This window comes from Oncorhynchus keta, chromosome 17, assembly GCF_023373465.1.
Source record: "Oncorhynchus keta strain PuntledgeMale-10-30-2019 chromosome 17, Oket_V2, whole genome shotgun sequence".
NCBI classification, from domain to species: Eukaryota; Metazoa; Chordata; class Actinopteri; order Salmoniformes; family Salmonidae; genus Oncorhynchus; species Oncorhynchus keta.
Genome location: NC_068437.1, coordinates 32,538,016 through 32,601,936, shown reverse-complemented (window position 1 = coordinate 32,601,936; position 63,921 = coordinate 32,538,016). Strand labels below are relative to the sequence as shown.

General features: G+C 44.4%; 2 protein-coding genes across 6 annotated transcripts in view; one reads left to right on the top strand and one right to left on the bottom strand.

Annotated features, from left to right (window-relative positions):
* LOC118395725 (ubiquitin-conjugating enzyme E2 H) overlaps positions 1–14,887 on the top strand; it is a 16,968-nt gene extending 2,081 nt beyond the window's left edge. The window contains exons 1-7 of one of the 5 annotated variants that reach the window (XR_008066474.1): positions 6,820–6,839; positions 6,986–7,025; positions 7,185–7,237; positions 7,392–7,432; positions 7,749–9,854; positions 9,983–10,964; positions 11,132–11,152. Coding sequence is in view for 2 of the 5 variants with exons in the window: in XM_052465912.1 (XP_052321872.1) it covers positions 9,372–9,854; positions 9,983–10,046; positions 10,836–10,964; positions 11,132–11,253 (798 nt within the window). In the remaining 3 variants the exon portion in view is untranslated. The other 4 variants (XM_035789589.2, XR_008066473.1, XM_052465912.1 and 1 more) reach the window with 4 other exon arrangements.
* Positions 14,888–19,374: 4,487 nt separating this feature from the next.
* LOC118396269 (genetic suppressor element 1-like) lies at positions 19,375–53,735 on the bottom strand. Its single transcript, XM_052465911.1, is given in 16 exon segments — positions 19,375–25,669; positions 27,465–27,568; positions 27,743–28,238; positions 28,241–28,380; positions 28,568–28,681; positions 29,251–29,533; positions 29,641–29,753; positions 30,151–30,785; positions 33,556–33,838; positions 34,134–34,375; positions 34,819–34,980; positions 39,461–39,655; positions 39,876–40,045; positions 51,670–51,872; positions 52,463–52,639; positions 53,576–53,735. Coding segments are annotated over 15 exon segments (3,420 nt in total). The 5' UTR covers positions 52,605–52,639; positions 53,576–53,735; the 3' UTR covers positions 19,375–25,531.
* Positions 53,736–63,921: the final 10,186 nt, after the last annotated feature.

The window sequence follows — 63,921 nt, the reverse complement described above, 5'->3', positions numbered from 1 at the left end:
CTACCAGAAAAAGTATATTAAGGTATTAAGAATACATCAAAACACAATAATGTTGAAGTAAAGACCCCTGCCAACTAATATCAATACTTATATTTAGTTTTGTAAAAATTATTTGCCTTCTGTAAGTTTAAAAAATATTGTCATTCTGTTACCAAAACCCCACATATTTAAGATACTTTAATTTCTCTCCCTTATTAGGAGGGAATATAATAAAACTTCAGAGGTAACAAGTAAAGGTTTAGCTTCCAATTAGTTGTTTTTACTGATAAGTTTGTTTATGAATTATTAAGTGATTAAAACTCACTGAAAATCAGTAACAGAATGGCTGCAATTGAATTGGCTACAATGGGAAATCCTAGTAGTTACAAACCACAGCTACCTGCTACTGTCCTCTCTTCCACTTAGGTGGTGGGCCGAAGCAGAAAAGAGGGAAGTTGATGGGTCCCCGTCGAGATAAGAGCAGATTGTCTTGTACAGTGGTTCGTCCTTTAATAGTTGCAGTATAAGCTGTGCTGCAGAATTCTATAACACGTTATTTAAGTGCCAACCACTGGTACCATTAATGCTAGTTTGACCACCAGAGGGCATCTTTGAGAAGCATTTGATAGCCTTCAATAGTGGCTGTACTAGAAAATTGAAAACCTTTTTTTGTAAGATCATAGTATATGGGACAGATTTGAAGAAATGTTGCTTAATTGATTTGATTATTATGGTGTTTCTACTCCAAGAAAAATAAAAAACCCTCTGGGTTTCCATTAGGATTGAGCGGAAAATATGGTGCTGTACAACGTGATGGTCGGGAGTAGGCTACAGTGCTGGGCTATTTAGCTAAAGAATCCCTGTGTCGTGCGCGGGCATGTGGGAGACTTGGGTTAAATTCCCCAATGGAGAGGAAAGGAGTAGGCTGTCCTTATAAATAAGAATTAGTTCTTAAAATGTCTTAGGGATAGCACCCTTTTTTTTATTTTTCTCGCCTATATGACATACCCAAATCTAACTGCCTGTAGCTCAGGCCCTGAAGCAAGGTTATGCATATTCTTGGTACTATTTGAAAGGATACACTTTGAAGTTTGTGGAAATGTGAATTGAATGTAGGAGAATAACAATAGATCTGGTAGAAGAAAATACAAAGAAAATACCAACCAGTCTTTTTTTTACCACCGTATTTGAAATGCAAGCGAAAGTTTATAGTGCTAGCCATCACTCTGGTTGTAATTCCGATAGTGTCAACAAGATGGCAGCAGTGTATGTGCAAAGTTTCAGATGGATAACTTGAAGAATGACTGACCTACAATAATTTTAGAGTCCCCAGGTACATTTGGGCAAATCGTGAAGATGACATTCACATTCATATTCCATTTTTCTGCAAGAATATCATCAAATCTGTATACTTGGACTTTGATTTAGCTTTCCAAGTATTAGTAGCCATATTATAAATTCAACATTTGCAAACAACCCGTTTTCATAACTTCATAACTCTGAATATTCGTATAATGTTTTGTCCAAAATGAAAAGGCATGCGGTCGTACAAGGTTAGTAGCTACATGTTATGACATATACATGGTTTCCGATACTCCCGTAAAGCCCAGCTCATTGGCTATCTAGCTAGCTTTGTTTGACCCCAATTGGTGCTTATTTGACAAAGATACATTCGTTTACCCGCGTGCCATGAAGGCGGCGCTCTCTGACCAAATATGGTATCCTATAGGATATACTACACCCTTAATGATATAGTGAAGTCTTGTTACCTTCTAGGATCTCTGAGGAATATATATGAATGTGGTTTGACTCGTTCAAACAACGTTTAGGGTGAGATTTTCACAGATTTCTTTCTTTGTAAATTGAACGAGTGGAAATACAAAATCGATTGTGCATGCTGTAGGGATCTTTTTATGATATGAAAAAGGATTTTATCTAACAAAACAACATTTCATGTTATCTCTGGGACCCTTTGGATGATAATTCAGAGCAAGATTTCAGAATGTAAGTACACATTTCAACTTCAGAGGTGAATTTGTCTAACCTATCGCTTTAAATAGTGTTTTGTTGTTAGGAGCTATCCTTAAACAATAGCATGTTATTTTTTTCGCAGTAATAGCTAGTGTAAATTGGACAAAGCTTAAATTATTGTTAATATAACTGCATTCAGACGATATAAGCTTTCAATTTAAGCTTTCCGCCGATATAACACATATCCTTAAGAAGTTTTTTTTAACTGATTCATTACATTACATTTACATTTAAGTCATTTAGCAGACGCTCTTATCCAGAGCGACTTACAAATTGGTGCATACACCTTATGACATCCAGTGGAACAGCCACTTGCATCTAAATCTTTTAGGGGGAGAAGGGGGGTGAGAAGGATTACTTACCCTTACTTACCCTATTCCATGTGTTATTTCATAGTTGGGAAGTCATAACTATAATCCTACAATGTAGAAAATAGTCAAATGAAAAGGAAAAACTCTGGAATGAGTAGGTGTGTCCAAACGTTTAAGGCATTCGAGACGATACTACAAAAAAATACATTGATCATCTCAGCAAGGTTTTAACCGTGGTCGTGGAGCAGGGTGGAACTGCAACTAAAATGTAGTTTAAATAACCATCTGCATTTTGAGTGTCTTTTCTCTAGTTATTTTATTAACGAAAACATAGATGTTGATGAAGAAATACTGTACCGCTGTTTTGAGTTAGAAATGTAACACTTCAGAGTACTTAAGCATTGAATAGATTGCAGGTAGGGTGATGTTCACACCAAAATTAGCTGGGCTATCAAGAGTCTATTGTCCTGATAATTGGGCTACAAGTGTTTGAAAACACATTTGCAAAATGCAACCAGATGTCCATCACTACTGTAAATAAAAGCACAGCATCTTGTTTACATCTTGTTTACATTCTTTATTGTAACCACAATGTTACAAATAATTTGTATCTACCTTTCCAATTACTTTTAGAGTTTGTGATTCATTTGATTAATATTATGGTATTTATATTCCAAGTTAAACGAAAAACCCTCTGGGTTTCTGTTAAGAATGGAAAATATGGCGTTGTACAAAGTGACGGTCAGGAGTCCCCATGCTTGTGTCAGAGCAGCGTGAAACATTGCTAAAACGGTGCTACGATATAATTCTCCCCCTACCCTCCATCTAGGCAAGTCTATTGTCCAGCTACTTGCTACAACAGCGGGAACGTTTCCTTAGTCAGTGCCATTATTAGTGCAATGCCCCTTAGTGTTGCTCTGTGCTACCCAGTGTGGCGGGGTGGGGGTCAAACACCCACCCTCCTCCGTTCCCCATGGGCTAACTTCTGTGTGCGGCTCTATGGCCCATCCCGTGCCCCCTGCCCTCTGTGCATTGAGCTTCGCGAGCTTTCAGTAGATACAGCTGGAGAACTGCAAGGAAATCCCATTGTGCGCCACTCGGGAGCCATGACCAAAATATATTGTCCTGCTACTAACAGGGTTAATAATATATCTGAGAATATCCAAGGGGCTTTTATATAATTATAAATTAATAATAGCTTTGTTTAAAAAATAACAGTATTTTGGAGATTTTGTTTTCAAATAATGTTAAATGAGCGAGAACAAGGCCATTCCTGAACATGGGGTGAGACATTTATTACTAATTTGTAAGTAAAGCCAGTATGTTACCTAGAATTATTTCTTTCCGTTTTTAGAGGGAGAGAAACCAAAAACCTACAGTCATCTCATGGGTCTCCCAGTCGAGGCCGGCACAGGTATTGAACCAGCATCTGTAGCAACACAGCTTTTACTGCTATGCAGTGTCTTAGTACAGTGCCTGAGTGGCGCAATGGTCTATGTGACCGATCGGGAGTGAGCTACAGTACTACATTAAGAGCAAAATAATCCTAACATTAAAATAATAAAAAACTTTTATGGTTGTGCACTATTATCAGTTTCTATTTAGGTTTATGTCGCCCATTCATTGTCAGTTAGAGACACGGTAAGAGCACTGATTATGCTTTTGGATCCATCTCCCCCTTGCGCTGGTCTGGAGCAATGAAATGGTAAACCACAAAATACTAAACCACAAATTACCTCTTAAGTACCGCAGCATAATCACAAAACCTTTAGTGGAGCAACCACTGTATATGATGCTAAAACGTTCTTATGATGACTATCACATTTGTTGGCACCTTCAATTCTTACACATTTTCTGGTGCCAGGTTTCCTCCAGATGTGACGCTTGGCATTCAGGCAAATTAGTTCAATCTTGTTTCTCATGGTCTGAGAGTCCTTCAGGTGCCTTTTGGCAAACTCCAGGCGGGCTGTCACGTGTCTTTTACTGAGGAGTGGCTTCTGTTTGGCCACTCTACCATAAAGGCCTGATTGGTGGCGTGCTGCAGAGATGGTTCTCCTTTTGGAAGGTTCTTCCATCTCCACAGAGGAACTCTGGAGCACTGTCAGTGACCATCAGGTTCTAGGACACCTCCCTGACCTAGACCCTTCTCCCCTGATTGCTCAGTTTGGCCGGGCGACCAGCTCTAGGAAGAGTCTTGGTGGTTCCAAACTTCTTCCATTCAAGATTGATGGAGCCACTGTGTTCTTGGGGACCTTCAATGCTGCAGAAAGAGTTTGGTACCCTTCCCCAGATCTGTGCCTCGACACAATCCTGTCTCAGAGCTCTATGGAAATTCCTTCAACCTCATGGCTTGTTTTTTGCTCTGACAGGCACTGTAAACTGTGGGACCTTATATAGACAGGTGTGGGCCTTTCCAAATCATGTCCAATCAATTGAATTTACAACAGGTGGATTCCAAACAAGGTGTAGAAACGTCTCAAGGATGATTCATGGAAACAGGATGCACCTGACTATAATTTCGAGTCTCATAGCAAAGGGTCTGAATCAAAGCTGTCATCAAGGCAAAGGGTGGCTACTTTGAAAAATCTCAAATATATTTTTTGGTTACTATATGATTCCATATTTGTTATTTCATAGTTTATGTTTTCATTATTATTCTACAATGTAGAAAATAGTAAAAAATAAAGAAAAACTCTGGAATGAGTAGGTGTGTCCAAACATTTGATGGTACTGTAAGTATTCACACCCGAGTGTGAATGTCCTTGAGTGGCCCAGCCAAAGCCCGGACTTGAACCCAATCGAACATCTCTGGAGAGACCTGAAAATAGCTGTGCAGTGACGCTCCCCATCCAACCTGACAGAGCTTGAGAGGATCTGCGGAGAAGAATGGGAGAAACTCCCCAAATACAGTTGTGCCAAGCTTGTAGCGTCATAACCAAGAAGACTCGAGGCTGTAATCCCTGCCAAAGGTGCTTCAACAAAGTACTAAGTAAAGGGTCTGAATACTTCTGTAAATGTGATATTTATGTTTTATAAATGATAATCTGTTTTTTCTTTGTCATCTTTGTTATTGTGTGTAGATTGATGAGGGGGAAACTTTTTTTTATTGAATTTTATAATACGGCTGTAACATAACAATATGTGGAAAAAGTGAAGTGGTAGGAATACTTTCAGAATGCACTGTATACTGTCTGGTTTGAAATCAATGCATGGATGGCATGGCTTTTTGATGGAAGGTTTGGGCATCACTTTCCTTTAGGTGGTCGTGGAATTAAACGTCCCTTCTGGATTTTGATCATTAGTGAGTATAGTCCTAATTCTGCTCTGCATGCCTTATTTGGGGTTTTGTGTTGTACTCAGAATATTTTTGCAGAATTCTGTAGAGTCTCAATTGGGTATCTGTCCCATTTTGTGCATTCTTGGTTGGTGAGTGGACCCCAGACCTCACAGCTATAGAGGGCAATGGGTTCTATAACTGATTGGAGTATATTTTTTGCCAGATCTTAATTGGGATGTCAAATGTTGTGTTCCTTTTGATGACGTAGATGGCCCTTCTTTCTCACTCACTCACTCACTCACTCACTCACTCACTCACTCACTCACACAGACCTCTGTCACACTATTTAGTGCACTACTTTGGACTAGTACCATTTCTCCCAACGAATTTTATCTTATTTGTAGCTCATTTAATTTGCTTGTTTACAGACATTTCAATATTTGTTTGTACTGTTTCCCTCTCATTGTTAGTTCATTTTCAGTCGTGTCTTTTCCTTAACAAATGCTCAGCATCGAGAGCAAGCATGAGGTCACCATCCTCAGTGGACTCAACGAATTTGTGGTCAAGTTCTACGGCCCACAAGGAAGTAAGTAGCCTTGAGCCAGAATGGCTCATAGGGCAGGAGTCTCCTGTTTCGGTAGCACGAGGCAGCTTGATGTACAAGTACACCCCCTGGACCGGATCCATCGCAGGGCAATACCCCCATAATGCTGAGGGCCAAGCAGAGATGCATCAGGTCCCATTTTTTTATAGTCCTCAGTATCCCGGGGCAGTAGGTAGCCTAGTGGTTAGAGCATTGGGCCAGTAACCGAAAGGTTGCTGGATAGAATCCTGAGCTGACGAGGTACGAATCTGTCGTTCTTCCCCTGAACAAGGCACTGTTCCCTGGTAGGCCGTCATTGTAAATAAACATTTGTTCTTAACTGACTTGCCTAGTTAAATAAAGGTTAAATAAAATGAATGACTCAGCTAGGGATTAAACTCACAACCTTCAAATCTCAGGGTGGACACTAACCACATGGCCACTAATATGGTAAGTAAGTGTTTTCATAAACATCCTCACTGGCTAATTGTGTCAATGCAATATCTGAATGTCTTCCTCCCAGTGTGTGAACATGTGGTTGTATGTGCAGGTGTGTGTGTTTCTAATCAAATGTTGTTTTTAGCACCGTATGAAGGAGGTGTATGGAAGGTACGAGTAGACCTACCGGACAAATACCCCTTCAAGTCTCCATCTATAGGTACAGTGTATCAATGCCTCGGTCACAACACTCTATGTAATATACAATTATAAACACAACTGGTGAAAGCATTATGGAAATGACAGTAACACCTTTTCAAGCCACAGGTTTTCTATGCAGACTGACTGTTATTGTTCTCCTCGCAGGATTCATGAATAAAATCTTTCATCCCAATATTGATGAAGCGTAAGTTCGTTTTAGTAGTTAGCAATTAATGCATGTTGATGTATAGGCCTGGACAATATTATCAATTATCCATGATGTTTGTTTGATGTTAGCCTATATCACAAAATTATTCTCACAATTTCGATCATTTTATTATTTCTCATCGCCCCTCTCCTTCAGGTCAGGTACAGTATGTCTAGATGTCATCAACCAGACATGGACAGCCCTGTACGGTGAGTAACAGTTCCAAAATCTCTACTTGGATATATAATGGACTTGGTACCACCTCAGTTTGACAATGTTTGAAACCTACTGAATGGTTTTTTCCATGACATGGGTACATACCTTTTCTCTCATCAAATCTGAACTGTTGACTGTAAGGAGCAGCTGTGACAAGATGATATAAGAGGGACAGACTGAAAAAACAGGTATAGAATGTCTGTATAAACTTAAGTAGCTCCCAAATGAGCATTATTGTCAAAAATCGTGGTCAACTGAAAGTCATATGTTCTTTCCACCAATTGACGGGTCTACATTTTTAAACATATATCTTTCCATATATAGACACCGTATGTGTTTGAATAAAATCAACTATATGCATTTAGATTATCTGATGCTTGTCTAAGCACACTATGTGACAAAATAAGACACAAATGACTCAAAGGGTAGCCAGAGATTAAGATATCCAGAAAAAATATAATACTTAACCTGACACGACCATCCTCCTCCTTCTGGCTTTCACAGATTCTTCCGTTACTCTCCTGAAGTTGCTGGTAATAGGCTACACGAGGAGTCTGCAACCTTACTCATGTGGAATGCCAATTTATCTCACCATTTCTATCTATGTGTGTCAGTCTTGGTTTTCATATGCACATTTGTTTCATGTAATTTATAATAACATCTTCGCATTTCAAAAGGATTGTAATGTGGGTAATCAAAATTCTATCCAAATCTAAATGAAAATGCAATCCTAAAAAGTAACTTCCATTGCCAACTATGTGGAAATAGCCTACATAAAGCCGACAAATATTGCAGCCTGCAGGTAGAAAATATTTGATGAAAATAAATATCCTAGAAATCACATTGGCTACGCATGGCCTATCTGCAATGAACCTGAAACATTGTATCAACTATTAACTTGTGCTAGCAAGCAAGCTTGAATCGTTCTATAAAAAATTCAGGGCTCTCAGTTTCCCACTACAGTGAGTTTAGGACAGACACAGGTAGGCCTATTTTATGACTTTTCCACTGGATCAGAGCATGTCATTTACCACGCCGAGTGGTTATCAAAAGGGAGAGGGCTGGAATTTCTTTTCAAATATATTGAGGAACTGTCATTTTCAATGGATGCAAAAACAGACTTTGTTTGCTGTTTGAGGTGAAGAAAACATTACTTTGAGAAGCTCCACAGCTCAAGAGTGTGCAAAGCTTTCATCAAGGCAAATGTTGGCTACTTTGAAGAATTTCAAATATAAACTATATTTTGATTTGTTTAACATTTTGGTTACTACATGATTCCATATGTGTCATTTCATAGTTGTGAGGTCTTCACTATTATTCTAGAAAATTGTAAAAAATAAAGAAAAACCCCTGAATGAGTAGGTGTCCAAACTTTTGAGTGGTACTGTATATGCTACTGCTCGACTGAAAAAAAAAAAAATAATAATAATCTTGGTCGACCAACAGCCTATCCACCAAACAATCAACTAGTCGACTAATTGGGGTCAGCCCTAACTACCAAGAGAATTCTCTTCAATCATAATCACAGTCGTGTATGTTCCCCCCCAAGCAGACACATTACGGCCTTGAAAGAACTTCATTTGACTCTATGTAAACTGGAAACCACATATCATGAGGCTGCATTTATTGTAGCTGGGAATTTTAACAAGGCTAATCTGAAAACATGGCTCCCTAAATTTGATTAACATATCGATTGCGCGGCCTGGGCTGGCAAAACCCTGGATCATTGTTATTCTAACTTCTGCTACGCATATAATGCCCTCCCCCATCCCCCTTTCGGAAGAGCTGACCACGACTCCATTTTGTTGCTCATAGCCTATAGACAGACACTAAAACAGGAAGCACCCGTGCTCAGGTCTGTTCAATGCTGGTCCAACCAAATCTGATTCCACGCTTCAAGATTGCTTCGATCACGTGGACTGGGATATGTTCCGCATAGCGTCGAACAACAACATTGATGAATACGCTGATTAGGTGAGCGAGTTTATTAGCAAGTGCATCAGTAATGTTGTACCCACAGCGTCTATTAAAACATTCCCCAACCAGAAACCGTGGCTTGATTGCAGCATTCACGCAAAACTGAAAGCGCGATCCACTGCTTTTAATCAGGGCAAGGTGACCGGAAACATGACCAAATACAAACAGTGTAGCTATTCCCCCTGCAAGGCAATCAAACAAGCTAAGCGTCCGTATAGAGACAAAGTAGAGTCGCAATTCAATGGCTCAGACACAAGAGGTATGTGGCAGGGTCTACAGTCAATCACGGAGTACAAAAGGAAAACCAGCCTCGTGGTGGACCACAATGTCTTGCTCCCAGAAAAATTAAACAACTATTTTGCTCGCTTTGAGGACAATACAGTGCCACTGACACGACCAGCTACCAAAACCTGCGGACTCTCCTTCACTGCAGCCGACGTGAGTAAAACATTTAAACGTGTTAACCCTCGCAAGGCTGCAGGCTCAGACGGCATCCCGAGCCGCGTCCTCAGAGCATGCGCTGACCAGCTGGCCGGTGTGTTTACGGACATATTCAATCAATCCCTATACCAGTCTGCTGTTCCCACATGCTTCAGGAGGGCCACCATTGTTCCTGTTCCCAAGAAAGCTAAGGTAACTGAGCTAAACGACTATTGCGCCGTAGCACTCACTTCCGTCATCATGAAGTGCTTTGAGAGACTAGTCAAAGACCATATCACCTCCACCCTAGACCCACTCCAATTTTCTTACCGCCCCAATAGGTCCACAGACGACGCAATCGCACTGCACACTGCCCTAACCCATCTGGACAAGAGGAATACCTATGTAAGAATGCTGTTAAATTGACTACAGCTCAGCATTTAACACCCATAGTGCCCTCCAAACTCTTCATTAAGCTCGAGACCCTGAGTCTCGACCCCGCCCTGTGCAACTGGGTCCTGGACTTCCTGACGGGCCGCCCCCAGGTGGTGAGGTTAGGTAATAACATCTCCACACCACTGATCCTCAACACTGGGGCCCCACAACGGTGCGTTCTCAGCCCTCTCCTGTACTCCATGTTCACCCATGACTGCGTGGCCATGCACACCTCCAACTCAATCATCAATTTTGCAGATGACACTACAGTTGTAGGCTTGATTACCAACAACAACGAGATGGCCTACAGGGAGGAGGTGAGGGCCCTCGGGTGTGGTGTCAGGAAAATAACCTCTCACTCAATGTCAACAAAACAAAGGAGATGATCGTGGACTTCGGGAAACAGCAAAGGTAGCACCCCCCTATCCACATCGACGGGACAGTAGTGGAGAAGCTGGGATGTTTTAAGTTCCTTGGCGTACACATCACGGACAAACTGAAATGGTCCACCCACACAGACAGCGTGGTGAAGAAGGTGCAGCAGCGCCTCTTCAACCTCATGGGGCTGAAGAAATTTGGCTTGTCACCAAAAGCACTCACAAACTTTTACAGATGCACAATCGAGAGCATCCTGTCGGGCTGTATCACCGACCTGGTACGGCAACTGCTTTGCCCACAACTGTAAGGCTCTCCAGAGGGTAGTGGGGTCTGCACAACGCATGTCATGTAAAACTCTGGTCGTCCCTCCTCCCCTTGCAGACCTGACCAACATCTTTGAGGCGTTCCTGCCCCAGCTGCTGGCCTACCCCAACCCCATCGATCCTCTCAACGGAGACGCTGCTGCCATGTACCTGCACCGACCAGAGGACTACAAACACAAGATCAAAGGTGAGACACACACACACACACACACACACACACACACACACACACACACACACACACACACACACACACACACACACACACACACACACACACACACACACACACACACACACACACACCAGATGTCCCATCTGACTCCCTCTCTCTCTTCCTTCTCTCTGTTCCAGAGTATCTCCAGAAGTATGCGACAGAGGAGGCTCTAAAGGAGCAGGAGGAGGGAGGCGACTCCTCATCTGAGAGTTCCATGTCAGACTTCTCCGAGGATGAGGCTCAGGACATGGAGTTGTAGTGAAGGGGAGACAACCCCCACTCCCCTCACACACAGACTATAATTTCCTAAAGAGCAGAAAGACTATTATATACATATAAACATGGCCATTTTTTTATTACTAACCAAGGATTTTTATGGATTATATGTATGAGAAGCGGCGGTGTGAAATGTGAAAATGTCACCCTTGTCTAGATATTCTTTATAACTCAGTCATAGTCCCCCTCTACCACCACCTCCACCTTTACCTCCAACACCACAACCACATTATTACCCCCTCTTACCCAGAAAGGAGTGCAGCATTCCCAGGATCCTAAATTCCCTCTGCTGTGGTCTGGGTCGTATTCTCATCGACCGTTGACCCACTATCCGCGGGGTTGGCAGAAAGCAGATTTTTCCTTTTTTCAGGGATACAATATTTTCAACATAACTTCCGTTTCCCCTTAAAAACGGATGTGGGGACTCAGCTCAGGCGCCTGCTACATTAGGTTACCTTTGACCCAACCCTGATAGAACTGATGGGTTGAGACCAGAGAGCAGTGCACCATGGGAAGACAAGAGTGTCAGACTGTCATTGTCATGACGGAGACAGGGATGGAATGTTTTTCTCAGTAACCCGGCCACCCCCCACTCTAGTTTGATTTTTAATTCTCAGAATTGTTCTATATTTGATTAAGTGTGTGAATCACTGTTTTGACAGGCACAGCTTTTTACCCTCCCCTTGCTCTCAGAGAAGCTCTCTGGCTCTAGTGCACGGCCCACTGTTTCTGGAGTCAATACCACAATAAGGAATCGCACTTTGAGATGCAATTTCACTTGTTGACTTTCTACATTTTGGGGGTTGGAAGCTACCATCAGGACCACCACATGATCACTCCTTCCCAAGGATCAGTTAGTGGGTTTCATCCAGACATCCAATATGGCTGCCATTGACCTCTCTGTCAGGCCTCACCCCAGAGGCCAGTATATTCGATCCAACCACCACACCCTGTTTGTCATAGAAATGGTTCTCTAAACAAGCCTTTTACCCTGTAGTCAGGAGCACCAGCGCACCAACCAAGAGACACCTTACCACACCTCTTCACACCAGAGTTGAAAGGGGTGTTGAAGGTGGACTGAACATCGTTTATTTTCTCTTTCTTTTTTCTCCTCTCTGCTCAGTGACTCCTTCAGAGGTTTGCTACTTGTTGTTTTCACAAAGGGAGGGTAGGAGTTCTCTGATGTGTCTGTGTGAGAGAGAACCAATCTTATGTTTTCAGACCCAACTGACCCCAATGGAAGCGAACCAGACTACTAGAGCCATAGTAGTTTGTCATCCTCGGTGACAACCCTAACAAACAACACACTGTTGTCGCTCTGGAGGAGAGAACCACAGAGACTAACTACTGTCATTCCAGGAGCTGTCTGTCACTAAACAAACTCACATAATCATGCACCAGTCACTCCTTTAGCCATCCTCTTCCTCCTAGTTATCCTCTTCATCCGCTTTCTCCTCCTCTTCCTCCTCTTCCTCCTCTCCGTTTTAGGAAAGTGTTTGTGATTCTCCAAGCATCCTTTGGTACCTTGTGACATGATACAGAAGTGAAGTTGTGTAGGACATTGAGTTTATATGCTGTAGAAAAAGAGAAAAGACACCTCTTGTGTGATGGATGGGTTTCTATCTCGATGTCAGCAGTGTCCAGTCATATCCACACTGAGGGCCAGTATATGGCCAGGTTTCATTCTTTCCAAGCACTATTTGGATTTCTGCCTTCATAGAAGACTATTATTAGTTGAATCAGGTGTGTTAGTGCTTGGTTGAAACAGAAGCCTGGAGCCATACGACTGGCCCTCTGTAGATAAGACTGGACAGTCCTGATCTAGGGGTTGGGTTGGATTTAGTAGTTGTGTCGGGCAGGGCAGGGCTGGGAGGTTGGAAGGCTACCTTGGGACGTGTTGGATGGAATAGGGAGTGACATGGGGTGGGATGGGCAAGGAACAAACCAGGTCCTTGTTGCCTGTTGCTTATGTTAAACTATAATATGTGTAGTTTAGGGCTTGTTAGTGTGCTGGGTGGTGAGTCATAATTATAATCTATAGTTTTATTTCTTCTATCATCCTGTAAAGGTGAACAGATAAATAAATTTTGTTTTAATTTGAGTTTACTTATTTTTTTCTCCTGGTTTGAATCTGATCCTCCAAAGACATGTTGCATCCCTGTCTCCTCTCCCTTATGAAAATACCCCCCTCTGTCTTTATTCTCAGTTCAGTGTGCAGGTGGGCTCATCTAGCCTGGGTGTCTGGCTGTCTGCTGTAGCCAACTCCTTTGTCGTTGTTCTTATGTAAATTTGGTCTAAAGCAGAAATGCAGAAATCACTGTCTGATATCCAGGCTAGATGAGTGCACCTACATACTCAGACTGGCTAGCAGACAGTGTTTTTGGTTTTCAGCCTGTGTGATCACTAACTCAGGAGCAGCACATTGGGAGTGCTCCACGATTTTTCTCCCTTACTATTGTCATCATTAAAAGGCTACTCATCAACCTACACAGGGTGTCCCATTCCTGCCACAGTAAACTATATGTGCCCAAACCTATCCCAATGTGCCCAATTCGATATCCTATCCTCATCTGTGTGCTTAGTTATATAATATCCTATAGGTCACATTCTGATTGTTTCAGATAGAAATTGGTCATGGTTGTCTGTTCCACACGAGAGGATCTTGTCCATTCTGTACATGACAGATCTATTTATGATTTTCTTAACATTGTGCATCAATTCAATATGCTACTAGTGATGTAAGTGAAAGGTCTAGGTCCTAGACTGAAGGAGCTGGTTGCATATTACTGGTTTAATGACGGGGACTCTTTGCACTAAGCAGATGTCAGAATGCTTCAAAGCACTGTCATAACATGTGATAAGACTGACAAGCCTGTTACAGAAGTGTACTGGCCTCTTGTCTTGGGTCAGATGAGAAGAGATGGTTTTCTTAAAGAAATACAATCTCTTTCATTGGGGACATTCTAGTCATAAACATTAGAATTGAATCACAATTGAGTTAATCTCTTTGTTTTTTTTTTCACAAAATGCAACAACTGTAAAATGTATAATGTTGACAATTAATATTTAACGTATTAGGGTTCAGGCTTGAAGTTCCAGAAAACATACCGAACCCCCACCTCATCCCTACATTCTGATGCTATTGTTGCTACTTGTCTGTAATTTGTATTTTGCCTCCATTAAACTAAGAACAGGAGAGTCAAAGAGACAGGAGAATTACATTTATTTGAAATAATATTGCATTGAAAAACATGCACGGTCTGTACTGACAGGGGGAACTGCCTTAGTGTTGAGATGGTTGGAGTTAGAATTTTCATACATTATGATTGTAGGTTTAGCATTATAACTCTGTCTCAATAACATGGGCACCAGACATATGGTGTATTGTAATGGTTGCCATAGCGTGTAACTTCACTACATTACCAAAAGTATGTGGACACCTGCTAGACTGTTAACCGGAAGGTTGCAAGTTCAAGCCCCCGAGCTGACAAGGTACAAATCTGTCGTTCTTCCCCTGAACAGGCAGTTAACCCACTGTTCCTAGGCCATCATTGAAAATAAGAATTTGTTCTTAACTGACTTGCCTAGTTGAATAAAGGTTTAAAAAAATGCAAAAAGTTAGTTTGTCAAATTTCTGCATAGCTAGAGCTGCCCTGGTTATCTGTCAGTGCTGTTATTGTGAAGTGGATACATCTAGGAGCAACAATGGCTCAGCCGCGAAGTGGTAGGCCACACAAGCTCACAGAACATGACTGCTGAAGTGCATAGCATGTAAAAATCACCTGTCCTCGGTTGCAAAACTCTAAACTGCCTCTGGAAGCAAACAAAGAATATGATATGGATTTTCACGGCTGAGCAGCAGCACACAAGCCTAAGTTTACCATGCGCAATGCCAAACGTTGGCTGGAGTGGTGTAAAGCTTGCCGCCATTTGGCTCTGGAGCAGTGGAAACACGTTCTCTAGAGTGATGAATTACCGACGGACAAATCTGGGTTTGGCAGATGCCAGGAGAAAGAATGCTACCTTGCCAAAGGCATAGTGCCAACTGTTACGTTTGGTGGAGGAGGAATAATGGTTTGGTCTAGGCCCCTTAGTTCAAGTGAAGGCAAATCTTAATGCTTCAGCATACAATAGCATTCTAGACAATTCTGTGCTTCCAACTTTGTGGCAACAGTTTGAGGAAGGCCCTTTCCTGTTTCAGCATGACAATATGCTCCAGTGCACAAAAAGAGGTGCATACAGAAATGGTTTGTCGATATGGGTGTAAACTTGACCGGCTGTACAGGGATGAATTGGAACACTGACTGCGAGCCAGAACTAATCCAGACCTAATCTCCCAACATCAGCGCCCGACCACTCAAATGCTTTTGTGGCTGAATGGAAACAAGTCCCTGTAGTAATGTTCCAACATCTAGTGGAAAGCCTTCCCTGAAGAGTGGAAGCTATTACAACAGCAATGGGGGACCAACTCCATATTAATGCCATTGATTTTTGGAATGAGATGTTTTTTTAATTGTATTTTTTAAACCTTTATTTAACTAGGCAAGTCGGTAAATGATTTGTTCTTATCTATAATGACTGCCCACCCCAGCCAAACCCGGACGACACTGGGCCAACTGTGCACCGCCCTATGGGACTCTCAATCACGACCGGTTATGATACAGCTTGGAATCTAAACAGGGTTTGTAGTGATGCCTCTAGTACTGAGATGCAGTGCCTTAGACTGCTGCACCACTTGGGAAAGGTAGCTTCCTATGCCGGTGCCACATTGAAAGTTACTGAGCTCTTCAGTATGGCCATTCTACTGTCAATGTTTGTCAATGGAGATTGCATGGCTATTTGCTCGATTTTATACACTTGTCAGCAACGGGTGTGCCTGAAATAGCCGAATCCACTAATTTGAAGGGGTGTCCACATACAATATATATACACAAGTATTTTGTTGTCTATTAGCAACTTCCACAGAAACAGACCAAAAAGTTACAAAGTAAAAAAGGTAATGTCTGCTTTCACTGTTTACTGAGTTGCAAGCTTGTTGAAAGCAGAAATCAGTGACCACGTTTACCTGCACATTAATATCCCATTAATATTTGGGATACTCAAGTATTATATTTTTGAGTTAACACATGTAAACATCATCTCGTTTACAATTACCCGAAAAAGCTTGAAACACGGATAAAATGTCTGGGATATGCTGATTTTTGGATGGGAACTGTGGCATGAAAACATTTTATCAATTTTTTGTTTGTTTTCCGCGGTCTGCGTAGGCTGTTTAGCATATTTGATGATGTCATCTTATTGTCAAACAAATCACTTCCAAAAGTAGCAATTCGATCCATCATAGTAATTTATTTAGCTGATATTCGGTAATAGACCATATAGCCTATTTGCTACTTACCCCTAATCTAGACAACTTTCTGTTTATAATTTCCGACATTTGGTGAGCCATTTGTTTGTCTTAGATATGCTTCAACATGTTACACCAGAAGACTAAATAAAGTAGTGCTCGCCAGAATAATGTCTTACATTGATGTAATGAATGCATGAGTGATCTCGCTAACACCGGTAAAGTTATCTGTTTCGGAACCGGGAATAAAAGGCAATAACTCCAAAACAGTTGAAAGGTTGGTCCTGTGCAAAATGTCCAAATGTCATCAGTTTGACCGGTTTAAAGGAAGTTATAAACTGAGAAAATGATTAAGCACAGCTTCATATAAGACTTCAGTTTGTTTTGTGTGGTTGAAAAACTGTCTGCTGCATAACAGTGTCAAAGATAACACATGACATGTTTATTTGCATTTTCTCAAGATATGCTGACAGAATTAACATTTGTTGTATAATTTTACTGCAAGAAATGCATACTTCTGCAGGAGTTAATATTATATTCTGATACATGTGAGAGGTTATAGGCCCACAGTCAGTGTTCACATTTCACTTACTATTCCATTTAACCCATATGAACCCATCAGAAACATTCTGTTTATCCATGAATGCAGGGATACTCGTGAGCAGGTTAATCAATGTGCATGTAAACCGCTTATCCCGAGTAAGACCTTAATTAAGCAGAATATCAGCAACTATCAGGAATACTGGGCACATGTAAACCGCTTATCCTGAGTAAGACCTTAATTAAGCAGAATATCAGCAACTATCAGGAATACTGGGCACATGTAAACGTGGTCAGTGAGCAGACAAGACCCTTTTCCCATGGCTATTTAGCATCAGGACAGTCAATTACAGTATCATTTGAATTATGAGCTATATATTTGAAACCTACGCTATTTGTTTGACTTGTTTTAACCCTTCAAGGATGTACAAGACCAGAAATACAGATGTTTGTAAAGGCAAATAAGTGAATAAATAAATGTGCTTCCCTTGTAACGTTAGTAAAGAAATAAACACAAATATGAAAACAAACTCCTTCAAAATGATCTGTTTTACTACTGTTCTCCAGTCTGATTTTCCACATTCTCCCTGAAGTTTGCATCTGTTCATGCTCCTGTGTAAATGTCAAAGCATTGTGATTGGTGTAACCATGGTTTAGACTCAATTTTCTACCATATTTATTTATGCACAGCCTGACAGAGCAACACCAGAATAAGATAATGTAGATGTTATACAAGGTCTGCCCAGCAGAGGGCATAAACTACATATGTACTATAAGCCTCTTTACTGAATTTGGTTGTACCTATTCTCAGATCAGCGTGTATATACAGGTAACTGTCAAAATAAAGGAAACATTTGATTAAGTGATACAAAGTAAATTGAAAGCAGGTGCCTCCAACACAGTTGTGGTTCGCAAGTTAACTAAGAAATTAACATCTAATCAAGCATGCTGAATAGACCGGGCAGGTCTTGTCAGCATGCACAAGGTCCTCTAATCCGACTACTAAACCACAGATAAAAGGATAAACCTAGTTAGTTTCTAACAATCTCTCCTCCTTCAGTCTTTTTCTTCTTCTTTGGACTTTATATTTAAATATTGATTTATTAAATATATATTTAGTTAAATAAAAGGTCAAATAAATAAAATGATATGGCGGTTGGCAACCAACTTTAAGGTGCATTACCACCACCAGCTAGACTGGAGTGTGGACCTCAGTTAATCTTCCAATCACCCACGTGGGTATATGCTCCTAAAAACCAATGAGGATGGGAGAAGCAGGACTTGTTGTGCGTCGAGTCAAAAATAGGACCAAGTTCTATTTTTGCACCCAGCTATGCAGACGCTCGTTGAAGAAGCAGTTTGGATGAAATGATTGAATGACATGTATGTGTAAATGTATTTTGCTATGTTCGTGCGCATAATGTCATGCATAAAAATGCCCAGTTGCCCATTCCTTTTGCTACCATGGCTCGAGGAAAGACCTAGTGACTTTTAAAGAGGTGAGTCAATGTAGCATAAGGGCTTTAAAGGTTGTGTCTGTCACCAGATCTCAACCCAATTGAACACTATGGGAGTTTCTGGAGCAGCGCCTGAGACAGCGTTTTAGGTTTATCCAAACAAAACATAAAATTATAGAAGTTTTTGTGGAAGAATTGTGTCGTATTCCTCCAATAGAGTTGAAGAATCTATGCCAAGGCGTATTGAAGCTGTTCTAGTGGCACGTGGTGGCCCAACACCCTAATGAGACACTATGTTGGTGTGTTTCCTTTATTTTGGCAGTTACCTGTAGGATAGTGGTTTCCTTTCCTTGTCTCCTGTCCCTCATCTGCACTTATCTGAAAATGCATGCCAGTTCAGTGCAGATGGAGGAAAGGAGATGTAATCTAGCTGAGGAGTAAATGTTGTCAACCAACTTGAACATGATCCATTTTATCAATTAAAATGATTCTTTATTTATCCAGGTGATTCCCATTGAAATTGATCCAGACATGTTCTACATTTGACAACATTTTCTTTAGAAATTACAGTAGAATTTCCATAAATAGCTCATTAATGTTCAATCAAATTAATATAGTGCCTTCAGAAAGAATTCACACCCATTGACTTTATGTGTCACTGGTTTACACAAAATGCCCCATAATGTCAAAGTAGAATTATGTTTATAGATTTTTTTACAAATTAATTGAAAATTAAAAACTGAAATGTCTTGAGTCAATAAAGAATTCAACCCCTTTATTGTGGCAAGCCTAAATGAGTTCAGGAGTACACATTTGCTCAACAAGTCACATAATATGCATGGACTCACTCTATGTATGTGCAATAATAGTATTTAACATGATTTTTGAATGACTACCTCATCTATGTAATCCACACATACAATTAACTGTAAGGTCCCTCAGTCGAGCAGTGGATTTCAAATATAGATTCAACCACAAAGACCAGTGGGGTTTTCCAATGCCTCGCAAAGAATGGCAGCTAGTGGTAGATATATATTTTTTAAACAGACATTGAATATCCATTTGAGCATGGTGAAGTTATTAAATATACTTTGAATGGTGTATCAATACACCCAGCCACTACAAAGATACAGGCGTCCTTCCTAACTCAGTTGCCGGAGAGAAAGGAAACTGCTCAGGGATTTCACCATGAGGCCAATGGTGACATTAAAACAGTTAGAGTGGCTGTGATAGGAGGAAACTGAAGATGGATCAAAAACATTGTAGTTACTCCACAATATTAACCTAATTGACAGAGTAAAAAGATGGAAACCTGTACAGAATAAAAAATATTCAGAAACATGCATCCTGTTTGCAAAAAGGCACTAAATTAATCCAGAAAAAAAGATGGCAAAGCAATTAACTTTTTGTCCTGAATACAAAGTGTTATGTTTAGGGCAAATCCAATACAACACATTACTGAGTACGTCTCTCAATATTTCCAAGCATAGTGATGGCTGCATCATGTAATGGGTGTACTTGTAATTGTTAAGGATTGGGGAGTTTTTCAGGATAAAAAAGAAATGGAATGGAGATAAGCACAGGCAAAATCCTAGAGGAAAACCTGGTTCAGTCTGCTTTCCACCAGACATTGGAGATGAATTCACCTTTCAGCAGGACAATAACTTAAAACACAAGGCCACATCTACACTGGAGATGCTTACCAAGACGACATTGAATGTTCCTGAGTGATCTAGTTACAGTATGGCAAGACATGACAGAGCTTGAAGAATTTTTTAAATAATAATGTGCAAGTATTGTACAATCCAGGTGTTCAAAGCTCTTATAGACTTACCCAGAAAGACTCACAGCTGTAATCGCTGTCAATGGTGATTCTAACATGTATTGACTCAAGGGTGTGAGTAATTATGGAAATGAGATCATTATGTACTTCACTTTCAATAACATTGCTAACATTTTTACAACGTTTTCACTTCGTCATCATGGTGTATTGTGTGAGAAAACAAATAAATTTCATCCATTTTGAATTCAGACTGTAACAACAAAATGTGGAATAAGTCAAGGGGTATGAATACTTTCTGAAGGCACTGTATATTACATGATACGCCTACTGTAAGCTAAATATAAAAACTAGAGCATATAGAAACATGATTTAACAGCATATGTTTGTGGGGGGGTAGAGGTTATGTAGGTAGGGTAGGCGTGAGGTAGAGTGAGGCAGACTTTGGCCTTAGACTGGGTATCTGCAATGGACAGGGCTGAGTTCCTCTAGAGTCAATAGGATGTAGAGAGATGACCTGTTATTACAGCAGGGCTCTACGTGACACATCTGCTCCTAAGTTGAACAATTTAGGAGCAGAATGCCAAATATTAGAGGTATTAAATCTGCAATCTGCAATTTTCCTCGCCACTGTTTCGGTAAAAGGTTAAGGGCCTGGAGAAATGTAACCACACTCAAAGTCATTGACAGAGCCACATATAGATGCAAGGAACTGTTCATCCATGATTATAGTTTGAACAATGTTTGGAGGTTATACAGTGTTTGTTTACATTCATTTTGTTGACAAATATTGTAAAAACATGCTCATGGGCTATATTCAATCCATATCACGGAAATTCAGCATTACAGTGGAGCCAGCTTTCACGGTAAACGCTGCATATGTCGGCTCAATCTGAAATGACCTTCACCTTTCTATCACGCAGCCTGTAATGCATTAGCAATACATGTTGAATAGAGCCCTATATTTTGGCTTCTGATGGGGTACAACAGTGGAACTAAGCTCTGGGGCGCTTATAAGTTAAACTCTTCAATCATCAAAGGATTTAAAGTATATCATTCTTTATAAGTCAAAATGTATGTTGTGATTGCAGAGTGCCCCTTTAATGATAAGAATTGCCAGCAATTACAAAATGCAGGGATTAGAAGCACCAGAAAAATATCCTAGCTTATTTTGAAGCTCATCCCCTGAAGCTCATCTCCATGTTTGCATACTACTGAGGCTATGGGACGGCAAAGATATAATTACAACAATTATTATTTGGTCAATTTTTTTTTCTAGGGGCACTGATGCTCCCAAATTAACATTCCAGGTAGCATAGCAAAATATTTAGGAAAATATGTCCCAAAATGGCAGCACTGTAGAGCCCTTACTAGGGTGTGGAAAAACCTGTGGCATATTGGGTAGAATCTGTTTACAATTTTCTGTGTGACTTTAGCACTTCTGTCCTGTGGCAGAAGATATCTCAATGACAGACAGGTTATGAGGGGTTTGTGGCTGAGACTGAGGCTGAGGGGTTTGTGGCTGAGACTGAGAAATTATAGAAAATAGAATAATAGAAAATAGCTATCATGATCAAAATATTACACTTCCTGTCCCTCACCTGCAGTGTATTTCTTCGTCACCTTTCCAAAATGTTTTCATAAAGTTTGGGACACTCCACATACAGGTCTTATAACATGTTTATTTATCTTTAAATAAGTGGAGGCTGCTGAGGGAAGAACGGCTCATAATACTGTCCAGAACGGCGCAAACGGAATGGCATCAAACACCTGGAAACTTTGTGTTTGATGTATTTGATACCATTCCACTGATTACGCTCCAGTCATTACCACGAGCCTGTTCTCCCCAAAAAGGTGCCACCAACCTCCTGTGCTTTAAATACTGACCAGCAGCAGTACAAATATCCCAAGCGTCTTGTTTAACCCCTAATTTGTATTCTAAAGCAGGCTTTTAAATAACTATAATTAAAATTATTTAAAAAACACACCATTCTGGCTTAATAAGTATTGATATTATCAATGGCAAAACTATTAAAAACATTATTTAGACTTAATTCCTATAAAAAATGTAACAGTATATAACCTTATATATATATATACACACACTACCGTTCAAAAGTTTGGGGTCACTTAGAAATGTCCTTGTTTTGGAATGAAAAGCACATTTTTTGTCCTTTAAAATAACAAAATATTTATCAGAAATACAGAGTAGACATTGTTAATGTTGTAAATGACTATTGTAGCTGGAAACGGCTGATTATAATGGAATATCTACATAGGCGTACAGAGGCCCATTATCAGCAAACACCACTTCTGTGTTCCAATGGCACGTTGTGCTAGCTAATCCAAGTTTATCATTTTAAAAGGATAATTGATCATTAGAAAACCCTTTTGTAATTATGTTAGCACAGCTGAAAACTGTTTTTCTGATTAAAGAAGCAATAAAACTGGCCTTCTTTAGACTATTTGAGTATCTGGAACATCAGCATTTGTGGGTTCGATTACAGGCTCAAAATGGCCAGAAACAAAGAACTTTCTTCTAAAACCCGTCAGTCTATTATTGTTCTGAGAAATGAAGGCTATTCAATGCGAGAAATTGCCAATAAACTGAAGACGCTGTGTAATACTCCCTTCACAGAACAGCGCAAACTGGCTCTAACCAGAATAGAAAGATGAGTGGGAGGCCCCGGTGCACAACTGAGAATGAGGACAAGTACATTAGAGTGTCTAGTTTGAGAAACAGACGCCTCACAAGTCCTCAACTGGCAGCTTCATTAAATAGGACCCGCAAAACACCAGTCCGTGTTAACAGTGAAGAGCAGACTCCGGCATGCTGGCCTTCTAGGCAGAATTGCAAAGAAAAAACACTGGACAGAGGAACTCTGCCTAGAAGGCCAGCATCCCGGAGTCGCCTCTTCACTGTTGACGTTGAGACTGGTGTTTTGAGGGTAAAAGACGAAGTACATATTATGGTAAGAACAGTTCAAATAAGCAAAGAGAATCGACAGTCCATCATTACTTTAAGACATTGAAGGTCAGTCAATACGGAACATTTCAATAACTTTGAAAGTTTCTTCAAGTCAGTCCCAAAAACCATCAAGCGCTATGATGAAACTGGCTCTCATGAGGACCGCCACAGGAATGGAAGACCCAGAGTTATCTCTGCTGCAGAGTTACCAGCCTCAGAAATTGCAGCCCAAATAAATGCTTCACAGAGTTCAAGTAACAGACACATCTCATCATCAACTGTTCAGAGGAGACTGTGTGAATCAGGCCTTCATGGTTGAATTGTAGCAAAGAAACCATTACTAAAGGACACCAATAAGAAGAAAAGACTTGATTGGGCCAAGAATGGAGATTAGACCAGTGGAAATCTGTCCTTTGGTCTGATGAGTCCAAATTGGAGATTTTTGGTTCCAACCGCTGTGTCTTTGTGAGATGCAGTGTGGGTGAACGAATGATCTCAGCATGTGTATTTCTCACTTTAATGCACGGAGGAGAAGGTGGTATGGTGTGGGGGTGCTTTGCTGGTGACACTGTCTGTGATTTATTTAGAATTCAATGCACAATTAACAAGCATGGCTACCACAGCATTCTGCAGCGATAGGCCATCCCATCTGGTTTGGGCTTAGTGGGACTATCATTTGTTTTTCAACAGGACAATGACCCAAAACACCAGGCTGTGTTAATGCTATTTTATCAAGGAGAGTGCTGCATCAGATGACCTGGCCTCCACAATCCCCTGACCTCAACCAAATGGAGATGGTCTGGGATGAGACGGACCGCAGAGTGAAGAAAAAGCAGCCAACAAGTGCTCAGCATATGTGGGAACTCCTTCAAGACTGTTGGAAAAGCATTCCAGGTGAAGCTGGTTGTCAGAATGCCAAGAGTGTGCAAAGCTGTCATCAAGGCAAAGGATGGCTATTTAAAGAATGATTTGTTTAACACTTTTTTGGTTACTACATGATTCCATATGTGTTATTTCATAGTTTTGATGTCTTCACTATTATTCTACAATGTAGAAAATAGTAAAAAAGAAAGACAAAAACCTTGAATGAGTAGGCGTTCTGAAAACTTTTACCGGTAGTGTGTGTATATATATATATATATGTATATATAAACATTTTCACAACCTCCAGTTATTTTCCTATAGAAACACTGTCTTAAATATTCTACAACTATGATTTTGTAAGTCCATGAACCCAAGTGGGGAAAAAACTGAATAGTAATATCTCTATAGCACAGTGTTTACTGTTCTAGATAGTTCTAACAGCAATGTCACTAGTATGATCCCTAGTAGCTCTTCTAGGTCTTTAAGTGCATCTTGGCTGATTTGTCCTTCCAGTTCAGTGGTTGGTTGGCTTGCTATTGGTTGTGCATTCCCTTTTGAGCTTGCTATTGGTTGCTTCCAAACCCTTCAAAATCAAGGAGGGAAAAAAGGAGGATATACTCGTCATTTTATTGTCCCAAATTCTAGAATTGGTTAAAGTGGGTGCCAATATTATGCCATACTCTTATGTATAGTGGGGAGAACAAGTATTTGATACACTGCCGATTTTTCAGGTTTTCCTACTTACAAAGCATGTAGAGGTCTGTAATTTTTATCATAGGTACGCTTCTACTGTGAGCGACAGAATCTAAAACAAAAATCTGCAAAATCACATTGTATGATTTTTAAGTAATTAATTAGCATTTTATTGCATGAAATAAGTATTTGACACATCAGAAAAGCAGAACTTAATATTTGGTACAGAAACCTTTGTTTGCAATTACAGAAATCATACGTTTCCTGTAGTTCTTGACCAGGTTTTCACACACTGCAGCAGGGATTTTGGCTCTACATGCTTTGTAAGTAGGAAAACCTGCAAAATCGACAGTGTATCAAATACTTGTTCTCCCCACTGTAGCTACGACCTCCAGCTTTTAGACTTCTAGTCTTTCAACAATGGTGAGTCTGACCACACTACAGAGTCTAGGAGTGTGGCACTCCTCCCTTTCTACCATCCTTTCTTCCTTCCCAGTCCAGAGTTCTCTTCCATCTCTGCCTCTGACTGGGAACCAATCCAGTTTCCTCTCTCCAGAGGTCAGTCAGTCTGTCTGTCTGTCTCTGTCAATCTGTCAGAAGCAGAGCAGGGAGTCACCGGGGAAGGTGACCTTTGAGCTGCCCCTTGCCCCAGTGCACGTTGGGAAGGGTCAGACACTTCCTGAAGTGCTCTAGCTGAGCCTGCAGTCTCTCTCTCTCATCTTTCACCCTCTGTCTCTGACTCAGCAGCTCCTAGAGAGAGAAAGAGAGGGAATGGAGCAAGAGAGATAAAGAGCGAGAGTGTTTACTAAAAGAGTGAGTAGGGGTGAACAAAGCACATTGGTGTAAACAAACAGTCACAGACAGACAGACACACAGACACACAGACACACAGTGCTGATCAAGCTTTAGTTTTTTACTTTTTGATCATAATAAATCAAATTGTATGGACAGATCCTAGATCCTCAAAAAGTTGAGGATTGGCATCCGACCGCAAGGCACGACAGATGGTAGTGTGTACGGCCCTGTACATCACTGGAGCCCAGCTTCCAGTCATCCAGGACCTCTATACCAGCCGGTGTCAGGGGAAGGCCCTAAAAATTGTCAAAGACTCCAGCTACCCAAGTCATAGATTGTTCTCTCTGCTACCGCATGTCTGGAACCAACAGGACCCTGAACAGCTTCTTCCCCTAAGCCACAAGACTGCTGAATAGTTAGTCTGGGAGGCTATTGGCTAACTATTTAACTCTCTGCATTGACCTTTCCTTTTATCCTGTTGCCTAGTCACTTTATCCCTATTTATATGTACATATCTCCACGCAAATCAAATGTTATTTGTCACATGCGTCGAATACAACAGGTTACTGTGAAATGCTTACTTACAAGCCCTTACTTAACCAACAATGCAGTTCAAGAAATAGAGTTAAGAAAATATTTACTACATTTAAAAAATAAAAAAAAATAAATAAAAAATAAAAAAAAGTAAAAAGTAACACAATAAAATAACAATAACGAGGCTATATACAGGGGGTTACCGGTACGGACTCAATGTCGAGATCATTTGTACATGTAGGTTGAGGTAAAGTGACTGTGCATAGATAATAAACAGCGAGTAGCAGCAGTGTAAAAATAAAGGGGGGCGGGGGGGTCAAAGTAAATAGTCTGGGTAGCCATTTGATTAACTGTTCACTGCTCGCTGTGCAGTAGCAGAGAGAACAGTCTCTAACTTGAGTGACTGGAGTCTATGACAACCTTTTGGGCCATTCTCTGACCCCGCCTAGTATATAGGTCCTGTATGGCAGGAAGCTTGGCCACAGTGATGTACTGGTCCATATGCACTACCCTCTGTAGCGCCTTACAGTCAGATGCCGAGCAGTTGCCATACCAGGCGGTGATGCAACCGGGCAGGACGCTCTCGATGGTGCAGCTGTATAACGTTTTGAGGATCTGGGGAGCCAATCATCCTCAATTACCTCGTACCCCTGCACATCGACTCAGTACTGGTACCCTGTGTATATATTCTCTTTTTTTATTTCTGCATTGCTGGGAAGTGTCCATAAATAAACATTTCACTGTTGGTCTACACCTGTCGTTTACAAAGCATGTGACAAATAACATTTGATTTGATTAGATCAGTACTCCTACTCTGAGACACTTTGTGGATATGGGAGCCTTGTGGACACTTTGTAGATATGGGAGCCTTGTGGACACTTTGTAGATATGGGAGCCTTGTGGACACTTTGTGGATATGGGAGCCTTGTGGACACTTTGTGGATATGGGAGCCTTGTGGACACTTTGTGGATATGGGAGCCTTGTGGACACTTTGTGGATATGGGAGCCTTGTGGACACTTTGTGGATATGGGAGCCTTGTGGACACTTTGTAGATATGGGAGCCTTGTGGACACTTTGTGGATATGGGAGCCTTGTGGACACTCTGTGGATATGGGAGCCTTGTGGACACTTTGTGGATATGGGAGCCTTGTGGACACTTTGTAGATATGGGAGCCTTGTGGACACTTTGTGGATATGGGAGCTGAGTTTCTTACCGCCATGCTGTGTGAGAGTTGCTCAGCTGTCAGGCTGAGAGTGTAGTTCTGAGTCTCCAGCCTCCTGCACTGACTGTGGAGAACCTGTCTCTCCATACCCCGCTCTGAGAGAGAGGGGGAAGAGAGAAATAGAGAGAGCGACAGGAGGGTAAAGGGAAGATATGGGGTCATAGAGGGAGAGGGAGGAATGGGCATAGATAGAGGATGAGAAATTGTGTGTTGGGGGAAGAGAAAGAAAATTTGACTAAAAACTATTTGTAGATGAAAGGTTAACTAACCATCCACATACTCCTGATACGCCTCAAAGACAGACTCTATGCCCTTCCACTTCCTAGGGGTTTCTTCCTCATCCTCTTCCTCATCTTCCTCTGAGCGCTCAACCCGTACACCATCAGGGTCATGGTGGGGTGGAGAAGGATAGGGGTGATGCCCATTGGTGGGGTGTGGAGGTGTGTGGAGGGAGTCTGGTCTCTTCAGAGGGGGGATGTTGTAGGGCGCTGAGGGCTCAGACTTTATACTGGACTCCGGAACGCATATGGAGCTACCCAGTGTCTTGTGGGTAGACTGCAACACAGACTGGTGGAAGTGTTGGGCGAAGTCCTCCCGGATGAATCTTTCCCAGGGCTTGTTCTGCCCATTCTGTCCAGCCAGGGCCACCTTCAGTTGGGTAGGATGGCCAAGGTGGCCTGCTCCGTTCTGGAGACCCTGGAGCCTCTTAGATGGGTGACGTTCGCACAGTCCTGCCCTGTCGGGGTGGAGGCCCAGGGGAGGGGGGTGGCGGGGTGGAGGGGTTGGGGGTTTAGTGGGTCTGTGTGAAGGTTGTCGGGATGGTGGGGGTAGGGAGGCAAGGGGCTTGGGGAGTCTGGGTAGTCTAGTCCGTTTGACTTGCCGGCTGGGAGGTCAGGTGTGTAGTCACCTGAAAACATAAACACAGGATCTCATGGGAGTTACCCTTTGTGTGTGTGTGTGTGTGTGTGTGTGTGTGTGTGTGTGTGTGTGTGTGTGTGTGTGTGTGTGTGTGTGTGTGTGTGTGTGTGTGTGTGTGTGTGTGTGTGTGTGTGTGTGTGTGTGTGTGTGTGTGTGTGTGTGTGTGTGTGTCTTACCAGTTGAGAGAGCAGGAGTGCTGCTACAGAGGGGTAATGGGTTGTATCTGATGGTGTCCAATGTCACACTCTTTAGCTTTATAGCCTTCAGCAACCCCTCCATCTTTTCCTTATCTACAGAGCAAGAGAGAGATAGAAAAAGAGAGCAAGGGGAGGGGTGAAAATGGGATAGATTCCTCAAATTCACATTTACATTTACATTTAAGTCATTTAGCAGACGCTCTTATCCAGAGCGACTTACAAATTGGTGCATTCACCTTATGACATCCAGTGGAACAGCCTCTTTACAATAGTGCATCTAAATCTTTTAAGGGTGGGGGTGAGAAGGATTACTTTATCCTATCCTAGGTATTCCTTAAAGAGGTGGGGTTTCAGGTGTCTCCGGAAGGTGGTGATTGACTCCGCTGTCCTGGCGTCGTGAGGGAGTTTAATTCAAATATGGACCTCAAAGCCAGTTCCACAGTTTTTTTTATTATTCTCCTCTAATCAGGGAGAGATTTAGACACCAGGTTGGTGCAATTAACTATCAGGTAGAACAGAAAAACAGCAGTACTTTGGAAGTCCTAGGGTAAGATTTTAATACCCCTTGGATAGGGCATTAGAGTACACTAGGTTGTAGTGGATAGGGATTGGAGAATAAGAGCTAGGGTGTACTGTGCTGGGGTTAGTGTACTGTATGTTACCTCTCCTCTGCTGGCTGGTGACATGGGACAGGCTAAGCATGTTGAGGAAGTGTTTCTTGTCCTCCAGTTGAGGGAAGCAGTTCATCTCTTCAGGGGTGAGAGTGGTGCTGAGGGGGGGAACAGGTGCCACAGTAGAAAAAGGGGTCTTCCTCTTGCCTTGTACAGGAGGAGGGGAGATGCTGCGCTCTCTCAGCATCCTCCTCCTCTTCCTCCTCTTCTGATGAAACAGCTGGTCACGATGGGCCAGCGTGGTCAGGCCACACACGCGCAGAAAACACACCTTCTACAGAGAGACAGATTACAGAGAATTAAATCATACACCGATATAATAGAAGAACAATTGAAAATGGTTAATGTGTGTGGTAGTGTTTGGTAGTGTGTGGTAGTTACCTCTGAGGATGTGTCTAGTTTTAGGGGGGGCTGCTCTGCAACCCTTCTGAGGTGGGTCCTCACTTCCTCCTCATCACTCTCATCATACGACTCATCTAGATCATAGTAATACCCTGGGGGAGGGGAGAGAGAGAGAGAGAGAGAGAGAGAGAGAGAGAGAGAGAGAGAGAGAGAGAGAGAGAGAGAGAGAGAGAGAGAGAGAGAGAGAGAGAGAGAGAGAGAGAGAGAGAGAGAGAGAGAGAGAGAGAGAGAGAGAGAGAGAGAGAGAGAGAGAGAGAGAGAGAGAGAGAGAGAGAGAGAGAGAGAGAGAGAGAGAGAGAGAGAGAGAGAGAGAGAGAGAGAGAGAGAGAGAGAGAGAGAGAGAGAGAGAGAGAGAGAGAGAGAGAGAGAGAGAGAGAGAGAGAGAGAACAGACCAGAATTTTGTTAAAGCCCACCCAGATCTCGTCTTATCCCCACTTGAATGTCCACTCTCCTCACCTCCCTCCCTCTTACATCCCATTTCGTCTTACCTCCCTCCCTGGCCTCTCTCCTCCTGCTCTCCTCCAGATCCAACTTGCTGACCAGCCTGTGCTGCTGCTGGAGGATCTTATCGTACACCACTGGGTTTTGAGGCTCCTGGCCTGGCCGCTCAGACTTCTGGAGGTCCCTGGAGGGAGAGGGGGAACTGGGCGGGCGCTGGACCCCCAGGTCAGAGCTGGGGCTGGGGGAGGAGAGGAGCAGTGAGCCCTGCTGGTGGAGGTGGTTATGGTGGTGGTTGTGTTGGTGGTGGAGACTGTGAGTGGATCTTTCAAGCTCAGCCATGCTCCAGAGGCCAGAAATCTGCAGAATGGGTCCCCTGATGAAGGAAAGCCTCTCTGGGCCCTCCCCCATCCTCCTGCATCCGTCCTCCCCCCGCTCCCAGCTGGGGGGCCACTCAGCTCTGGTCAGACCAGGAGGAGGGCGGGAGGGAGGAATAGGGGAGTCAAACCTGCGACGAGGGTCTGGGGAGGTCTCTGTGAGAGAGGCAGGGTTCCAGAGGGTGGTGGGAGGGACAGGGGGGTGGGGGAGGAGGTGAGGGTGAGCTTTGGGGGAGATGAGTGGAGGTGGGGCTCCTAGGTGGGGTTGAGACTCTCTGTTGCCTGGGTCACGCTGGCTGGCATTGGACCTGTGAAGACAAGAAAAACAATATAGTCACACACAAACACACACAAACACAAACACATTTGGTTTTATCAGAGTTGACCTTGATGATGCAGCCAAGCTAAAAGCAGAGTAGAACGAGTACTGACTGACACTGCAGTGTTATCTTAATACATGCATAAACGCACACACATCAGTGTTTCATTTGTAAAAGTGAGCCCGGTGGGGGGGGTGATGTGGGAGGCTCTGAAGTGCCAGATAAAAAAATCACCTGCATGCATTATCATTGCTTTTGCGTTATCATTGCTTTTCCATTATCATTGCTTTTCGCGTTATCATTGCTTTTCCATTGCTTTTCCATTATCATTGCTTTTGCATTACCATTGCTTTTGCATTGCCATTGCTTTTGCATTACCATCGCTTTTCCATTATCATTGATTTTGCATCACAATTGATTTTGCATTATCATTGCTTTTGCATTATCATCGCTTTTGCATTGTCATTGCTTTTACATTATTATTGCTTTTCCATTACCATTGCTTTTCCATTATCATTGCTTTTGCATTACCATTGCTTTTGCATTACCCTTGCTTTTGCATTATCATGGCTTTTCCATTACCATTGCTTTTCCATTATCATTGCTTTTCCATTACCATCGCTTTTCCATTATCATGGCTTTTGCATTATCATGGCTTTTCCATTACCATTGCTTTTCCATTACCATTGCTTTTCCATTACCATTGATTTTCCATTATCATTGCTTTTACATTATTATTGCTTTTCCATTACCATTGCTTTTCCATTATCATTGCTTTTGCATTACCATTGCTTTTGCATTACCGTTGCTTTTGCATTACCCTTGCTTTTGCATTATCATGGCTTTTCCATTACCATTGCTTTTCCATTATCATTGATTTTCCATTACCATCGCTTTTGCATTATCATTGCTTTTGCATTACCATGGCTCTTCCATTACCATTGCTTTTCCATTATCATTGCTTTTCCATCATCATTGCTTTTGCATTATCATTGTTTTTCCATTATCATTGCTTTTGCATTACCATTGCTTTTGCGTACTGGCATAGAGCAGTAGAGTAGAGGTGCTTGCAGAAGTTGCACACATGGGGGAAAAATGTGGAGCCTTGGGTCTAGGAAAAAAAATCCACATCATTTTTGATGACTGGATACTTTAGCAGAATCTTTTCTTATTACCTCACAAATGATCAAAATGACAAGCTACACTTTGACATTGACAAACGGAGAATCTCAGATCAATAAAAATAGTCTAAGCCTAGGTGTGAGGAGACACAAAGTGTACAATATGAGGAGGAAATGATAGTCCTATTAAAGCTTTCCAGTTTCACTGACTCAGCCAATGATGCACAGCTCACTCACCAGCGATGGTCAATGCGCTTGTGCCAAAAGTGTATCTCCCTCTTGTTTTACTTTGTAAAACAGTGCTGTTCACTTAAAAGGCCTATTTGGAAGTTAATCAAATATTTTGGTAGATTATAGACAGATTAGTCTTCTCTTTTCAGCAGGAGCCATATGCTTTCCAACGATTGTATTTGAAATATTGCAAAAGGCCTGTTTTGGCTAGATGTTGTTCACTGACAGATTTGCTATTTCTCCTCTGTGGCTAAATTATAGGCATAGGCCCACTCCTGAATGATTCCCTTTCTTTCTGAACTGACAGCAGTAATTCTATAACTTTGGCAAATGTATTTCAATTCAATAGGAGTGTGGTACCTCCAGCACGCTTCCCTATGATTATGATTCTATAAGGAAATAAATGATGAAGTGCAACGCTGGAGAGATGAGAGTTGCAGGCTCATGTCTATCAAAGCAGAGAGAGAGATCATAGACAGTGAATATCATTCTAGTTCTGTGAGAGTTACAGGCAAGCTGCTCTCTCTCACCACAGCAATGACCACTCGTTGATCTATTCACTATTCACATGACGTTTTTAGCAGGAGAATTACAGACAAGGCAACTTGAATGAACTCTGATTGTTTTTATTAACATTTTTACATTACAAACAGTGACAAGCAGTGGCGGAAAAAGTACCCAATTGTCATACTTACAAAAGTAAAGATACTTTAATAGAAAATGACTCAAGTAAAAGTGGAAGTCACCTAGTAAAATCCTACTTGAGTAAACGTCTAAAAGTATTTGGTTTAAAAAAATACTTAAGTATCAAAAGTAAATGTAATTGCTAAAATATACTTAAGTATCAAAAGTACAAGTAAGAATCATTTCAAATTTCTTATAATAAGCAAACGGACGGCACCATTTTCCTTTTATTTACGGATAGCCAGGAGCAGGAGCACAATCTAAAACTCAGACTCCATTTACAAACCAAGCACGTGTTTAGTGAGTCCGCCAGATCAGAGGCAGTAGGGATGACTAGTGATATTCTCTCGATAAGTTTGCGAATTAGACCATTTTCCTGTACTGCTAAGCATTCAAAATGTAAAGAGTACTTTTGGGTGTCACGGAAAATGTATGGAATAAAAAGTACATAATTGTATTTAGGAATGTAGTGAACTAGAAGTAAAAGTTGTCAAAAATATAAATAGTAGAGTAAAGTACAGCTACCCAAAAAACTACTTAAGTAGAACGTTCAAGTATTTTTACTTAAGTACTTTACACCACAAGAGGTAACGGATCCTAGAAAATGGGTTCCGGAACGAAACATTTAAAAACTGAAAGGTGCCGGATCCTGTTCCTGCTGGGGAAACTGATTAACTTATGCATTTCTCAACTGCTTGTTCCCTGCCTGATTAGACACTCACCTGTAGCTGTGTCTCCTAGGCTCCACCCCTTCCCCAGGTGACCACGCCTCACTCTCCTGCCCCTGCCGGCGTTGCTTTGACAACCAGAGCTTCTCCCCATTGGCCTGCTTCATTGCAGAGGCCAGTGTTCCATGGAGCCCCCCGGTAGAGGCTGAGGCAGTGTGTGCGTTCCCCATCTGAGAGGGCACCAGGGTGGGAATGGGGTGAGAGGCTGACCCCCTGGAGGACTGGAGGTCTGGTTGTAGAGGTTTAGGGACTGGGAGGGCAGGGAGGGTGGGCTTACCTGGGGAAAAGAGATGAAGTATTATAATTAAACACTACATTATGCACTTTATAATGCATGATATGGATGGTGACCAGTCTCTACTTTCAAGAGAAATATCTGGTGCTTAATTAACGGGAAATCAACCAATCAGTGTGTGTATTTAATCTTTACTGTATATGTGTGTGTGTGTGTGTATGTGTGTGTGTGTGTGTGTGTGTGTGTGTGTGTGTGTGTGTGTGTGTGTGTGTGTGTGTGTGTGTGTGTGTGTGTGTGTGTGTGTGTGTGTGTGTGTGTGTGTGTATGTACACCGCACCCAGCCTTTTGGGTGTCAGCCTCTCCCCAGGTCTGACCCTGTCCTCCGGCAGAGCCGTGAGAGCCTTCAGTCCAGCAAGGTACTGAGTCCCCACCGCTTTCACCATCTCCCTCTCCCTCTCTCTCTCTCTCTGCCTTTCTCGCTCCCTTTCTCTCTCTCTGTCCCGCTCCCTCCCTCTCTCCCGTTCCAGCTCAAGCTCCCTCTGTTTCTCTCGTTGGCGAAGGTCTTCCTCCATCTGTAGTCTGTGGGGAGGTTAAAAGATACACACACATCCACACACCACAGACACATGGAAGAGATGACGAGAGATGCAACACCCAACATGGGGCAGATTAACCACACACTGTTAAACACACACACCTATCCACACACATGCCCACGCTTGCAGGCGCGCACACACACACAGAGCATTAAGACAGCATGAGTGAGCAAGAGAAGATGAACAATTAATAGGTAACCACAGGATATAAACACACACAGACACCGATGTGTGTATTGGTGTGTGTGATGTGTATATAGTAGCAAAATTTAACACAGTCAGCAACCTGTGCCTTTCCTGCAGAGAAATGACAAAGTGTGTGTGCATGTATGAGTGTAACACCTCTCAGCCAGAGGGATTGTTCAGCTTCCAAAGGTAGCAGCCCTCAGAGCAGGTGCAGGTGTGTGTATTATAAGTGTGTGTTACCTCTCAGCTATTGTGCTGTGTGTGTGGCTGAGCTCCCCAGGGTAGCGTGCCCCAGGCACGTGCATGTGGAGGGCAGAGGGGTGGAGGGTAGAGAAGGCTCCGCCTGCTGGTACAGAGTAGAACTGAGAGCGCAGTGCAGACAGACACAGAGACTCCTCCATCCTGGAACACACAGAGAGAGACGAGGGGAAAAGGAATGGCAGGAGAGGCAAAGAGAGAGGGAGCAATTCATTTCAACCTTTGGCACATTTTGTGGTTCAGTCGCCATTTATACATCCCAACCCGGAACACACAAACACAAAGGCTGCTTCAAACCTCTGTCTCCCGGTCTGTCTCTCTGTGTCCCTGTCTGTCTCTTTGTCTTCCTGTCTGTCTGCCTGTCTCTCTGTCTCATCTGTAGAACACTGATTCTATAGAGTCAGACTGAGGTAGGTAGGGTCGTCTATAGACTGACCTGTGTAGGTGGTGGAGGAAGGCAGAGGGGGTCTATAGACGGACCTGTGTATGTGGTGGAGGTAGGAAGGGTGGTCTATAGACTGACCTGTGTATGTGGTGGAGGTAGGAAGGGGGGGTCTATAGACTGACCTGTGTAGGTGGTGGAGATAGGCAGGGTGGTCTATATACTGACCTGTGTAGGTGGTGGAGATAGGCAGGGTGGTCTATAGACTGACCTGTGTAGGTGGTGGAGATAGGCAGGGTGGTCTATAGACTGACCTGTGTAGGTGGTGGAGATAGGCAGGGTGGTCTATAGACTGACCTGTGTAGGTGGTGGAGATAGGCAGGGTGGTCTATAGACTGACCTGTGTAGGTGGTGGAGATAGGCAGGGTGGTCTATATACTGACCTGTGTAGGTGGTGGAGATAGGCAGGGTGGTCTATAGACTGACCTGTGTAGGTAGGTGGTAGAGGTAGGCAGATTGGTCTATATACTGACCTGTGTAGGTGGTGGAGATAGGCAGGGTGGTCTATAGACTGACCTGTGTAGGTGGTGGAGATAGGCAGGGTGGTCTATAGACTCACCTGTGTATGTGGTGGAGGTAGGAAGGGGGGTCTATAGACTGACCTGTGTAGGTGGTGGAGATAGGCAGGGTGGTCTATATACTGACCTGTGTAGGTGGTGGAGGTAGGCAGAGTGGTCTATAGACTGACCTGTGTAGGTGGTGGAGATAGGCAGGGTGGTCTATATACTGACCTGTGTAGGTGGTGGAGGTAGGCAGAGTGGTCTATAGACTGACCTGTGTAGGTGGTGGAGGTAGGCAGGGTGGTCTATAGACTGACCTGTGTAGGTGGTGGAGGTAGGCAGGGTGGTCTATAGACTGACCTGTGTAGGTGGTGGAGGTAGGCAGGGTGGTCTATAGACTGACCTGTGTAGGTGGTGGAGGTAGGCAGGGTGGTCTATAGACTGACCTGTGTAGGTGGTGGAGATAGGCAGGGTGGTCTATAGACTGACCTGTGTAGGTGGTGGAGGTAGGCAGGGAGTTCTATAGACTGACCTGTGTAGGTGGTGGAGGTAGGCAGGGTGGTCTATAGACTGACCTGTGTAGGTGGTGGAGGTAGGCAGGGTGGTCTATAGACTGACCTGTGTCGGTGGTGGAGATAGGCAGGGTGGTCTATAGACTGACCTGTGTAGGTGGTGGAGATAGGCAGGGTGGTCTATAGACTGACCTGTGTAGGTGGTGGAGGTAGGCAGGGTGGTCTATACACTGACCTGTGTAGGTGGTGGACGTAGGCAGGGTGGTCTATAGACTGACCTGTGTAGGTGGTGGAGGTAGGCAGGGTGGTCTATAGACTGACCTGTGTAGGTGGTGGAGATAGGCAGGGTGGTCTATAGACTGACCTGTGTAGGTGGTGGAGGTAGGCAGGGTGGTCTATAGACTGACCTGTGTAGGTGGTGGAGGTAGGCAGGGTGGTCTATAGACTGACCTGTGTAGGTGGTGGAGGTAGGCAGGGTGGTCTATAGACTGACCTGTGTAGGTGGTGGAGGTAGGCAGGGTGGTCTATAGACTGACCTGTGTAGGTGGTGGAGGTAGGCAGGGTGGTCTATAGACTGACCTGTGTAGGTGGTGGAGATAGGCATGGTGGTCTATAGACTGACCTGTGTAGGTGGTGGAGGTAGGCAGGGTGGTCTATAGACTGACCTGTGTAGGTGGTGGAGGTAGGCAGGGTGGTCTATACACTGACCTGTGTAGGTGGTGGAGGTAGGCAGGGTGGTCTATAGACTGACCTGTGTAGGTGGTGGATGTAGGCAGGGTGGTCTATAGACTGACCTGTGTAGGTGGTGGAGATAGGCAGGGTGGTCTATAGACTGACCTGTGTAGGTGGTGGAGATAGGCAGGGTGGTCTATAGACTGACCTGTGTAGGTGGTGGAGGTAGGCAGGGTGGTCTATACACTGACCTGTGTAGGTGGTGGAGGTAGGCAGGGTGGTCTATAGACTGACCTGTGTAGGTGGTGGATGTAGGCAGGGTGGTCTATAGACTGACCTGTGTAGGTGGTGGAGATAGGCAGGGTGGTCTATAGACTGACCTGTGTAGGTGGTGGAGATAGGCAGGGTGGTCTATAGACTGACCTGTGTAGGTGGTGGAGGTAGGCAGGGTGGTCTATAGACTGACCTGTGTAGGTGGTGGAGATAGGCAGGGTGGTCTATAGACTGACCTGTGTAGGTGGTGGAGATAGGCAGGGTGGTCTATAGACTGACCTGTGTAGGTGGTGGAGATAGGCAGGGTGGTCTATAGACTGACCTGTGTAGGTGGTGGAGATAGGCAGGGTGGTCTATAGACTGACCTGTGTAGGTGGTGGAGATAGGCAGGGTGGTCTATAGACTGACCTGTGTAGGTGGTGGAGATAGGCAGGGTGGTCTATAGACTGACCTGTGTAGGTGGTGGAGATAGGCAGGGTGGTCTATAGACTGACCTGTGGAGGTGGTGGAGATAGGCAGGGTGGTCTATAGACTGACCTGTGTAGGTGGTGGAGATAGGCAGGGTGGTCTATAGACTGACCTGTGTAGGTGGTGGAGATAGGCAGGGTGGTCTATAGACTGACCTGTGTAGGTGGTGGAGATAGGCAGGGTGGTCTATATACTGACCTGTGTAGGTGGTGGAGGGTGGTCTATAGGCCTGGGTGGTCTATATAGGCAGGGTGGTCCTGTGTAGGTGGTGGAGATAGGCAGGGTGGTCTATAGACTGACCTGTGTAGGTGGTGGAGATAGGCAGGGTGGTCTATAGACTGACCTGTGTAGGTGGTGGAGGTAGGCAGGGTGGTCTATACACTGACCTGTGTAGGTGGTGGACGTGTGTAGGCAGGGTGGTCTATAGACTGACCTGTGTAGGTGGTGGAGGTAGGCAGGGTGGTCTATAGACTGACCTGTGTAGGTGGTGGAGATAGGCAGGGTGGTCTATAGACTGACCTGTGTAGGTGGTGGAGGTAGGCAGGGTGGTCTATAGACTGACCTGTGTAGGTGGTGGAGGTAGGCAGGGTGGTCTATAGACTGACCTGTGTAGGTTGGTGGAGGTAGGCAGGGTGGTCTATAGACTGACCTGTGTAGGTGGTGGAGGTAGGCAGGGTGGTCTATAGACTGACCTGTGTAGGTGGTGGAGGTAGGCAGGGTGGTCTATAGACTGACCTGTGTAGGTGGTGGAGATAGGCATGGTGGTCTATAGACTGACCTGTGTAGGTGGTGGAGGTAGGCAGGGTGGTCTATAGACTGACCTGTGTAGGTGGTGGAGGTAGGCAGGGTGGTCTATACACTGACCTGTGTAGGTGGTGGAGGTAGGCAGGGTGGTCTATAGAGGTGGGTGGAGATAGGCAGGGTGGTCTATAGACCCTGTGTAGGTGGTGGATGTAGATAGGCAGGGTGGTCTATAGACTGACCTGTGTAGGTGGTGGAGATAGGCAGGGTGGTCTATAGACTGACCTGTGTAGGTGGTGGAGATAGGCAGGGTGGTCTATAGACTGACCTGTGTAGGTGGTGGAGATAGGCAGGGTGGTCTATATACTGACCTGTGTAGGTGGTGGAGGTAGGCAGGGTGGTCTATAGACTGACCTGTGTAGGTGGTGGAGGTAGGCAGGGTGGTCTATAGACTGACCTGTGTAGGTGGTGGAGATAGGCAGGGTGGTCTATAGACTGACCTGTGTAGGTGGTGGAGATAGGCAGGGTGGTCTATAGACTGACCTGTGTAGGTGGTGGAGATAGGCAGGGTGGTCTATAGACTGACCTGTGTAGGTGGTGGAGATAGGCAGGGTGGTCTATAGACTGACCTGTGTAGGTGGTGGAGATAGGCAGGGTGGTCTATAGACTGACCTGTGGAGGTGGTGGAGATAGGCAGGTTGGTCTATAGACTGACCTGTGTAGGTGGTGGAGATAGGCAGGGTGGTCTATAGACTGACCTGTGTAGGTGGTGGAGATAGGCAGGGTGGTCTATAGACTGACCTGTGTAGGTGGTGGAGATAGGCAGGGTGGTCTATATACTGACCTGTGTAGGTGGTGGAGATAGGCAGGGTGGTCTATATACTGACCTGTGTAGGTGGTGGAGATAGGCAGGGTGGTCTATATACTGACCTGTGTAGGTGGTGGAGATAGGCAGGGTGGTCTATAGACTGACCTGTGTAGGTGGTGGAGATAGGCAGGGTGGTCTATAGACTGACCTGTGTAGGTGGTGGAGATAGGCAGGGTGGTAGTAGGCAGCAGCAGCAGTAACATGGGCAGCGGTGACGGGGTCAAGCCCCAGGTGCAGCGAGGGTAGGCGGAGGTCGTCTGAGGTAGCAAAGGGGCGGAGTCCTCTCAGGTACTCCTCTGGGACCGTCCCCGAGGGAACTGCAGGGTGTACCTGACCAGGTAGACTACAGGAGGGGGAGGAGTTGGGGATTAGATTGCAAATTTGGGTCTGCTGTTTTGGGGTGAACGGAGGATAGTGCATATGTGGTTTAAGCAAGAGAGACTTATCCGTTGCACTGTTGATGGGTTTGTATGTGTGTGTGTGTTTGTGTTTGTGGTGTGTGTCTGTGTACATGTGTGTGGTGTATTTGTATGTGTGTGTATAGACATCCAGGAGTGATTCACCTAAGGCCCTGTAGTTGCCGGTCCTGCATGACAGAGCTGGGGTTGAGGCTGAAGGGGTAAGAGGGGTGAGCCAAGACGTGATGAGAGGGGACAGGATAACCTCCTTTCTCCTGGGTAGGGCTGAGCTCAGACCCAACACTCTCCCTCACTCCACAAAAACCTGACTCAGCCTGACAGAGAGAAGGAGAGGGAGGGAGAAGAAGAGAGAGACGGAAATAGATCATGTTTGTTAAGTAAAAAGAAAATCTCCAACTCATAACATGTTAAACTATTTTCATGTCAGGATTTGTCCCTTAATGTTGAGCTAACCATAGCATGTTAACACTGTCATTGGCTATCAATGTAGCTACTCCAAACCCCCACTCTGTTTGGAACACGCATCACTGAATCCCCTGCCAGCAATGCTCTCATCACTACTCTGACACCCCTGTCATGTCTGTCCCCGACACACACACACACACTCGCCTGCGCGCACACATCACCTTCTTCTAGGTCACAGCAAGAGACTCTCGTGTTAATAGCTCTATGAGCTTGAGGCAGGGAAGGAGAGGGGAATGTAGGGAGGGGAACTGAGGGAGTGGGGGACAAGGGAGAAGGGAATGGAGGGAGAGGGGAACGGAGGGAGTGGGGGACAAGGGAGAAGGGAATGGAGGGAGAGAGGAACGGAGGGAGTGGGGGACAAGGGAGAAGGGAATGGAGGGAGAGAGGAACGGAGGGAGTGGGGGACAAGGGAGAAGGGAATGGAGGGAGAGGGGAACGGAGGGAGTGGGGGACAAGGGAGAAGGGAATGGAGGGAGAGGGGAACAGAGGGAGTGGGGGACAAGGGAGAAGGGAATGGAGGGAGAGAGGAACGGAGGGAGTGGGGGACAAGGGAGAAGGGAATGGAGGGAGAGGGGAACAGAGGGAGTGGGGGACAAGGGAGAAGGGAATGGAGGGAGTGGGGGACAAGGGAGAAGGGAATGGAGGGAGAGGGGAACGGAGGGAGTGGGGGACAAGGGAGAAGGGAATGGAGGGAAAGGGGGACAAGGGAGAAGGGAATGGAGGGAAAGGGGGACAAGGGAGAAGGGAGAAGGGAATGGAGGGAGAGGGGAACGGAGGGAGTGGGGGACAAGGGAGAAGGGAATGGAGGGAGAGGGGAACGGAGGGAGTGGGGGACAAGGGAGAAGGGAATGGAGGGAGAGGGGAACGGAGGGAGTGGGGGACAAGGGAGAAGGGAATGGAGGGAGAGGGGAACGGAGGGAGTGGGGGACAAGGGAGAAGGGAATGGAGGGAGAGGGGGACAAGGGAGAAGGGAATGGAGGGAGAGGGGGACAAGGGAGAAGGGAATGGAGGGAGAGGGGAACGGAGGGAGTGGGGGACAAGGGAGAAGGGAATGGAGGGAGAGGGGAACAGAGGGAGTGGGGGACAAGGGAGAAGGGAATGGAGGGAGAGAGGAACGGAGGGAGTGGGGGACAAAGGAGAAGGGAATGGAGGGAGAGGGGAACGGAGGAAGTGGGGGGCAGAGGGTGAGGAGAGTGGAGGGAGAGGGTGACGAAGACAGGGGGGAACGGAGGAAGAGGGGCGCAAAGGGAGAGGGGGCGGAGCGAGAGGGGGTGGGAGGGAGAGGGGGACAGGGGAGATGGGGAAGGTAGTGGAAAGTGGAAGAAGGAGAGGGGAAATGGAGCGGGGGGAAGGAGGGAGGGGGGAGAGTAAGAGAGAGGGAGGATGAGGATGAAATAGATGAAAGGGAGGGGAGATGACCTCTCAGCTGCAAGCTAAAAGCCCACCCGGGTGGAGAAGTGCTTCTGATATGTCAGAGCAAGTTAACATCAGGGCAGGAGGCAACCCCTAAAACTCCTCCTCTACTACCCCCTTCATCTTTCTCTGCTGTCTACCTCTCTCCCCATCAAGTATAAACAACCACACACTCACTCACTCTACCAAACTACACCCACACATGAGTAACCTTGCTGAGGACATATTAGCTCCCAGTGCTAATGACTAGGCTTAAGCTGTGATTGTTAAGCAGTGGTCACCAACTGGTCGATCGCAATCCAAGTCATTCCTAGTCGATCACCAAACATTGGTGTAAAAAAAATTGGAACGCACAGCAAAGTTGATACTGTGAGATTTCTAAACGTTTAAAACCATGACTAGAGAGACTCAATGAATACAGCAAAGAGATGCTGTTTTTATGAGGAAGTTCATGATTAAGTTGTTGTTCAGCACTGTCAACCCTTCATTCAACACTTTAATAAGCCATAAAATGTATGTTCTCCCTCCTTCCACTCACACTACAACCAGCACCGCAGCTGCAATGAATTACTATAGCAAAGTGTTCCCATAAGCTTGTGTTATTAGCAGCTTGTGTATTTTTAATATCTATGAATATTTCACTTTCTCTGGTCATAGTAAAAACATGAATTGGTGCATGAGTCAGCTGGAAGACCTTGTCCCCATTTCTCATCGGAGGGACGACATTTCTTGGTAGTCCAAAACATATTGTTATCAGGTTGTAAATCACAGCTGGCCTGATACACTGTCTGCTGCCTCCATTCAGGATGCACTGTTTCAGTTTCAATGACTCAATACGTTGGACAAAAACTGAAGAATGTAACTAATGCTGGGAATGTCAATACAATCAGACTAGCAAGAGCAATGATCACAAGTCAGTCATAACATGGCTAATAGACTAGCATATCTAATTATGTTGCAAGCTAAAAACACTGAGCCTCATGTTAGCCAGATAGGTAGCTGCTAGGAGGACGTCATGTCATGTCATTGTAGGAGTGGGTGAGTGACTGACTTTTTCCCCTCATATTGTTTTTCGGTGGCTATAGACAGCTAGAGATGCAGGTGTCATTTGGTTAGTTAGCAAGAACTTGAATGACTGTTATCCAGTTAGCATATCTCTTGCATTTGCAAATTCACTCTGGCTATCTACTCCGATTTCAGAGCACTCTCGTCTGAGAGTGCAGAATAACTGAGGAATTTATGAACTTGCAATACCTGCTAGATACAGTTGAAGTCAGAAGTTTACATACACCTTAGCCAAATACATTTAAACTCAGTTTTTTCACCATTCCTGACATTTAATCCTAGTAAAAAGTCCCTGTCTTAGGTCAGTTGCGATCACCACTATATTTTAAGAATGTTATTTTTTAAATTTATTTTTAATTTTACCTTTATTTAACTAGGCAAGTCAGTTAAGAACAAATTCTTATTTTCAATGACGGCCTAGGAACAGTGGGTTAACTGCCTGTTCAGGGGCAGAACGACAGGCTTTAACCACTCTATATGGCTAGATGCCTTAGAATGTTTGGAATGTTCACAGCTGCCTTAGAATGTTTGGAATGTTCACAGCTGCCTTAGAATGTTTGGAAATTACATATACTAAGAATTTAGAAAATGTGGAAATGACCATATCTAAGTGCTCGCTTGTCAGAAAATGTTTTAAAAAATACAAATATTATTCCTGGGGATGTATATGAACAGATTTTTACAAAGATCTAATGTTGCTAAAATGCTGTCAGTTCCACTTTAACTTCCTTCATACTTACTTTCCTCTATCCCCTGTCCCCCTTTCTTTTTCACTCAGTTCAACTACCTCTGATTATACCCCCCCCTCTCTCTTTCTCTCTCTCTACCACACTCTGTCCATTTCCCCGCCTCTTCCTTCCTCTTCCTCTCTTTTAACCCTCTCTCTCCTTGCTCTCTATTTCTCTCTTCCACTACCCCCTCTCTGAATAGGAACCCTAGGGTAGGAGGCCGAGCCAGACAGACTGCTCTTTGTGAGGAGGAGAAAGGCTGCTCGGGGGGCTAACCCCTGGATTGTTTAGAGGGCCTAGTTCCTCACTCCATCTTAAATACAAACACAAATACACACAGGGCTCTTGGGACACAAGGGACACAAGAAAATGCACACAAAGCTCACTATTCACAGCATACTGCACACACAACATCATAGGAGACAGTGTTTACAGCTACCACTTTTCTTTCCAGTATGGGTCCACTGGGTGACTCACTCTCTCTCTCTCTCCCACATTATTTTAAGTGCATCTTATGAAGGCTTCATTAAGCATTCATATAGGCTCCATAAGCACTACATAAAGTGTGCAGCGGAACACTGTATCCTGGAAACACTCATTTTTATTAAAACAAAACCGCTATTCATTAAATACAAATACCGAACTTGTTTTTGTGTGGATTCCGCGACACGGTTAGCTTTTAACAGCTAGGACCGCTATTTCTTATACCGGTATCCCGCTTAACAGACAGGTTGAAGCCTGCTTGACTGAGACGTTAAGCTTCTAGCCATCAAGCGAACGAAGTTGGTACCAGATGAGTTTTGCAATGGTGCCCTCTTTGTCTGGAGAAATACATGAACAGTTCCAGAGCTGTATCTACTCCGCTTTGTTTTGGAACAAACCGGATCACTCAGCGTTCCAATGTGGCAATTGTTTGCTTGCCCAGGATCATAGTCTTGAGGTGGATTCCTTAATCACACAGGTCACCAGCCTATGTAAGAAACTGGGGAACACTCAGAGTAGAATGTTTACATTTTCTCCGCCGGTGGCTGGATGCATCTCCGCCTTGTCGTTATCCCACTGGCCAGTGTTGACTGGAGCTCCCCTATCTGATAGCAGAGTCAAAGGATGTCACTTGATTATTGCAGCTCAACGTGTAACTTTTGTTGACAATGTCGATACCTTTTGGAAACAAAACACGTTTTATAAGGAGAATGGGATCCACTCAAGTCATTTGGGTTCCTGGATCCTGTCACAGCATTATAAGGCTGCATTGAGACAATGACTTATCAATGACTCAAGCCCAGCTCAGCTAATCACTACCATTGTGACACAGAGTTGTCATAATGCTTCAGCAATTGTACATTACACCAGGGGTGTTGGTAGAAACAATATAAGTAACCTAATTTATGTCCCGTTAACTGCCCTGAACGCCTCTACTGATCCTACAGATATTGTATGCCGCAATCATGTGCCTATGAACCAGATTTATACTGTTAGCACTGAGGCGGTGTGCCCTAGGAGCAAGTCCACTGTGTGCAGCTCAAACTGCACTAACATACATAACATGAGCATATCTACTTCTGCTAAGCTTCCCAGTAAAGCAATGAAAACAAGCAAGCATCCCAGAAGAAAAGTGCTAAAAATAGCCCATGTTAACATATGTAGCTTAAGAAACAAGGTTCCTGAAATCAATCATTTGCTAGTAACAGATGACATTCATATTCTGACTCTGAAACTCACTTAGATAATACCTTTGATGATACAGTGGTAGCAATACAAGGTTATAACATTTACAGAAAATATAGAAATGCCAACGGTGGAGGTGTTGCTGTTTATATTCAGAGCCACAATACCGTTGAAGCAATATGGTTACAGTTTCATCTGCCTCACCTAAAGCTCTTTCTGTTGGGAAGCTGCTATAGACCACCAATTGCTAACAGTCAGTATCTGGATAACATGTGTGAAATGCTTGATAATGTATGTGATATCAACAGAGAGGTATATTTTCTGGGTGATTTAAATATTGACTGGCTTTTATCAAGCTGCCCACTCAAGAAAAAGCTGCAAACTGTAACCAGTGCCTGCAACCTCAGTCAACCTACCAGGGTAGCTACAAACAGAACAGGAATTAAATCATCAACATGTATTGATCACATCTTTACTAATGCTGCAGAAATTAGCTTGAAAGCAGTATCCAGATCCATAGGATGTAGTGATCTGTAACGTCGTTCTTCGTTTGTCGAAAGAGAGTCGGACCGAAATGCAGCGTGATTGTTACTCATGATCTTTAATGAAAACGGAACGATACATGAAATAACTCAATACAAAAACAACAAACGGAACGTGAAACCTAATTACAGCCTATCTGGTGAAACTACACAGAGACTGGAACAATCACCCACGAAATACCAAGCGAAACCAGGCTACCTAAATATGGTTCCCAATCAGAGACAACGAGAATCACCTGACTCTGATTGAGAACCGCCTCAGGCAGCCAAGCCTATACAACACCCCTAATCAGCCGCGATCCCAAATACTACAAACCCCAATACGAAAATACAATAACATAAACCCATGTCACACCCTGGCCTGACCAAATATATAACGAAAACACAAACTACAATGACCAAGGCGTGACAGAACCCCCCCCCCTAAGGTGCGGACTCCCGGACGCACCTCAAAACCATAGGGAGGGTTCCGGGTGGGCGTCTGTCCATGGTGGCGGTTCCGGCTCGGGACGTGGACCCCACTCCATTAATGTCCTAGTTCCTCCCCTTCGCGTCCTGGGATAATCCACCCTCGCCGCCGACCATGGCCTAATAGTCCTCACCCAGAACCCCACAGAACTGAGGAGCAGCTCGTGACTGAGGGGCATCTCGTGACTGAGGGACAGCTCGGGACTGAGGGGCAGCTCGGGACTGAGGGGAAGCTCGGGGCTGAGGGGCAGCTCGGGACTGAGGGGCAGCTCGGGACTGAGGGGCAGCTCGGGACTGAGGGGAAGCCCAGTACTGAGGGGAAGCCCAGTACTGAGAGAAAGCCCAGTACTGAGAGGAAGCCCAGTACTGAGAGGAAGCCCAGTACTGAGATGAAGCTCAGGCAGGTAGTAGGCTCCGGTAGATCCTGGCTGGCTGGCGGATCTGGAAGATTCTGGTTGACTAGCAGATCTGGAAGAGACTGGTTGACTGGCAGATCTGGAAGAGACTGGTTGACTGGCAGATCTGGAAGAGACTGGTTGACTGGCAGATCTGGAAGAGACTGGTTGACTGGCAGATCTAGAAGATCATGGCTGACTGGCGGATCTAGCTGCTCTATGCAGACTGACAGCTCCTTGCAGACTGACAGCTCTGGCAGCTCCATGCAGGCTGACAGCTCCTTGCAGACTGACAGCTCTGGCTGCTTCATGCAGACTGACAGCTTTGAACAGACTGACATCTTTGACTGCTCCATGCAGGCTGACAGCTCTGGCTGCTTTATGCAGACTGACAGCTCTGGCTGCTTTATGCAGACTGACAGCCCTGACTGCTCCATGCAGGCTGACAGCTCTGACTGCTCCATGCAGGCTGACAGCTCTGACTGCTCCATGCAGGCTGGCAGCTCTGACTGCTCCATGCAGGCTGACAGCTCTGACTGCTCCATGCAGGCTGACAGCTCTGACTGCTCCATGCAGGCTGACAGCTCTGACTGCTCCATGCAGGCTGACAGCTCTGACTGCTCCATGCAGGCTGGCAGCACCTTGCAGACTGGCAGCTCCTTGCAGACTAGCAGCTCCTTGCAGACTGGCAGCTCTGGCTGCTTTATGCAGACTGACAGCTCTGGCTGCTTCATACAGACTGACAGCTCTGGCTGCTTCATGCAGACTGACAGCACCTTGCAGACTGACAGCTCCCTGCAGACTGGCAGCTCAGGCTGCTCCATGCAGACTGACAGCTCAGGCTGCTCCGAACAGGCAGGAGGCTCCGGCAGTGCTGTAGAGGAGGAAGGCTCTGACAGAGCTGAACAGGCGGGAGACTCCGACAGCGCAGGAGGGAAGGAAGGCTCTGGCTGTGCTGAACAGGCGAGGCGCACAGAAGGCCTGGTGCGTGGTGCTGGAACTGGTGCTACAGGATTGAGGACACGCACAGGAAGCCTGGTGCGGGGAGCTGCTACCGGAGGACTGGTGTGTGGGGGTGGCTCTGGATAGACCGGACCGTGCAGGCGCACTGGAGCTCTTGAGCACCGAGTCTGCCCAAGCTTACCTGGCTCGATGCCCACTCTAGCCCGGCCAATACGAAGGGCTGGTATGAACCGCACCGGGCTATGCACCCGCACTGGAAACACCGTGCGCTCCATAGCATAACACGGTGTCTGCCCGGTCTCTCTAGCCCACCGGTAAGCACAGGGAGCTTGCGCAGGTCTCCTACCTGGCATAGCCATACTCCCATTAAGCCCCCCCCCCAATATTTTTTTTGGGCTGCTTTTTTGGCTTCCTTGCCAACCGTGTTCCCTCGTATCGTCGGCTCCTATCTCCGGCTGCCTCTGCTCTCTCTGCGTCGACCGCCCACCTGTCTATTTCTTCCCACGTTGTATACTCCATGCCATTGCTGTCCATAACGTCCTCCTTTCTCTGCTCCTGCTATCGCTGCCTGTAACCACGCCACTCGGTCCGTGTGTGGTGGGTGATTCTGTAACGTCGTTCTTCGTTTGTCGAAAGAGAGTCGGACCGAAATGCAGCGTGGTTGTTACTCATGATCTTTAATGAAGGAAAATGGAACGATACATGAAATAACTCAATACAAAAACAACAAACGGAACGTGAAACCTAATTACAGCCTATCTGGTGAAACTACACAGAGACAGGAACAATCACCCACGAAATACAAAGCGAAACCAGGCTACCTAAATACGGTTCCCAATCAGAGACAACGAGAATCACCTGACTCTGATTGAGAACCACCTCAGGCAGCCAAGCCTATACAACACCCCTAATCAGCCGCGATCCCAAATGCTACAAACCCCAATGCGAAAATACAATAACATAAACCCATGTCACACCCTGGCCTGACCAAATATATAACGAAAACACAAACTACAATGACCAAGGCGTGACATGATCACAATGTAGTAGCCATATCTAGGAAAACCAAAGTAGCAAAGGCTGGGCCTAATATAGTGTATGAGAGGTCATACAAGACGTTTTGTAGTAATTGTTGATGTAAATAAAGTGTTGGTCTGTGGTGTGTAATGAGGAGCAAACAGACGTGGCACTTGACACATTTATGAAATTGTTTATCCCAGTTACTAATAAGCAAGCATCCATTAAGAACATGACTGTAAAAACTGTTAAATCCCTGTGGATTGAAGAGGAATTGTATGGTTAAGAGGAAGGAGGCAAAAGGGATGGCAAATAAGTCTGTATTGCAAATTGAGAAAACGTGACTAAACTGAATAAAAAGAAGAAGAAACTACACTATGAAACAAATATAAATGACAAAGAATGATCGTGAAAAGCTTTGGAGCACCTTCAATTACATTTTGGGAAAAAAGGCCAACACAAGCTCCATCATTCATTGAATCAGATGGCTCATTCATAAAAAGATTGTGGGGGCTGTTCAGTTAGACATCAGTGCAGATGTTGTCATTATCAATCATAGCGAGCTCCCGAGTGGCTTTGTGGTCTAAGGCACTGCATCTCAGTGCTTGAGGTGTCACTACAGAAACCGTGGTTCGAATCGAGGCTGTATCACAACCGGCCGTGATTGGGAGTCCGATAGGGCGGTGCACAAATGGCCCAGCGTTGCCCGGGATTGTTAACCTCTTGAGACTAGGGGGCAGTGTTTGGATGAAAAATGTGCCCAAATGAAACGGCCTATTTCTCAGGCCCAGAAGCTAGAATATGCATACAATTGTCAGATTTGGATAGAAAACACTCTAAAGTTTCCAAAACTGTCAAAATGTTGTTTGTGGGTACAACAGAACTGATATTGCAGGCGAAAACCTGAGGAAAATCCAACCAGGAAGTGCTGTTTGAAACCTCTCTGTTCCATTGCATGCCTACCCTCCATTTAAAGGGATATCAACCAGATTCATTTCCCTATGGCTTCCACATGGTGTGAACACTCTTTAGACATAGTTTCAGGCTTTTATTCTGAAAAATGAGCGAGAATGATCACATCGCGTCAGTGGATAGCTGTGTGTCCCCAGAGTTTTGCATGTGCGAGCAGCTTGGAGCAGACCTTTTCTCTCTCTCTCTCCTATTGAAAAAGCTACCGTCCGGTTGAAATATTATCGATTATGTATTGTAAAAAGAACCTAAGGATTGATTATAAAAAACTTTGACATGTTTCTACGAACTTTACGGATTCTATTTGGAATTTTTGTCTGCCAGTCGTTACCTGCACGCCAACCAAATGGAGTTTTTTTAATGTAAAAATAATCTTTATCGAACAAAACAAACATTTATTGTGTAACTGGGAGTCTCGTGAGTGCAAACAATTGAAGATCATCAAAGGTTAGCGATTCATTTTATTGCTTTTCTCACTTTCGTGACCAATCTACTTTGCTGCTAGCTGTTTGTAATGTTTTGTCTGCTGAGAGAGCTGTGCTCACATAAACGCTTGATTTGCTTTCGCTGTAAAGCTTTTTTGAAATCTGACACGCCAGGTGGATTAACAACAAGCTAAGCTGTGTTTTGGTATATTGCACTTGTGATTTCATGAAAATTAAATATTTTTAGTCATTTATTTTTGATTTGGCGCTCTGCAATTCAGCGGATGTTGACGAAAATGATCCCGCTAAAGGGATTGGTGCGCCAAGGCTCTCGTTTGTGGGATGACCGGACCAAGGTGCAGCGTGGTAGGCGTACATCGTTCTTTTTATTGATGACACCAAAGGCAAAAATGACAACGACAAAAACGAAAGTGCACAGATCTGTTAGGCAAAATAAACTACAGAGAAAACAAGATCCCACAAAACCCCAAAAGGAAAATGATGTTCCAATGGCACGTTGTGTTAGATAATCCAAGTTTATCATTTTAAAAGCATAATTGATCATTAGAAAACCCTTTTGCAATTATCTCCAACACAACGTGCCATTGGAACACAGGAGTGATGGTTGCTGATAATGGGCCTCTGTATGCCGATGTAGATATTCCATAAAAAATCTGCCGTTTCCAGCTACAAGTCATTTACAACATTAACAACGTCTACACTGTATTTATGGTCAATTTGATGTTATTTTAAAGCCCGTGTGTCTATGCATGTGGATGACTCAACATTATACACGTCAGCAAATACAGTGACTGAAATGACTGCAACACTTAAAGAGCTGCAGTTAGTTTCAGAGTGGGTGGCAAGGAATAAGTTGGTCCTAAATATTTCCAAAACTTAAAGCATTGTATTTGGGACAAATCCTTCACTAAACCCTAAACCTCAACTAAATTGTGTAATGAATAATGTGGAAATTGAGCAAGTTGAGGTGACTAAACTGCTTGGAGTAACACTAGATTGTAAACTGTCATGGTCAAAACATATTGATACAACAGTAGCTAAAATGGGGAGAAGTCTGTCCATAACAAAGCTCCTCTCCCTTCTTAACAGCACTATCAGCAAGGCAGGTCCTACAGGCCCTAGTTTTGTCGCACCTGGAATACTGTTCAGTAATGTGGTCAGTTGCCACAAAAAAAGTACTTGCAATTGGCTCAGAACATGGCAGCACGGCTGGCCCTTGGATATACACAGAGAGCTAATATTAATAATATGCATATCAATCTCTCCTGGCTCAAAGTGGAGGAGAGATTGACTTCATCATTACTTGTATTTATGAGAGGTATTTTCATGTTGAATTACACTGCGCTGTCTCATTGAACTACTGGTGCACAGCTCGGACCCATGCAGACCCCACAAGTCATGCCACCGGAAGTCTTTTCACAGTCCCCAAGTCCAGAACAGACATATGTGAAATCTGTGAATGTATTGTAATGTTTTTTTAAAAATTTTATAAACTGCCTTAATTTTGCTGGACCAGAGGAAGAGTAGCTGCTGCCTTGGAAGCACCTAATGGGGATCCATAATAAAAACAAATACAAAACACATAAATGGGTGACAAATCATCTATAAACGTATTTGATTCTTTATAAAGGATCAATAAATGTGAACAACTAAATGGATGGTTATGTCACACAGTTCTGCCACATTATGAATCTCTATAGAGCATGATATACAGTTATAGATTATGTGTGAAGCATCTATGCAGTGCTTTATAAAGCCTTCATAAGATACACTTCAAATAAAGGACCGTTTCTTCTTACCTGGTGCCCTTCTCCTATCCAGATAATGTTGCTGGTCTTGCTGTGAGTTGAGGCGATGGTGACTCCAGGAGGGGTGGAGGGAAGGCAGTCTACCCCACTTGAGGTCTGGAGTGGCCCTGACAACCCCCTCTTAGGAGTGGTGACTGAATTACTGAGACAGGTGGCTGGAGAGGAGACTGAAGACTCACTACTGGGAGAAGAACCTAGGGGAGGGATGGATGGATAGAACAAGAGAGAGCGACAGAGAGAGTTGAATAGATAGAGAGCGCACGAGAAAGAAAGAGAGAGGAATAGCAAGGTAGAAAGGCCATCAGAAAGCCATTACTGTAAAAACGAGAAGTAACACTAATCAAAACACACAAAAGCAGCTAATGGGGCTCATCCGAGAGGAATGAGGGTGGAGCGAGATGGCAGGGTAGAGTGATGCCTGAAAAACAAATGGAGGAGAGTGGGATAGTATAAGGGAGAGAGTATAAGGAGAGAGTGTGAGAGATACAGTGAGAAGCAGTGAGAGAGAAGGAAAGAGAGGGAGAGTGTAATTGTGGGTAATTACCTCCATTAGGAGCTAACACACAAACACACACCTACACATGCACACACACACACACACAAACTCACAATAGCAGCATGGTTGGACATGAATCTGATGTCAGATCGATGTAAAGGAAAGAGGGGAAGCGTGAGCGGGTAGGAGGGAGGAGACTGTAGATGATGGATGGATTTTGGGTGTGAATAGAATATATGTTATTGATTTCCTGAGGTAAGACGAGAGAGGCGGGGTCACAGTGCTCACCTCTGGGATCTTCAGCCTGTTTGGCCAATTGACGGAGGGCGGCAGCGAATCCAGAGTGAGCAGACTGAGCAGCCACACTCCCATTGGCTAGTGGGGTGAGAGGGCTGACCGTGGCCGTGGTGCGAGTTGGCGTGGAGATCATTCCTAATGACCGGAACTTTGACTAATGGCTCATACCTGGAGAGATAGAGAGGATGGAAGGGTGGACAAAAAGTTAAATGAGGGACAGGAGGGTAGTGAAAGAAAGGAAAGGGAGAAGAATATTTCTTCTCTATCGTAATACAGCAATGTTTGTGTGGGAAAGAGAAAGCGAGGGAGCTACTGAGAGGCTGTGTGTGTGTGTGTGTGTGTGTGTGTGTGTGTGTGTGTGTGTGTGTGTGTGTGTGTGTGTGTGTGTGTGTGTGTGTGTGTGTGTGTGTGTGTGTGTGTGTTAGCTCTGAGAGGGGGAAAGAGCAGACACTGAGGTGAAGTATCAGGTCAGAGGTCGGGTTAGTCTGTCAGAGCCATGACACACACACACACACACACACAAATTCTAACAAACACACACACACGCACAATTCTAACATAATTTGTGTTCCCCCACTGCCCTCCCAGTGACCCACATACAGCTATATACTGCCCCACCCCCACCTAGGCACACACACACACACACACACACACACACACACACACACACACACACACACACACACACACACACACACACACACACACACACACACACACACACACACACACACACACACACACACAGCAAAGGCTCTGATCCTTACGGCTGCCTGTTTGTTGAGACATCGTCATATCCTCTCTCCTCTCTCTCTCTCCCTCCTGTACCCTCTTCTATCTCTCTCCTATCCCCCTCCTTTACCCTCCTCTCTCTCTGTTTATTTCTGTTTCACTCACATGCTTATTTAGCAAAACAAACATGCACACTCTAACACACATATTTCCCTTCCATGTTCTCTTTGGCTCATTTATCTTTCTCTCTCTCACTCAGTGTCTCTTTTTCTCTCATACAAACACATACACACTGATACACATGCTCACCACACACACATGCACACACCATGCACACATACAAACTGCCATACAACAAACAAACACACTCACCGGCTGGCTCCGTGTTCTTCCTGCTTGCATTATCTTTTCTCTCTCCCTCACGCTCTTTTTCCCTTTCACACTCGCTCACTCCTCTTCACGTTCCCTCTCTCTCCCTCTCATTTCTTCTCCCTCGCCCCACTCTCTCTTGTTCTTTCACACTCTCTCTCGTTCTCTCTCTCCTCCAGGAACAGCCCTCTCAGTTGTGCAGCTGCTACACTGTCACGTGATTCCCTCATTCTGTCCCCCTCCCTTATCTTTCTTCCTCTCCTCTCTATCTCTATCCTCTCTATACCCCTCCTACTCTCGCTTTCTCTCCCCCTTTCACCTACTCCCCCTTTCTGTCTACCCCGTCCCTCTCATACCTCCACTCCCCTCTTCTCCCTCTCTCCTCCCCCTCATTCTTACCCCCTCAGGAGGAGGAGGATGGAGGGAGGAGGAGAGGTAAACTTCATCCATCACTCTGTCTCCACCCATCAGCCCTGTCTGCTGCAGGGGCCCTGACAGTGACCTATCACCCGAGTCTATGCGTGGCCAGGGGGACAGGGGCTGACGAGGGACGGTGAAGTGTTTAGAGTGGACAACATGACAGCCCAGCACTTTAGACACATACGGTATAAACAAGAAACAACTCAGCTCTCTGTCTCTCACACACACACTGTGTGGCACCTGCTCTGCCCTCTCAGCTCATAAAAGCTGAAGTGTGTGTGTGTATTTCTGTATTTGTGTTTGTGTGTATGCGTATGTGTGTGTGTGCGTGTGTGTGTGTGTGTACACGTGTGTGTGAATGTGTGTGCGTGTGTGTGTCATTAGGATTGGAGAACAAGCAATTACAGTGTACATGTGTGTTATTTCCTGCCCTGTCATTACACCACGGAAGAGAATGGAACACACACACACACACAAACACAGAGCGTAAACACATCTCCCTCCTCCGTAAACACAGCTCCCTCCTCTGTAAACACATCTCCCTCCTCTGTAAACACATCTCCCTCCTCTATAAACACAACTCCCTCCTCTGTAAACACATCTCCCTCCTCTATAAACACATCTCCCTCCTCTATAAACACATATCCCTCCTCTATAAACACATCTCCCTCCTCTATAAACACATCTCCCTCCTCTATAAACACATATCCCTCCTCTATAAACACATCTCCCTCCTCTATAAACACATCTCCCTCCTCTATAAACACATCTCCCTCCTCTGTAAACACATCTCCCTCCTCTGTAAACACATCTCCCTCCTCTGTAAACACATCTCCCTCCTCTATAAACACATCTCCCTCCTCTATAAACACATCTCCCTCCTCCGTAAACACAGCTCCCTCCTCTGTAAACACATCTCCCTCCTCTATAAACACATCTCCCTCCTCTGTAAACACATCTCCCTCCTCTGTAAACACATCTCCCTCCTCTATAAACACATCTCCCTCCTCTATAAACACATCTCCCTCCTCTGTAAACACATCTCCCTCCTCTATAAACACATCTCCCTCCTCTGTAAACACATCTCCCTCCTCTATAAACACATCTCCCTCCTCAATAAACACATCTCCCTCCTCTATAAACACATCTCCCTCCTCTGTAAACACATCTCCCTCCTCTGTAAACACAGCTCCCTCCTCTGTAAACACATCTCCCTCCTCTATAAACACATCTCCCTCCTCTGTAAACACATCTCCCTCCTCTGTAAACACATCTCCCTCCTCTGTAAACACATCTCCCTCCTGTGTAAACACATCTCCCTCCTCTCCCTCCTCTGTAAACACATCTCCCTCCTCTGTAAACACATCTCCCTCCTCTGTAAACACATCTCCCTCCTCTGTAAACACATCTCCCTCCTCTATAAACACATCTCCCTCCTCTGTAAACACATCTCCCTCCTCTTTTAACACATCTCCCTCCTCTATAAACACATCTCCCTCCTCTGTAAACACATCTCCCTCCTCTGTTAACACATGTCCCTCCTGTGTAAACACATCTCCCTCCTCTGTAAACACATCTCCCTCCTCTGTAAACACATCTCCCTCCTGTGTAAACACATCTCCCTCCTCCCTCCATGTCAGTGTTATACAGTAGCTGGCAGAGTATTTTATGTTCCACTGACTTAGAGAGTAGATTCTGAGCCAAACACATTTACAACCCTTGTAAACATGTCTATAACATCATTCAGTACAATGTGTGCGTGTGTGTGCATGGGGAATTTTAATATGTTGAGTTAACAGCCCCACAATCACATAACATAATGATGTCAGTTACACTGACATCTTAAGCGCACACACGCAGGCACGCAAACGCACACGTACGCAAATGCACACACACACTACCTGCTGACTCAGTATTTGTGTATCATTTATCACACAACGTATGGCCCTAATCATCTCATCTCCAGGGACAACACTGCCAGCTAGCATCTTCAACGCTGAGCAGCTGAGGAAATGTAGGGTTTAGTACATCTACAGTAGCATGTTAGCAAAAACGATATACTAGTGGATAACTAAACATAGAGTGCAAACATAAAAACATATATTTATGTTTTATTGTCACATATACAAGATACTGTAGGTGCAGTGAAATGTGTTGTTTTACAAGGTCATATAAAAAGAATGAGCTGGCACACACCCAGAGAAAATGATTTAGTGTAGAGGTGCTGAATAACGGTGAATAAACTGGAAGCTTTAAAAACAAAGAGAGTGGCACACTCCATGTATAAAGTCCAAATCATTTATTAGGTAAACCATCGAAGTTCTGGCAGTACTGGGCTTTCTTCATTGTCAGACGTAGTAGTACGGTGCCCCTGGAGACAATGAGGGTCAAAGGCACATCAACAGATACTTCACCTTGTCAGCTGAGGTACCAGCGACCTAGTTTGAATACTGTATGGCTCAGTTGGTAGAGCATAGTGCTACAATGCTAGGGTTGTGGGTTTGATTCCCATGGGGGACCAGTAAAGGGAAAATGTATGCATTCACTGCTGAAAGTCACTCTTGATAAGAGTGACTACTAAAATGGAAGTGGTAGACTACCTGCCACCCTCTATTTAAACCCCCCACCGATATGTGCACTGTTGATCCAAATCAGTCAGGTTTCAAGACTAGTCATTCAACTGAGACTGCTCTTCTCTGTATCACGGAGGCGCTCCGCACCGCTAAAGCTAACTCTCTCTCCTCTGCTCTCATCCTTCTAGACCTATCGGCTGCCTTCGATACTGTGAACCATCAGATCCTCCTCTCCACCCTCTCCGAGTTGGGCATCTCCGGCGCGGCCCACGCTTGGATTGCGTCCTACCTGACAGGTCGCTCCTACCAGGTGGCATGGCGAGAATCTGTCTCCTCACCACGCGCTCTCACCACTGGTGTCCCCCAGGGCTCTGTTCTAGGCCCTCTCCTATTCTCGCTATACACCAAGTCACTTGGCTCTGTCATAACCTCACATGGTCTCTCCTATCATTGCTATGCAGACGACACACAATTAATCTTCTCCTTTCCCCCTTCTGATGACCAGGTGGCGAATCGCATCTCTGCATGTCTGGCAGACATATCAGTGTGGATGACGGATCACCACCTCAAGCTGAACCTCGGCAAGACGGAGCTGCTCTTCCTCCCGGGAAGGACTGCCCGTTCCATGATCTCGCCATCACGGTTGACAACTCCATTGTGTCCTCCTCCCAGAGCGCTAAGAACCTTGGCGTGATCCTGGACAACACCCTGTCGTTCTCAACTAACATCAAGGCGGTGGCCCGTTCCTGTAGGTTCATGCTCTACAACATCCGCAGAGTACGACCCTGCCTCACACAGGAAGCGGCGCAGGTCCTAATCCAGGCACTTGTCATCTCCCGTCTGGATTACTGCAACTCGCTGTTGGCTGGGCTCCCTGCCTGTGCCATTAAACCCTACAACTCATCCAGAACGCCGCAGCCCGTCTGGTGTTCAACCTTCCCAAGTTCTCTCACGTCACCCCGCTCCTCCGCTCTCTCCACTGGCTTCCAGTTGAAGCTCGCATCCGCTACAAGACCATGGTGCTTGCCTACGGAGCTGTGAGGGGAACGGCACCTCAGTACCTCCAGGCTCTGATCAGGCCCTACACCCAAACAAGGGCACTGCGTTCATCCACCTCTGGCCTGCTCCCCTCCCTACCACTGAGGAAGTACAGTTCCCGCTCAGCCCAGTCAAAACTGTTCGCTGCTCTGGCCCCCCAATGGTGGAACAAACTCCCTCACGACGCCAGGACAGCGGAGTCAATCACCACGTTCCGGAGACACCTGAAACCCCACCTCTTTAAGGAATACCTAGGATAGGATAAGTAATCCTTCTCACCCCCCCGTTTAAGATTTAGATGCACTATTGTAAAGTGACTGTTCCACTGGATGTCATAAGGTGAATGCACCAATTTGTAAGTCGCTCTGGATAAGAGCGTCTGCTAAATGACTTAAATGTAAATGTAAATGTTAAAATGAAGTGTTTTGTAACAGCAAAACTAGTGGCAACTGAGCTGCTACCAACACAAAGGAGACTAAACCTTAACTTTGCTGGAGTATGGAAACACGTCATCCTGAGATGTTTTGAAACGTGACACGGTATGTTGTAACACCACTTAATCAAGTGTTGTGCAACTTCTTGCCAGGGACTGGGAGCCCGAACAGAAAAGGTTGAAAACACTATTTTGGTGTTTCAAATCCTGTCTAGATCACTTCTTCTGGTGTATTTTCATTAATTTATGTATCTGACCATTTTGGCGGTCAGAGTAGAGGTTTTACAGCGGGCATTAAAAGTTGGAAATGTGTCAATGGGTCGTCTCATCATTGATGATCATTTTGGATATATCCTTTCAACATGATCCATTATGCCCCATGGCACAACAAACTGATTAATACTACTATTTAGAAGTATTCTTTTCTATCTTCAAACATGCAACTTTGTGTAAAACAATCACAAAGTTTTAAAATGTTGAATTTACCCACAACGCACTAAAAACAGAGCCATGTGATAAGATAGGAAGTGTAAGGAGATTAAAATAATTCTAATTAGTTCAATCACTCAATGTTCTCTATCTTTGGTTATCCTCACATAAAATATGTACATTTAGAGAAACATATTAAGTTCGATTTATTCAACAACCAAGAATTCACAAAATGGGACAAACACCAAATTGAGAATGCATGCAGAATTATGCAAAAATATCCTCTGTGTACAACGTAAAACACAAAATAATGCACGAAGAGCAGAATTAGGTTGATACCCGCTAATTAACAAAATTCAGAAAAGAGACATTAAATTCTACAACCACCTAAAAGGAAGCGATTCACAAACCTTCCATAACAAAGCCATCACCTACAGAGAGATGAATCTGCAGATTTTAGAGAAACAACTAATTTTGGTACATATAAGTGTCTTATATCGGCTGAAAGCTTAAATTCTTGTTAATATAACTGCATTGTCCAATTTACAGTAGCTATTACTGCAAAAAAACGCCATGCTATTGTTTGAGGAGAGCTCCTAACAACAAAACACTTTATTCACCATGATAGGTTTGATAAATTCACCTCTGAGTGAAATGTGTACTTACAACCTGAAATCTTGCTCTGATTTATCATCCAAAGGGCCCCAGAAATAACATGAGGTGTCAATTTGTTAGATAAAATCATTTTTCATATCCTAAAAAGGTCCATATAGCATGCACGATCGATTTTGTATTTCCACTCGTTCAATTTGCAAAGAAAGGAATTTGTGAAAATCGAACCCTAAACGTTGTTTCAACCGGTCAAATCACGTTCATATCTATTCCTCAGAGATCCTAGAACGTAACCAGACTTCACTATATCATTAGGGGTGTAGTATATCCTATAGGACACCATATTTGGTCAGAGAGCGATGCCTTCATGGTACGACAATGACGCAGCCGGTCTTCATTTGATCGACTGTATCTTTGTCACATCAGCACTAATCGAGTTCAAACAAAGCTAGCTAGATAGCTTCACACTAAATGTCATAGAGAAAGCTCATAAGTTATCTGTCTGAAACTTTGCACATTCACTGCTGCCATCTTGTGGACACCATTGGAATTACACCCAGAGTGATGGCTAGAACTGGGACTTTTCTCTTGCATTTCAAAGATGGCCGTAGAAAAAGACTGGTTGTTTTTTTCTTGTATTTTCTTCTATCAGATATATTGTGATATATTCTCCTACATTCAATTCACATTTCCACAAATTTCAATGTGTTTCCTTTCAAATGGTACCAAGAGTACGCATATCCTTTCTTCAGGGCTTGAGCTACAGGCAGTTAGATTTGTTGTGTCATTTTAGGCTAGAATTATACTGGATGAAAACACAGCAAGAAATCACAGGCCAATATGTAATAGTCGTCTATATTATTTCTGTATTGGTGGTTAGTTCAACAACATCTTGTTTTACTAGAGGGGGAAAAAACTGAATACGCATAACTAATATTTAATATCCATGCAGTGACTGAACAACAACTGCATTTCCACCCCCACCTCTAAAGGCATAGTATCATGGCAGGTCACCTGTCAAGTCACCTGTCAGGTCAGTCAGTCACTAATTGCTGCAGATGTGGTCAATAGTGCTTGAGCATATAATACTCCCCAAAGCATGGTGAAATACATAGAGGTGTATCCCATGCTAAACACATGTATTTTGTCAACTTCCTCTGCTTACTTCTCCTGGTGCCAGACAGGCAGACTTTGCAGTGCCTCTGTGTGCAACTACCTTGAACAGCAGTTTGAGGGACTTTGCAGGGAAAATGCTACGCAGTGAGGCGTAGGGGATTGTCTGCAGCAGAACGACCCCCCAGTGGATGGGCGCCGATGGGTGTGGTGCTCCTGTACTTCATCCACTGTCCGTCTGCCTCCATCACCACCAGCATCTTCATGTGACCTGGTACTTCCTCAGTGGACAAGGGATCCTCAAATTCAGGGTTCTCAATGGCTACAAGGTTGGGGGGCAGCTCCTCACTGTCAGAATCTGATTCCTGACTTTCATACTCAGAAATCTCCAGAATTTCCACATTTGTGAGTTGTCTCCTTTTAAAAGACATTGCTAATTCTACAGTTTAGCTCATTAGCTACATACATTAACAACACACTGAATGGCTCAGAGTGGGAGTGAGAGGTTACGTAATTGACTGCCGGCACGCGTAATTTATTTCAATAAATCACTATCAGAAAATGTTTTGTATGGTAATTATTTATATATTTACTGTTTTATTCACATGTTTTCAATTACCGGTGACAAATCATGCATTCCGATTCCTGCATAGATTATAATGGGCACATATTATGTGTGTAAAATACTTTTTTGAAGGTTGTACTGATTATGATGAGCTAAGCTAATTCCAGCTATGTGTAGCCATGTTTGTTGACATACAATGCAATCTGGGTTTCACGTAATCGCCTGTTGGACCAAAGATGTTATAACAAAATGAGGTGAGTTAGGGTTCAATAATTTTTTGAGGACTTCCGGAAATGAATGGTGGGATGTGAACGATGGTGGACAACACCCCCCCCTCCATACTATAAACAGACCAAACTCATCTTGTCTCCTCTTATTATCTTTGGTTTCTGTGAGGGGGGGAAAGCATGGCAGCATGCTGAAACTACCCATAGTCAGATTACTTTTGATTTCTAGAGAGTGTTTTACTCAATTATTACCCGTGATGTGATGAATTCTAAATAGTAATTTCTATTAGCTAATTCATATTGTAGTTTGTCAGCAAGAGTTCTACAAATATGACCACTTGTGTTACTTCAATCTTTCCTCAGTTAGCGCTCGGACAAATGTAGCCTATTTTTTTCCGGTTTGGATGATTGTGTTGCTGTAGATACTTCTGTGAATATCTGAACATTGCATCCAAAAATAAACTGCTCACTTTCTGGACATAACTTTGTAAGGACTGTGTTTGTGTAAATAGTTTCTGAAAACAGTGTGGCCAGCTCAAACGCTGACTGTTGTGTCAATCGAAACTGGCCGTTCTAAATAAGCGTTCTACTCACACCGGTTGGAGCATACGCTACAGGGATCACTGTAGAATGATCACACCGGTTGGAGCGTACGCTACAGGGACCACTGTAGAATGATCACACCGGTTGGAGCGTACGCTACAGGGACCACTGTAGAATGATCACACCGGTTGGAGCGTACGCTACAGGGACCACTGTAGAATGATCACACCGGTTGGAGCGTACGCTACAGGGACCACTGTAGAATGATCACACCGGTTGGAGCGTACGCTACAGGGACCACTGTAGAATGATCACACCGGTTTGAGCGTACGCTACAGGGACCACTGTAGAATGATCACACCGGTTGGAGCGTACGCTACAGGGACCACTGTAGAATGATCACACCGGTTGGAGCGTACGCTACAGGGACCACTGTAGAATGATCACACCGGTTGGAGCGTACGCTACAGGGACCACTGTAGAATGATCACACCGGTTGGAGCGTACGCTACAGGGACCACTGTAGAATAATCACACCGGTTGGAGCGTACGCTACAGGGACCACTGTAGAATGATCACACCGGTTGGAGCGTACGCTACAGGGACCACTGTAGAATGATCACACCGGTTGGAGCGTACGCTACAGGGACCACTGTAGAATGATCACACCGGTTGGAGCGTACGCTACAGGGACCACTGTAGAATGATCACACCGGTTGGATCACCGGGCGTACGCTACAGGGACCACTGTAGAATGATCACACCGGTTGGAGCGTACGCTACAGGGACCACTGTAGAATGATCACACCGGTTGGAGCGTACGCTACAGGGACCACTGTAGAATGATCACACCGGTTGGAGCGTACGCTACAGGGACCACTGTAGAATGATCACACCGGTTGGAGCATACGCTACAGGGACCACTGTAGAATGATCACACCGGTTGGAGCGTACGCTACAGGGACCACTGTAGAATGATCACACCGGTTGGAGCGTACGCTACAGGGACCACTGTAGAATGATCACACCGGTTGGAGCGTACGCTACAGGGACCACTGTAGAATGATCACACCGGTTGGAGCGTACGCTACAGGGACCACTGTAGAATGATCACACCGGTTGGAGCGTACGCTACAGGGACCACTGTAGAATGATCACACCCGTGTGTTGGTACATGTGAAAAGGTTAACTATTTGCACATTGTTACAACACTGTATAAAGACATAATATAACATTTGAAATGTCTTTATTTATTTTTTTACTTATGTGAGTGTAATGTTTACTGTTAATTTTGTATTGTTTATTTCACTTTTGTTTATTATCTACTTCACTTGCTTTGTTTCCCATGTCAATAAAGCCCTTAAATTGAAATTGAATTGAGAGAGAGAGAAAGAGAGAGAGAGCGGGGGGAAAGAAAGTGAGGGAGGGGAGGATAGAAAGCTAGTAAAACATGGCCCACAAGGGACCTGCATGGATATCTGGCCAATCATCAGAACAGGAGGCTGTGTCCTAATAGTTTTGAATCGCATCCTTTCCTCATCCTCTTTCCCTGACAAGTTTATCTTCTGTTTTGAACACTGATCTGGAAAGGACTAGATAGGTTAAGAGTGTTGGGTCAGTAACCAAAAGGTTGCAGGTTTGAATCCCTGAACCGACTAGGTGAAAAATCTTTTCATGTGCCCTTGAGCAATTAACCCAGATTAACCATAAACCAGGGAAGAAGAGAGCAATGAAGGGTGAAGGGAAGTTCTAGAGTTGTGATATGACTGTTCCTGGAGTCTCCCATTGAGGGAAGATAACAGATTAAAACCTTTCCATGGGCAGTTTGTCAGCAATCTAATTATTAAGTGAGAGACGGGACGAACGGTAGCCTATCCTCACTTGTAGGCCTATAGGCTATTTCTCCATTATGAAACAATCACAGACGGAAAAGGTGAGGAATTTATTCTGCGATTATCAAGGAAATTAAATACTAATATTATTATTTCAAATATTGTTTGAATGCAAATATAAAATAAATCGATTTTCGCTGTTCTCACTAACGGCAAATTATTGCCTCTTGGTATTATATTTATCTACCTTTTTGTTAGGAATAAGAGCGTCATCATATACCCCCCATTTGCACAAGGCTATGCTACTTTTACGCAACGTTCATAAATGAGGCCCCAGAGCCTTAACAGAAGAGGACAGAATTGTTGTTGGTTTAGTGTAGGCAACTCTACCCCCTACACAGCTGCTTGCAGCTCAGCAGCACATGGCACACCGTTGTGTGTGTGTGTGTGCGTGCATGCGCGTCTGTGAACTCCACCTGCGGGCTGTGTTGGGCCTACACACAACGCAACGTGATCCGCTGTATGAGGCCGGTGGCATTAACTCAGATAAACAAAGTGGTGCTG